The sequence below is a fragment of the Notechis scutatus genome, chromosome 1 (assembly GCF_049901735.1).
Source record: "Notechis scutatus isolate UNSWTSFEM ecotype Mainland chromosome 1, rNotScu1.2, whole genome shotgun sequence".
Lineage (NCBI taxonomy): Eukaryota > Metazoa > Chordata > Lepidosauria > Squamata > Elapidae > Notechis > Notechis scutatus.
The window spans coordinates 139966131-140038219 of NC_142009.1; the positions used below are offsets into that span (position 1 = coordinate 139966131).

A 72089-nucleotide genomic window follows, 5' to 3' on the forward strand; every position below is an offset into this window, starting at 1 on the left:
GTCCAGGATCCCCACTTTTACATAAAGGTCCAAGATAAGTGTGATGACAGGGCACAATAGTCAAGCCATCCATCTCTTATCTTCACATTTAGCAGTGGACTCTAAATTATCTGAAAGTGTGATTTTAAGCTGCAGAGAAAGAGACGGAACTGACAGAGGGTGTGATTCTGAACGGCTGTGAATTATGGAGAACTGAGGTCCATTTAACGATCTGGAGTTACTACCAGATTTAGTTGGAAGTAAATGACAAATCGGATAAGTTAACCCAAGCCACGTGACTGTATTTTCTTCTACTACTCAACTTGAACAGCTTACGAAAGTTTTACACTATTTCAAAAACCCTTTGAGCATCGTATTACAGTCTTTTGTTTACAGAGTAATAGCAATCTACTATTACAAAGAGCAATAATTTCCTCTCAGTCAACAACAGCATTAACCCTTTCCTTGCAGACTCTTAATACTACCTCATTACTTTAATCAAACACTGATTAACTCATTACCTCAAAACTTACAACTTTTCTACCTCATCACCTATATCAACGGTTAGATAATCAATTTCTATAAAATATTTTATTAATGGTTCAATTGATTTATCGTCCTAATTGATTAGTGTGACTAGAGTGTTTAGTGCAAACAGTGTGATTACTGACTAGTTGAAAAGATCAAGATTCATGTAATTTAATTGAAGAGTAAAATCAATGATTTAGTGAATTTAAATGAACAGTGTGATTAATGATTAGTGTAATTAATTGATTAGTGTTTAGAATATTTAATTGATTAGGCTGATTGTTGCCCAGAAATATTATCTGACTAGAGAGATTACTGCAATTGAGTGGTTGGTGTGATATTAGCTATATCGATTACCTAAAACTGTTTCTTTAATTAATTCAATCAACATACTATCTTACCATGTCAAAAAAAAATCCAATGCCAAACCACAACCTAAAGAGAACATAATCCCCACCAATGATCCACAAGACTCCTGCACATGCCTTAAATGCTACAAAAATCTAAAGGATAATGAAAACTCCATCAAATGTTCTCTGTGTAAGAAATACACTCATCATGGCTGCTTGGGATTAACCAAGCAATTTATTCAATACCTGGAATCATCCAATGAGTTTCCATATTACTGCAAATCATGCAAACCCAAACTGGATCTGTTGGAAAGAATTGATACCATTGAAACCATAGTAGCATCCCTGGACGCCGTAAAAGAAAGAATATCCAACCTTGAAAAAAAAGAAACAACGCAAAAACCTGAACTTCCAATAGCTACAAACCACATCTCTACCCAACAACCACAACCCAATCCAAAACCCAATCCACAAATAAACACAACCCAGACAAATATTGATATCCCAATCCTCATCAGAGAAGCTGTTGAGCGTGAACGGAAATGTCCTAACGCCATCTTATTTGGTCTAGAGGTCACCAATAACAATGATGACATCACAACTGTCCGAAACATCATCAGGGATTATCAAGCATCAACCATCTCCGCTGATGAAATACTTGACATTTCACGCATTGGCCGAGAGCTCAATAACAGTGACGGCTCTGTGGCCCCACGCCTGTGCAGAGTCATTTGCAAAAATGAATCAAGCAAACGTAAATTCATTTATACTATAAACTCACTCGCCAAAACCAACACCAACCATAAGAACCTCCGTTGTCGCCCTGACCTAACCATACAGCAACGTGCCCGCTCCCGTGTACTCCTCATTGAACTCAAAAACCGTCTAGACAATGGAGAGAAGGACCTGTACATTGACTACCATGCTGACTGTATCAAAAGTAAGCCACGCAACCCAATACTCAGCTTTTACCCTCAACCACAACCCTACCCCAACCGATCCACCATCACCCAAGACTAGGCACGCATGCCCCCAACTACCTCAATTCCAACTACTGCCGGCCTTAAATGCAAACTACTCAATGCAAGAAGCCTCGTGAATAAAATACCTGAATTTCTCATCCTACTAAATATGGCTAACTTCGACATTATATTTGTCTGTGAAACATGGCTCAATGCATCTCTCCCCGACTCCATTATCACAGTAAGAGACTATCATGTTTACCGATCAGATCGTGAAAATCGTCGAGGAGGTGGTGTTGCTATCTTCTATAAAAAATCCTTACATCTAAAAAATATCCAAGTTACCCAGGAGCTTGCTCTTCCTGAGACCATCATCTGTGAACTATCCTTAAATATCACAATTCGATTCTTACTATGTTACAGAGCACCTGATTATGACATCGAACATGTAAACAAGCTAAATACATTACTAACATGGGCTGCATCCTGCCCATACCCTTTTATCTTTCTTGGTGATTTCAATCTACCTCATATTGACTGGACCCTAAATGATTGTACAACTGAAATCATACACTCAACCTTCTACAATGCTACTACAAATCTGGGACTGGAACAACTAGTAACCAACAACACTAGACTAAACAACTGCCTCGATCTCATCTTCTGCAATAGTTTGAATTTAATTTACGGAATACAAACTAAAGAACCCTTTTCCAGTAGTGACTACAATATGATTGACTTTTGTCTCAACATACATCCACACAAAAATCACCACAATGATGTAATCCCCAATTGTAACTTCAAAAAAGGCAACTATGATCTTATAGACAACGATCTCTCATCCCTTGATTGGCAATCTCTATTCACTGGATGCAATACTGTTGAAGACCATTACAACATATTTTTACTTGAAGTCAAAAGAGTCATCAAACTATATGTACCAACAACAACTCCCAAAACAAAACAAAAGAGCAGATTACCCATAACAATAAGGAAACTTCAATCCAAAAAGAGATCACTCTGGCGGAAAAACAAATCTGGTCACGTTACCAATTTCAAAAACCGATACAAAAATTTATGCCACCAGATAAAGACCGAATGCACCAATTATCACATTAAATAAGAGGAAAACCTTCTAAGCACCAATTCCACCCGTGCTTTTTACAATTTTGTAAACAACAAACTAAAAGACTCAAGGTCCATCCCTCCCATGATAGGACCTGATGGTAAAGACTGCAACGAAGACACCATTAAAGCCAACATCTTTAACACATTCTTCGGCTCAGTATTTGTAAACAGCAATGGATCATGCCCAGTATTTCCTAGCCGTACCACAGATAACAACAATGATCTAATACATATCGATTTCACAGAAGACAATGTTGAAAAAGCACTACGCAATCTAAAACCATCCCTATCTATTGGACCGGATGGAATATGTGCCTACTTCTTAAAAAAGCTATCCACTGCCATAGCCAAACCTCTAAGCATAATCTTTGAAAAATCTTTCAGGACCAGCTCCTTGCCTAACCTATGGTCACAAGCCACAGTCATCCCCATCTTCAAAAAGTGAGACCCAAGCCTAGTTGAAAATTACAGGCCAATCTCCTTATGCTGCGTCACCTGTAAAGTCATGGAATCAATTATTAACCAATCCATCATCCTCCACTTAGAGACAAATAACCTACTCTCCAATAAACAATTTGGTTTCAGAAAAAAAACTATCCTGTAATCTGCAACTCTTACACTGCAAAAACATATGAACGACACAACTCGACCAGGGCAAAGCAATAGACGCAATCTACATAGACTTCTGTAAAGCCTTTGATTCAGTGGTACACGACAAACTACTCCTAAAAATAAAATCCTATGGTATCTCTGGACAACTGAATAACTGGATAGAAGCATTCCTGTCAAACAGACAACAAATGGTCAAAATTGGGAGCGTCCTATCAAATCCAGTACCTGTCAATAGTGGTGTCCCCCAAGGCACTGTTCTAGGACCAACTCTCTTCATACTCTACATAAATGACCTCTGTGATCATATTAAGAGCAATTGCGTTCTCTTCGCTGATGATGTAAAGCTGTTCAATACCACAGACAATACTGCTACCCTACAAAAAGATCTTGACTATGTATCAGAATGGTCAAACAAATGGCAACTTCAAATCTCAACAAATAAATGCTCTGTCTTACATATTGGCAAAAAAATCAGAAAATAAAATACAAGCTGAATAGTCAAGATCTTGTTGATGACCCAAGCTCTGTAAAGGACCTTGGAATACTCACCTCTAATGATCTAAGTGCTAGAGCCCACTGCAACTACATAGCCAAAAAGGCATTAAGAGTTGTTAACCTAATCCTACGTAGCTTTTTCTCTGGTAATATCACACTACTAACCAGAGCATACAAAACATTTGCTAGACCAATACTCGAATACAGTTCATCAGTCTGGAACCCACATTACGTATCTGATATTAGCACAATTGAGAAAGTCCAGAAATATTTCACAAGAAGAGTTCTCCACTCCTCTACTCGTTGTAGAATACCTTATGCCACCAGACTTGAAATTCTAGAACTAGAAAACCTTGAATTACGCCGTCTTCGGTCTGACTTAAGCATGGTATATAAAATCATACATTGCAATGTCCTACCTGTCAATGAATACTTCAGCTTCAACCATAACAACACAAGAGCACACAATAGATACAAACTGAAAGTTAACCGCACCAAACTTGATTGCAGGAAATACGACTTCAGCAATAGAGTGGTCAATGTCTGGAATACTCTACCCGACTCTGTAGTTTCTTCCCCAAACCCCAAAAACTTTAACCTTAGACTGTCTACTATTGACCTCACCCCTTTCCTAAGAGGTCTGTAGGGGGAGTGCATAAGCGCACCAACGTGCCTACCGTCCCTGTCCTATTGTTTCTCTTATTCTTTTATTTTTCTTATATGTACCCATTTCATGTATTCACAACTATGTATACACTTATACTTATTATCTTGTAAACAATTGGCAAATCAAATAAATAAATAAATAAATAAACACAACAGCAAAACCAGTTTAACTGAAGAAGAGCCTTCAGCCCCAAAGTCCAAAACAAACTTGGAGAGTCATGTATGCAAACCACTTCATCTGCAGTTGGTAATCTCCCCTTTCAATTTAAATCCAAGATTTTAGCAACATTGAGAGAGACTGTATCAATTAAATATCAAAGATAAAATGAATCTGAGTAGTCTATCTGTTTTAGTGCACCATAATGAGTCATTTCATAGTTGCACCTGCAATCTTGACTTTTTTGACTCCGACTGACACCCCACGGAAGCTCTTGCAGTGCCTCACTTTCTGATTCAAATCAAGTTTTCTGTTTCTCTCCCTTATAAAGTAATATCATGTTGCATCCAAGCTAGTGAAGTATATTCCTATATTCATATTTAACACAAAATCATCTATGTTTATTACAGTAAGCAAGATCTATTGCAACACAATAAACCACCAACCATTGTTCATAACTGTAATAGTTGGCTGCACACATTGTGCAAATGGCAAACTAGAGGAACTATGACATAGATGTCAAACTCATGGCCCCCTGGCCAGATGCGTCATATGCTGGCCCCGCCCCCGCCCAGTTAAGTGAAGAGGGGGAAAGTCCCGATAAGTCACGTGACAATGCCGTGACAACGTGAGTTTGATACCCCTGAACTATGATATACAATCCTCAGATTGAGCCACCAAAGGTCCTCTCACTGGGAGGCACTAAGTGGATTCAGAAAGGAGTAGGAGCAACATAAATTTTTAGATCAGTGTTTTTCAAACTTGGCAACTTTAGGATGTGTGGATGTCAAGTCCCAGAGGATGTAGGCTGGGGAATGCCAGGGAATTTCACACATCGTAAATTTGCCAAGTTTGAAAAACACTGCTTTACATGTTGGAGAGATTTAGATGTTTTGAAGGAAGCATAAACCCTTTGAAAGTTTCCAACATCAACTGCTATCTTGAATAGTCTGGAGATATAAATTGGACCATTTTAGCTCATCTATCAGGTCGGTAAGCATAATCCACAAAGTAACCCCTATCCAAATTTTAACAGCAATGTTTGGCACGAATGAAAATGTTAGTAATCTAAACTGGGGTCCAAATTATCCAGTATGTAGTTCCATTCTTTTAATTTAATTTTAAATTAAATTTTTTAATTTAATTTTAATTTTAATTTCTTTTAATGCAAATGAATTGTGGAAATCTCTGAGTCTGGGCCCCCGTGGGGGGGATTGATGTCAGGATGGGGTGAAAAAAGGCAACATAGTATCTGCAGCTGTGGGATTGAAGACATAGCTCTTTGTTACAATACCTTTGCATGCAGCAATTGCATGTTATATATTTTTATGTACAGATTGTCCCCCAACTGCAGATAAATTGCAGCCACCAATTTGACATTTTTGAACCTTATCTCTCCTAGATGCCACAGCCTTGGGTCTCATGAGTATATTTTTTAACAAAGTCTTCTTGGGAACAGAGGCTTACAAATATTAAGAAAATTACAAAAGCTGTCAATGTTGCAGTGACTGACCAGGAGAGGGAGCCAGAAAATCATTTCTCTCCCTTCCTTCCTTCCTGTGAGCTAGTGTGCAAAAACAACCTTTGAGTTTTGGCAGTTGAATGTGCATCTTTCAAGGTCTAAATTAAGATTGGGTGCTAGTTATAGAGAGAGGCAGCTGGGGAATTCTGAAATCTGGATATTGAGGCTATCTGCAATGGGTTCATTAATCTATTTTGAAATATGCTTGTGTATGAGGGATTTTGCATGTCCTTTTCAGGGCATCTCAATGGGGAAAGGATGTCTTGGTTTCTAAATAATGGCCAATGCACAGATCGGGATCTATAGATGTGCTACAAATGGCATAAATTCTGCTTAGACCTTAGAGGCAAGCCCATTCAATCTGTGAAGTGTATAAATTCTATACAGTTTATGGCTAAGCTTTTTTTTTTTTGGGGGGAGGACCTTGGTTGGCCAAGATATTGATGTACAGAAATTTTGATTTTTGATAGTTGAGTTTAGCACTTAGTAAAAACTCCCATATTGCAATGCAGCTAGGCAAAGAGGCAAAAATATAGCCTTTGAACACCCTTTTATGTCCATTTCCAGGACTCTAGCTTGCTTAAGGAAATTATTTAAAAGATACTAATCCCATCTTCAATTCCAGGTCTAAAAGATGTCTAGAGAATGATGCAATCCCTTCCAACAGGAATGTATGCACCGTACCATTCTATCCATATTCCATAACACCATCCTTACACAGCTGAGCCATTTTCCTGGGCAGACAGAGCTTCTTTGATTTCATAGTCAGACCTGTACCCTTGGGATCTTGTGGTGGTCTTCCATGCATCCCCCAGAAGCCAGGTCTGGCCCTCTATGCTTCGAGATCAGATCCAGAGTTAAACATGAGTCAGCAGTATGAGAAAGTAGTTAAAAGCACAAATACTATCTTGAGATGCGTTGCAGGAAAATAGAATTCAGATCATGGAATGGTTAAATGTTTGGTTTGTGTCTAGGCTAATGTTTTTCAACCTTATTGATTTTGAGATTTCAGTTCCCAGAATTCCCCAGCTGGCACTCTATATAATTCTAAAGTGAACCACAATGATACATGTCATGACATTATCACACAAAAGACCTCAGGAGGGCAAAAAAATCTTGTGCTTAATAGTGATGACAGCAAATACATCTTCCTTTCTGGCACAATTACATTTTTCCAAGACAGTGTTTCACAACCTTAGCAACATTAAGACCTCAACAATGTAGACCTCAACTCCCCAAATTCCCCATCTTAGATTTGCTAAGATTGAGAAATGCTCTCCAATGAGTACAATGACTTCCATGTCTCTGGGCCTAGATGTAAGACAGTTGGAGGAAAACACAGATCATATCCACTCAGTTTAGGGGCTGCCCTTTGAGGGAAAAGTTGGTAGCCTTTTTTAAGGCTCAGGCACTTTTTCTAAACATTATTAAGTACATAATTTCACTTTGTCTCACTTTCAAAGGCCCAAAAGGGAGCTCAGAATCAGAAGTGATATTCAAGAAATGTTAAATGGAAAACATTTCCTTGAAAGAAATGGAAAACCACATTTTTATATCTCCTGGATCTAGCTTTGTTCCTGGATGCCAGAATTCCTGGATGCCAGGCTCTTAGGAGTGGCCAAGAGCCCCAGGATTTAATTAAAAACTAAATACACCCATTCTTGTAGATATGGCCTAAAGGGAACTTTGCCCCAGGCCTTAACCTAGTGATGGTGAACCTTTTGGGCTCAAAAAAATGGAAAAATGCCTAACTTGATTCTGATGGCATGTCACACCCTCACCCTCCCGAAGAAAACACAAACAATTCTCCATCTCCCCCCTCCCCATTTAGGCCATCCTGAACAGTAGTACGAGGCAGCAGCTCTGAGGCTAGGCCTGAAATAGAGGCCTTGACTTCATCCCTAGCACCACTGCTGCCGTGCAAAAGGCAACCTGGCACCATTAGAGAATTAACCCCATCCCACCACCCCATGTATTAGAACTCCCCAAGACCTACCATTTGCCAACTTCCTTCAATCACTGTTCTTTTTCTATTGACAGGCCCCACGGCCTATCCACGACCTTTGCAATGATGAGCTGTAAGATCTTAAAGATAAGGTTTTGCATATGACGGTTTTACAGTCCTGAAGAAATGTAAATGCAGCTGTTCTCTGTCTCCGTTGGGGAGAGGCAGGACTGATTTTAAAGATAAGCTGCCCTGCCTGTGCTCTAAAATCTCACCTCCAGATTTTTTCCTTATGGGACACTGCATTTTTTTTTTAACAATTATCTATGAGCTGGGATTGCTAGATCAAAACCAAGTATAATTCATGTTCTAGGTCATGAATTTTACATATTCTAATTTGCCTATTCCTGAGTTGCTACATGAGTCGTTTTCTTCCAGAAGGAGCCTGAATTAGTATAGAGAGGAAAGGATATTGTAGTAATAACAAATGACAGAACCCATCCATAAGGGGATTGAAAAAGGTCAAGATGACATGATTGAGGCCTCACTCTTTTTAATTTGTGTCCCAGGGGAGTACATACACTAAATATCATTGTACTGAAATAATATACTTATTGTACTAAACTGGAACAACAGAAGGTCTATGTGATTGGAATTATATGTTAAAAGGGTTGAGCTAATTTTATATTACCATTTTATGGATATACTTTTACTTTCAATAAACATTACTCACACTAATTATCATATACAGTATTGTTTTCTGATTTTCTTAAACTTATTCGTGGGACTTTCTCACCTACGGTACCCATACAGAATATTGGTATCCATTCTCCAGCTCTTAGTTAGAGCAAGGAGGGACACGGGCAAATCTTTCTAGGAAAACGAAGCTATGCATGAGGGCATGCAAACTTGATGTAGGGTTAAAAAATGACATTGGGGATTGGAGAAGTAAAGAAGAATTACAGGGAAGACCTGGAAGTCACCTAACACACAAAGATACACTGAAAGAGGCTTAGCAACCATGGGTCTAGAAGAGGATCCATTCCTCTCAATTGTAGCATCTGGTTCTTCCTCTTCAGCATAAGAACTACAAGTAGACACCTCCCCATTAGCATGGGAAGATCTTTCTCAGTCATAGGCTGAACCCTCTCTGCCTGGAGCAAGATCAGTCCTTCTATTAATTATCTTTTATAGACCCAAATATGGGTCCCCCTGTTCCAATGCTGGTTAGAGGACAATCAAATGCCATCCCGGATTTTTGCCATGAAGCAAAAACCCTCATCTATCAGGAAAATGGAGGATTTGTCCTAGAAGTATTGACTCTGAGCTTAAATATCCCTGTAAGGTCAACTGCTGATTCTGTACTTTAGTTAAAATGTCATGGAAGGCTGGGACAGCACGTGGGGCATTTATAGGGAGGGCATCAAAAATTCAAGAAGACAGTCATAACTATCAAAGCCTTTGACTTTCTTTGAAACTGTCTCACCCCGGCAGATGTCCTGGACAGAATGGTCTGGAGGATAGATTCCACAAAGCCATGATTTTGCTTAACCATAGGCATTTTAGGTGCTTCAAAGGCTTTGCTTAAATCTTCATGGCAAGAAAGCATCTATAGGCCTGCTTGGAATGTAGGAAATCCCATCTCTCATCCTTTAATATGAGGACCAAAGAGTCCAAAGGAAAACCTTTGGAGAATATTAATTTCTCACTTCTGGTGAACACTCCTTCCTTTCTTCCTCCCTCTGTCTTTCCCTTCCTTTGATTTATGCGATGCTCCAAAGGGGTCAAATAGGAAGGGCTGCGATTCACAGAGGTGAAGATCTTGCCCTCTCAAAGGTCCATGGTGATGGAACCATTCAGATACCTTAGTAACTTTATATGGTTTTGGGTACTGACTTTCCTTTACCCACATCTACCTTAGAGAGGAAAACAAGCAAAAGTCTTTCCAATACATTCTTTCCAGCACAAGCTTTCCAATGCATTCCTTTAGAAGACATGAGTGTCCTCCTAGTCCCCAGCTTCAAAAGGACCACACTGGTTTATAAACATACTGCCATAGACCTCAGCTTTTAGGATGGATGAATATTTCCTCCTCACTTCTCCCCGACATGCATTGCACCAGCCCTGCTATTCTGTTGAAAGCACTTGAAGCATTCAATGGCAACTGATCACAGTAATCACTTGAACACGGTTACTTATGCTGAGCATGAAACCTTACCAACTTGGGCAGATCTTGGAAGACCCCTGGATTGCTTGCCTTTGAGTCCATGTAACAGAAAATACATTTCTTCCTTGTGGCCCAATTGTAGTTGTGCAACTGTCAGCAACTGCAGCAATTGTAAGTTTAGCCTTCAGGAGACTTAGTATATGATAGCACTTTAAATATCTGAAAGGAAGACACATTGAAGATAAAGCCCCTTCCATCTTGTTCCAGAATGCAAAATACACAACTGTGGATTTAATATACATAAAGGGCAACCCTGCTGGCTTACCAGGAGGTCTCTTGGCTGATGCACAAATAGAACAGCTAGCCACATAAGTTTCAATGTCCTTCTTCAAAGTGGGCCGCCAGAATTGCCGTTTAACCAAGTGTAAAGTTTTGACAAATCCAAAGTGGTCGGCTGCTTTAGAATCATGAGCTTGTTGTAATATTAGGCTCCTCAGTTTCTCTGGCACGTACAACTTGGTTCCCACCCAGGCCAATCCATCTCTAACTGTACAGTTATTCGAATGAGCCAGGAACCAATCATCAAGTTTTAGAGCCTCTTTTAATTGTGTAGTCAAGCCGTCCGATAGATCCATTTCCTGCTTCTTCTTTTGGGCTCTAGGTACTACTGGAGCTGCTAGCTGTTTGGTTGGGACAATCGGCTGTATCACTTCCTGGCGGGCACTATTATACTGAGGTAGTCTAGATAGAGCAACCGCCATGAAGTTCCTCCCCCCTGGGATGTACTTCAGTAAAAAATTAAACCGCTTAAAGTACTGGGCCCAGCGAACTTGTTTGGGGGACAGCTTCCGAGGCGTTTTTAAAGCCTCCAAATTCTTATGATCAGTCCACACCTCAAACGGGTGTTTTGCTCCTTCCAAGAAATGTCTCCAAGTCAGTAGGGCCCAGCGGACTGCAAAAGCTTCTTTCTCCCAGACAGCCCATCTTCTTTCGGTTTCAGATAACTTACGGGAGGTATATGCACAGGGTTGTAAAATCCCTTTCTCATTGATTTGTAGTAACACCGCTCCAACTGCCACATCACTCGCATCAGCTTGGATCACGAAAGGAGCATCCATGTCTGGGTGCTTTAGCACTGATTCAGCAGCGAACAGTCATTTCAGCTTTTCAAAGGCCGCTTGACATTCCATGGGCCACTGCAACGGTTTACTAGGCTTTGGTTTCACCTCCCCTTTAGTTTTTAAGAGGTTGGTGATAGGCAGTGCTATCTTTGCAAAAGCCGGGATAAATTGTTGGTAAAAATTGGCGAATCCCAAGAAACTCTGAAGTTGTTTTCTGGTGCATGGGGGGGCCCATTCCAACACGGCACGCACCTTCCCTGGATCCATTTCTATGCCCTCATGTGAGATGCGATACCCCAAATAGTTGATCTTCTCCTGATGGAACTCACATTTGGACAATTTAGCATACAACTTAGCGTCTCGGAGTTTCTCTAAAACTGACCGCACTAGTTTCACATGTTCATCCCAAGTCTCCGTGTAGATAAGGATGTCATCAAGGTAAACCAAAAACCCCTTGTATAAATGTTCATGTAGCACCTGATTGATCATCTGCATGAATACCGCTGGGGCCCCCTGTAGGCCAAATGGGAGAACGTTGAATTGGAAACAACCTATTGGGCAGTTAAAAGCGGTCTTCCATTCATCCCCTTCCTTAATTCAAACTCGGTAGTACGCTTCTCTCAGGTCGAGCTTCATGAAAATTTTTCCCTTGGCCAGGTGGGCCAGCATGTCTTTCATCAGGGGGAGGGGGTACACGTTTTCCACAGAAATAGAGTTCAGATTTCTATAATCCACCACCAAGCGCAAGGAGCCATCTTTCTTTTCACGGAATAGTACTGGGGCCGCTACCCGGGGTCTAGCGGGTTGGATGAATCCATGTTCCAAATTTTTATCAATAAATGACCACAGCTCTTCTAATTCCTGTGGTGTCATCGAGTATAGCTTCGGTTTTGGGAGTTTCACCCCAGGTAAAATTTCGATACTACAATCTGTTGAACGATGAGGGGGAAGCTCATCCGAGGCCTTCTCACTGAATACTTCTTTTAAGTCCCAATATTCCTCCGGAATTTTCTCCTCTCCTTTCAGCTCCTCAGTACCCGTGGAGGCTAACTCAATAGGATTCTGAAGTTTCGGCTGAGATCACCCCTCCCCTTCCGGCCGCTGGTCGGTACGTATGTGCAATGACCCTTTCCTCCAGTTGATGTGGGGGTTCCATTTCCGGAGCCAGGGTAATCCCAGTATTAGCAGCTGTTCCATCCCAGGGGCCACAATAAAACACAGAGTCTCTCTATGCCTCCCCATGGTCATTTCTATGGGTTCCATTATGAAGCGTGCAGGGCTGCTACCCCCCGCCACTAATCCATCCAATTGGCAAAAGGGTATGGGTGTTTTTAAAGTTTTTAGTCTTAAGCCCATCTTCTCTACTACTCTTGTGTTGATTACACACCTCGTGCACCCAGAGTCTAGCAAGGCTAGCATTTTCCCTTCGGCCCCCGATGTGGGTACCCTTAATTTCACTGGAATGGTCATAGGGCCCTTGTTTGGACTTACCAGGGAGTCGTCTTCCGAATCGGATTCACTCTCTTCAGAGGAGGTTGGAGGTCCCAGCTCCTCTCCTTTCGGAGGGGCGACCTCTACAACCTCCCTCGTCTTTAGCGCCGTCTCGCGAGGTTTCACTGGGGTTTTATCAGGCTTTTTCCCTCCTCTTGGCACCCCCTTTGGTTCCAACTTGGCCCGGCAGTCTGCAGCCTGGTGACCTTCCTTCCCACATCGGAAGCAGGGAGTGGTTTTGAGTCTTGCCGCCATCCCTCCCTTTTGGGGTTTGATGGCTTCTTGAGGATGTGGGTGGGAGGGCTTGCTCCAACCAGAGCCCCCCCCCGGCATCTGTTTCGGGTTAGATCAATTTCCACCTCTGCTGCCAGCAAGTACCACATCCGCAAATCATTTGGGTCTCTTCTGGCAATGCAGCTCTGGTATACATCTTCATTTAACGCTTCTATCAGGGCTACCTGGGACCAGCCTCGAATATGACACGCCAGCTCTCTAAATTCCTGGGTGTAGTCGGCCACTGATCTCCGCCCCTGATTTATGGTCTTCATCCTAATCCTGGCCTTACGCTCGGCCAGTGGGTCCTCAAACCTTGCCCGCAGCGCAGTCATGAACAGGTCATAATTCAACAGCTGGGGGGTATTATCATTATGCAAAGTCACCATCCACTTTGCAGCTGGTCCCTCCAGAGCCCTGGTAACACATCTAACTTTGGCTGCTTCTGAGGGAAAATCCCCTCCATATTCTTCCATATAGATCCAAACTTGTGCTGGGAAAAATCCCAACTCTTTGGGGTCCCCCCCATATTTCACTTCCAACAGAGGCAACTTGGGAGCTCTACGTCTTCTAGGAATTACACCTCCCGCTGGGGCCCCCGGGGCTGCTGCTGGCTGTTGCGCTGGCCCGGGTTGATTTATGGGGGTGGCTGCTCTGCTTCTTCTGGCTGGGGCTGCCTCCCCCTCCTCTCCCTCATACCTTTGTGCAGCGTGAGGTTCTCCAAGGGCCTCATTGATGAAGTGCCTGGCTTGGTTCAGTAAAAAGTTTTCCTTTCCCTCTCTTGCCATGGCTCCTCTCTTCCACGCCGGCGGGTAGTGGTGACTCCTGGGGGAAGGGGCTCCTCTGGATCCTTCCAGCCGACTCCCAATGACCATTTGGGTTTCACAGCTGGTTTTTCCCAAGATTGAGCTCTGCTAGCAATTCAGCTTCCCGTGCCTCCTCTAGCAGCAAAGAATCTTGCCCTCCAATGGCGCCCAGGCCTTCTTGGTCACTAGCTGGAGTTGACATGATGTTCAGACCCCTTCGGAAGAAATTGTATTATCTCTCCGGGTGGGCTGGTAAGGTGAGATTCAGAATAATGTCAGCTGGTGCTCCATTCAAAATCCAAGAAAGAAATACTTAGACTCTTTTAATTAGAGAAAAGATATCTTTTACTGGAAATGAAGTGGTAGCAACAAGAGAATTCTGAATCTAAGGAAATAGGCGCGTAAATCACATATACAAAGTGATGGAAATGTTCCCACCCCCAATAGTTCAAATGGTTCTTCCAATTAAAAGTTGTGAATAACATCATGTGGACATCTTCAAGTGGTGATGGAGTTTCTGTCCGTTGACCTTGGCATACTTTGATAAAGGTTTGCAGCTGCGCAGAGAAAAGAAAGCTAAGCAAGGAATAGAAACTTAAGCAAGAATGCACTCTCCCCCCTCCTCAGTTTATACAATGCTAATTTATACCACCTCTAGCTCGCTTCCCATATTTGTCCCCCCTCCTCCCCCCCGTTACTTATGGCAGCCGAAAGATGCAAAGCAAAGGTAGAAGATCTTGAAGGCTGACACATGATCTGTTGTTGGGGTGGCATGATTTTTTATGGTATAAAGGAACTAAAACACAGGGTACTTTAGAAGACATTATATACGGGAGTCTCTGTGGTTAAACTGGGAGAAGATTAAAAGACAATGTTATTTGAAAATTCCAGTCTGGCTATCGACTATTGAAGCATTTTCTTATCCTATAATATACAAAAAGGAACAAACAGTTAGATATGGTGAAATATTGAATGAAAAGGGTGAACTTAAATCTATACAAAAACTAGAGGAACAAGGTATAGAGTTGAATTGGTTTTCATATGAGCAAATATATTCAAGGTATGATAAATATTCTAAAACAGAAGGTTTCTATGATAAACTAACTGACTTAGATAAGATTTTGACAGGTACTGATGAAAAGGTGATTAAAAAATTGTATGGATATCTATTAGAAATTAAACTAGAAGAAGAACAAGTTAAAGAAACAATGATTGCTTGGGGGAAGAATTTTGGATATGGGATTTAGAGAAATGGCAAAAATTGTGGTCTCAAAATTATAAAATGACAATGTCAACAGCATATAAAGAAAATTTGTATAAGATGTTTTACAGGTGGCATTTCCCCCCAACAAGAATAGCAAGAATGTTCAAGAATAAATCCGAAAAATGTTGGAAATGTCATCAGACACCTGGCTCATATTACCATATGTGGAGGACTTGTGCGGATGTTAAAAAATACTGGACTAAAATCCACACATGGTTGGAAAAAATGACAAAAAAACATATAGATTTGAAACCAGAGATATTTTTATTGGGAATTTTACCTGAAATATATAGTAAAGACTTGAAATACCTGATTGTAAATGTATTAACAGCGGCTAGGATTGTATTTGCTAAAAACTGGAAAAATGAGAAAATACCATTATAGGAGGGAATTATTAAGAAAATATTGGAATGTGCTGAAATGAGTAGATTGACATTTGAAATTAGAGAACAAGATGACAAACAATTTTATAAAATTTGGGATCTATTCTATCAATGGTTAGACAATAAAATATAGTAATGAAATATGTAGACTTTTAGAAAATAATAAATATATAAAGACGTATTCTTTTCTTATTATATCTACAAAATGATTCTAGGATAGATGATAATATGAATTGACATAAAACAAATTAAGTAAAATATGATCATTTTGTAAAACATGAATGAATAAAAGTATAGTCAAATGATTGATTAATATTGATATTAATGTATTTAATAATTATAACTGAAGACGATGAAATGGAAGCACAAAACAATTTGTAAACCAACCGGTACACTGTATGTACATATATGGAAGACGACTTGATGTTTTTATGTTTTGTTTGTTTATGTTTGTTTTAAAAACCAATAAAAAATTTAAAAAAGAAAAAAGAAATAAGCATTGCTATCTGTAGCAACAACTTGCGTGGATTTGCACATTATAGAAGGCTAAATAAACTGATTGCCTTCAGTTTATTATGTTAAGCAAACATAGCTAGTGGGATAGAAAGCGCACCAGCCAAAAACTTAATCTCACTCTTTTTGTCCCTGTTTAAAAACATTTGAAGGATTGTTTCCTCAGAATTTAAAAATGTTACCTAAATGACCTAACCAAAGTTATTCATCAACTATAAAAGGATGAATTAGTCCCAGGTCATATGTACAGCCAATCTCGTTTCTTGTAGCTATCTTCAGAAATACTATTTATATTGTCATTCTACAATCTATCAAAACCAAATAGCAAAAGCTGTCTAAAAAAACCTAAACTTGATGTTTAATTTTAACTGCAAAATAGCTTCCAGCTAGTCCAAATGTTTAAAGGAAACTTCTACTATTATTTTTTGCATGATGAATATTTGTTTTTATAAATCTGATATTTTTATTTGCTGCTTCTAGGCAATTAAATGCATCATCATGCTACTCATTTGATATTGTTCCAGATTAAAGAAAGCCTTTTCCATATTTTAAGAATTATTTGTACACAGCACTGGCAGTTCATTGAAAATTCCATTTATTTTTAATGAAGCAACTCTCCATTTAAAAAATGTTTTGTTTGAAAATGGGTTAATAAAAACTGTAAGAAAAGAAAACATTTTAAAAATGTTTTCATTATCACATAAAGCATATATTTAGGAGAAAAAAGCATTGTTCATTGAAAAATAAGCATTAAATTTCCAAGCAAATAAGAGCACATTCATTTTTTAAAAAATACCCAGAATGGTATTACTGTACTTTATTTATCTATGGCTTCTTTTCTCTCACTCCTCAAACAGAGGCCTGTAAATAGCATCTTCTCCATCAGGCCAAAGGTCTATGCATCATGTTACCTAACAGCCACGTATTACCCTACCAAATAAAGTTTCACTAAAGAGAAAATAAAATTCCACCAGGCAGATCTGGATGAAGAAAGGCAGAAGGTATAAGTATTTACATCCCATTTTTAATACTATGATGCAGATTACAGGGCACTTAATAGGAGACCTGCCTACTAGTATGTATATTTAGGTTTGCAGAATTAAGGTGGAGCTTATTTATTCAAACTTGAACATCATTAAATTGAAAATAAAATTTCAATCCAAGCCAGAGAACAAGCTTCCTTTGACTAAGACCACTTCAAAATAAATATTCATAGAAAAGGCTGTAATAGCTATATTAAAACTTAATCCTTTATATATTTAGCAGGGACTAAACCCTTATAGCTCACATCGTTCCTTTCAATATTATTAAATTGCTACTGTGTAGGCCAAGGGGGGGGGGGGAATTACACTACCTGGTCGCATGATCCACCCATGTTTAACTCTTACATGTCTCTTCATTAAATCTGACCACAGCCTTTCTTTACAACTCAGTGGAACCACTTGCAACAGTTTATTCAACTGCTCCTGATCATTTAAGAGCTGCTTCAGAGTAAATCATTTAACTTATTAAACTCTTGGGGTTGAGACGATAATTAATTGATGGGTGTTAACTGTTTAATTTTGTTTCTTGGGAGTGTTAAAGGCATAGGGAAAAAAGGAAAGATTATTTTTATGAAAGATAGAAAAGGGAATCATTGTATTAAAAAAAATGTGATCTAAATTATAATTGTGTAGTAGATTATCAATGGGTCTTTCACATTAGGAAGTATACCAAGACTTTTGGTCGAAAAAGCCCACAGGTGATTCAAACAAGCAGCCTCTCTTTCTAATGATTAGCAAGCAAATGGCTGCAAGAACACCTGTGTCTAATTTACAGATGTTATCAGACCTTTTTTCTTCTTTGTAATAAAAGGGGATGCTTTCTTTACTTCCCTCCAGGTTGTCTCTTTTCCCTTGTCTGTTTTGTGCTAGGAAGGAGCTGTGCTGTTAAAAGAGTTTAGAGCCTGTTTTTTGCTTGACCAGGATCCTGTGAAAATATGGGGACAGTAGAGAAGGTGTTTTGCAGGTAAAATGGATTTAGCAGAAGTTTTTTCCCCTTTTTTCTTTTATTTGATTGTAGTCCTATGCATCTGTGTCTGAATATGCATGTGAAGCTATATTTATGTGTGTGTGTGCACACACAAACATACATTCTTTTTTCTCTCTTGTACAGAATTTTGCTGCTTCTTTTACTACAGTGTGAAATAGGTTGGATGCAAGAAGCAGTAAATTCTCCAGGTTGGTGAACTCCAAGTCATTTCCTAACTTAATTCAGGAGCAGGACTACTACTAGCCTGCATGAGGCACTTGAAATAGTCAAGGGACACAAGGGCTAATCTTGATCCCCCACCCCTATATTTTTCCTGAGACCTTCCCCAACTATTCTCCTTTGCTAGTGGAGATAACTATGAGCTGCATGTACATCATTCATGTCCCTGAACAGCCTGCAGCCCTTGGTGAAGAACACTCTACTCTGGTCCCAACTGAAACTGCATTTCCACTCTGTCAAGAATTTGAGGCCTACGATGTGGCCGTACGCAACTATACCTTTCAGCCAACTTTTTAGAACTTTAGAAACTGGAGAATTAACGTTGTGACCAGATTATGTCTTTTATAACTAAGTTTCCTCAATCCCTTTCTAGCTTTTATAGAAAGTACTTGCCTCTCCAGCATATTTTGGGTGAAGCTAGACAAGTCCTTTCTTCAGAAGAAGTTTTTCAAGATCGAAGTAATTGGTGAGCTATCTGAGATATTAGAATATTGCTTATACTTGCAACTTGAGCAAGAACTTTTAATATTTTCAAATTAAAGTTTTCTTGTAATGAAGGTTAAGATGAAAATGTGCTTAGCTTTCCAATTCAGATAGATCAATCATGTTAATTTGAGGAGTGTCTTGAGGTCATAAATATGGGATAAGTGGGTGGAAAAGGTTTAATGTAAATATTGTGACTTATGTCCTTGGGTCAGATGCTTGGACCCTAGTCTAAACCTGGGATTTGTATATTGACATCACTGCAGGCCTACTATCATTCTCCATTTGCTGAGGTCACTGCAGGAATTATTAGTTATGTCATGGGGGTCAAATTGCTCTGGAATTAACACATTCAGACTCTAAACTGGTAGTGAATAGTAATAGAAATATTATCTGTGATCTTAAAACATAGATTAACTATTTGCTTTATATGGCGACCAAACAGCAATAAAATTGGAATTAAGGGTGTTGGAAGTAAGTCCCCACTTACCATCAATAATTGGGAGCAGCAACACTATTGCCAAACAAAATATCATGACTATGCTGACCTACAAAGGCAGTTGCAGCAGTTCTGGTTGCTTGCTGGTTAAGTGAATTCCATGCTGTTAATACAATATATGATTGTCATTTGCTACCTTCTGCCAGCTTTCCCATTGACTTTGCTTTGTTGCAAATGGTGATCACATGACAGTAGGATGCAGCGAACACTGTAATGGCAAATTGTTTCCCAAGCACCCAAATCATAATCACATGACTAGGAATGCTGCAATGGCTGCACCTATAAGGAGTGGTTGTAAATCTTGTTCAGCAGTGTCATAATTTTGACATTTGCTGAATGAGTGGTCATTAAACAAGAACTTACCTATAAATACCTTAGGAGAGAAAAATTAAACCAGAGCATATTGATAATCATTGTATTTTAAGCCAGTATTTAAAAAATGTCATGAAACTAAGGAATGGGTAGCTCATCAAGTTCCATAAAGCATGTATAAGAAGACTGAGGTGTTCCTGAACATCTATTTGTATACTGCATGAGTCAAAAAGAGGGCTGTGGAAATATTTACAGGCCCCTCATATCCTGGACATAAACTATTTCAACTCCTACCCTCAAAACGACACTATAGAGCACTGCACACCAGAACAACTAGACACAAGGACAGTTTTTTCCAGAACACTAAACAAATAATTCCCTCAACACTGTCCAACTATTTACAAAGTCTGCACTACTCTTACTATTAATCTTCTCATCACTCCTTATCACCCATCTCCTCCCACTTGTGACTATATGACTGTAACTGTCGCTTGTATCCTTATGATTTATATTGACTGTCTCCTAGTATGATTTGATTGCTTATTGTACCCTATGACTATCATTAAGTGTTGCACCTTATGATTCTTGACGAAGGTATCTTTTCTTTTTTATGTACACTGAAAGCACATGCACCAAGACAAATTCCTTGTGTGTCTAATCATACTTGGCCAATAAAGAATTCATTTTCATTCATTCTCTTCTGTTATTTCCCAATGAATCATAATGATCAATGGTGGGAGATATTGAGACTTATTTCTGTACCACCTGAAGAACTACATTTTTTTTCTTTTATCCATTGTGGAAAAAAATGCAGTTTCTGTCTTGTTGGTTAGGCTGGCTGCTATTTTAGCTTGACTATAAGAGATTCTTTTCTATGCTTCTAGACCTATCCGGTGTTCCATTTTTGGTGGACCAGATGTTGGGAGCTCGCTGTGGCTATACTCTGTCGAAGGATGTATGGGGAAATCCCATCTTCCGGGCTTCTTTCTTTGGCTGTCATGTTATAAATGAGGTGAGCCCAAGTAATAGTCACACACACACACACCCAATAGAAAAAGTGAACACTGTCTTAAGCATTGGTAAACATAAATAAAGCAAGGGTCTACATGACAGATAAATGCATAAAACAGAGAATAGAGACTCTTGGTTTTGTTTTTTTTCCGCAAAATTATTTTTAAAATAATCTCTTACTTTAAACTGAGGTATCTGCTCTTGACATGGATAATGTTAGGATCTCTAGCACTGAAGGGAACTAGAAAAGGAAACACAGAGGCTGAATTTAATTTAAAACAGATAAAGGGAGCTGAGACCCAAACTGCATCTGCAACTCATGATGAGGCATAGCATCTGTGGTTTTTATTTTTGGCTTTCTTAGCTCCTGCTATTTTAAGAATATGAGGCTCCCTTGGATCATCAAACAGCAAGTATCTTGCAGAGAGACAACTTTTGTTGTTATCAGAACTCAGCACAGACATATAGATAGCAAAATTAAACTAATGGATGTGGTTGACAATTTTATCATTTTTGTGAATTCCTGTCTCAAAGACAAGAGTCAGTTGAGTGTAGAGGTTAAGGCATCAGGCTAGAATCTAGGAGACCATGGATTTGAAGCCTACCTTAGGCACGAAGCCAGTTGGGTGACCTTGAACTAACTAGTCTCTTTCAGCTCAAGGGCAAATCGCTTTTGAAAATTTGCCAAGAAAGTTCTGAAGAGACTTGCTCAGGCAGTCTGAGAATCACGCACAACTGAACAACAGCAACAAAAATCCTAAATACAGTACATATAGAGAGATATGTTTGCTGGTCTACATCAGATATATATACTGGAAAAAATAAAGTGTGCCAGTACTGCATAGGACCTGTTGGGAGTTTCTGTTTTGAGTAAAAGATGTTAATATATTTTAAGTTGTTTTAACTTTTGTGCTTAGTCATCTTAATCACGAATGGAAGCGCGGTGGGAAGCTGGAAACGGACGTAGGCTTGAAAACATGCTTGAAAAAAGCAATTGTTTGACCTGTTTTGCAAGAGAACACAAAGCATTGTGCTATAATGGAGGATCAGTATCTGCTGATTGTGACAAATTTGTGTAAAGGTTGCATATCAGTCCCCTGATGCATGAAGAGGCAGGTACAATAACCAAAGCGATCTAAAATGCAATGCAGGGATGGGATTCTACCAGTTCGCACCTATTTGCTAGAACCGGTTCTTAACATTCTAAGCAGTTCAGAGAACCAGTTGTTAGAAGAAATTACTGGCCTAATCCTGTAAGGAAGGCAGGAAGGAAACATTCTGGTGTTGCTTACAGAAACTGCCTCTCTGTTAACCCTTTTTACATTCTTGGCAGGAGTAGACTTCCTGTCTCTGGAGTTTTTTTCCCCTCCTTTGCTGGTACTTTGCTTGTGTGGAGTGACCATTCAAAATTACAATGGCACTGAAAAAAGTGACTTATGACCATTTTTCACACTTACGACTGTTGCAGCATCCCACAGTCATGAGAGGCCAGGTGAGGAGATGCGTGCCTCGATGTGAGTGATATTGAGTTGGCCATGCCCAGCCAATAAACATGACCACCAAGCCATGTCCACCCAGTCACATGACCACCAAGCCACACCCACCACCTAAGCCATGCCCACAGAACCGGTTGTTAAAAATTTGAATCCCACCCCGATGCAATGGGTTTAATCCAACTAGATAAACTACTATTCATACAAGAGAACTTCTATTTTATATTTCTCAGTCCCAGAAATTTTTTAGCAGTCCTATAGATTTGAAGGGGGGAGGCTGCAATAGGAAGGACATCTCCCCCAATGCATTTATTAACAAGATAATTAGATGGGTACAAGCTAATAAGCCTATAAATAATTAAATCAGAGGTATCCAACCTTGGCAACATTAAGATCTATGGACTTCAACTTCCAGAATTCCCTAGCCAGGATGGCTGGCTGGGGAATTCTGGGAGTTGAAGCCCAGGGTCATAAAGTTGCCAATGTTGCACACCCCCTGATCTAAATGCTGACTTTCTCAAGAATTTTGTGGTAGGAAGCATTCCCCATTGATAAATACAGTACTCCCACTAGTGATATTACAGGTGCTTTTTTCAATGATTACAGAAAGATGAAAAGTTCTCTCTTACTGTAAACATCAAAGTATCGTCATTTGAAGACCTGCGGGCAGCTACAGTTTACCAGCATCCCATGCACTGCTATTTCTCATGGGCTCCAAGGGAAATTCTGTGTGAAGAGAATTACATGGAGGTAAGACCTGGGTCATGGGCTCATTAAGAGTATGGGCAATTTGTTGAAATCAAAATGTCGCCGTGACAACGATTCACTGGCTCTAGATTTGTTAGCGATAGTCTTATATCTAATAGCTGGGCAGATAAATATTATTGTCTTTCTATATGAATAGGAAAATATTCGTTTTAATTTCTCTAAAACAAGAATTAGATCAAGAATTAGTTTGGATTTTGTAATAACACTGTTGGATTCTGTATTGAAAACGCCTCATTCCATTTCAAGGTGTCAGTGAAGACTGATGTCCCGGGGATTTCAGATGCTGAATGGATGTCAGCACTACCAGAGGTACAGTAGGAATATAATTAAATATCTTCCTCAATCGGTAGGCAATTTATAAACAAAAACAAACTGATTCCTTTTAACTCCATTTAAAAGGCTTCTAAATTGTATTCCTCACCCTCAGTTTGACTAGATTAGAAGTACAGAAGTTTACTATCAAGCTTGCATAGTAAACTCTGTGCTGCCTACGTGTATGGGACTCAGTTGTTTTTCCTGGTACTGTAGGAATTTCTATTTGTCTTTGTTCTTTAATTTTATTTTTCTTAAGTATTTTTTTAAATTAAAAAAAGGAGGAAACACTGAACTGTAGAGTTGTAATTGCAGGAATGTTCCAATCTTGGATGGCAAACCTCAGATAAAGAATGTTTCCAAGCAAATACAACTCAGGCAAACAAAGTCACTAATCTATGGATAAAGGAGGATTAGAGAGGGGAAGTAGACATATGTTAGACTTTAACTAGAGATAATTAATTGTATGGATTACTGTACTAAACAGTAACAAAAGTTAAGCAGTAACCAAAGTTAACCAATGATGGAGGATAACTAAAAATGTATATAAATGCAAGACTATACTCCACTAAAGATCATCATAATTCAGTTGTTCATGATCAAACAACTCGACTGCCTCGTCATTACAACACTGAACAACAACAAAAGAGAAACCACATAGAGGATTCTTTGGCATTGTAACAACTGAATACGGCTAAGTTTGTTAATAGTTCATTAATTTTGCACAAATAGATTACATTGTTTTAAAAGCTGTAGACTGGTTAAAAACCGAATATGGTAATATACAAATGTTAACAGTAATAATAATCATAGTATATATCATAAAAACAGTTGGAAATTATAGTACTTTCTGTACAAAAAGATCTTATTTATTTAGCAGATTATTGAAAGTTAAAATATTAAGACTTTCTACTAAGAGAAACCCAAATTTTGTATGATACAAGCTCATATGTAGAATTATTCAAACATGGCTTCCAATTCCACTTAAATTCTATTGTCAGATTTATTTTTGAAGTACAAATTTATTGAAGCGTGTGATTAGCGAACCGATTGTTACACCGGCAGCATCCCACCACTGCCCACAGTGTCTCCTTAAGTCTCATTTCCCAGGTGTGCCTTGTGAAGATGGACGGGACACTCTTCTTCTAAGTAGCCTGCTTAGTCTCCACTGTTCTCACCTTCTCTCCACTCTCTGTGCTCTCAGATCAGGAGGGGGTGGCCCTGGCCTTCCCCATTTTCCTCCGAAGCCACTGAAACTGCCCGCTCAATCTGTCAGCTCAGGTTCCAGTTAGTCTTACCCCGCAGATTCAGGTTCCGACGGGGGCATGACAGAGACATTCAAGATGGGCTAGACTTAAATCTCTTGCGGGTGTGCAGGGACTCGTGACTTATTACTTCCTTGGGCTCAGCCTGGTCATCTCCTACAGGAAGTCTTAGAAGATTTTATCTTTTAGATACTGTAAATCAGAGAACAAAGACAAGAAGATTTGGAAATTAAGCATCTAAATTGACCACGTTAGCTGGAACTTCTGGGGATTTCAGTACTAAAGCATTAAGTCACAAATTGGGCCTCGTTCAAAATATTAGGGCTAAAAAGAAAAACCTGTTAACGCCCTTTAACTTCTGTAATGGTATGCGGAAATGACCTTGAGAGATAGGAGGAAGAGCCACAGATTAGACAATGATCAGATAAGAGGTAGCTTAGCTTGCAGAAGCAATGGGGGCATGGCAAACATCTCAGAATGGACCCTTCCTAGTTTCTTGATTGGTAAAGGCAAGGGGGAAGAGATATACTTTCAGACTTGCAGGATTCTGTTAACCTAATCTTGCAATAAAGTTAGAGCTAGTATTTCTGAGTGGGCATCTTGTTTAGACTATCTCACAAAACTGACAACTTCTAAGCCTTATTGAAACTGCAGAATTTTGTGTGCTTGTTGAATAATCTTTTTGCCATTCTGCAGTTTGAAAATTCTTATCGTCTTTGATTTTTTCCCTCTCTTTTAGGCACAAAAGGTTATGTATCAGATGTGGAATTTGATGTTCTATTCTTCATCAGGGATAAAAAAAACAGGAGTAAGAGATGCTGACAAACTGGGCTACAGCTTCAATAATACACTGGCAAGAGTGTTCCTTCGCTCACCATACTCTACAAATGAAACTCAAAATACAGTGGTAATTTGTCCCCCCCCCCCTTCACTCAAAAGCGAGATGTCATAAGCTATCTTGTTCTTCAACTGGTCAAAGTAAAATTTTACCATGAATTTTTCACAGGTTAATGGGGTCACAATGAGCACAATCAGCTCCACGTCCAGGTATAGGCAAAGATGGTTTCTCCTGCTGATTGACACAACTGTATCGTGCCCAGTTGGCAAGTATTTTTCTCCTCCTACCGTGAAAATTCATGGCTTATCCGGGGAAGGAAGGGTATTGAAGGTTCATGCAACCAGGACCTACTAGCAAGCAATGATTTCTGCTAATTATACTTGCAAGCGCGTCAAAAAGAATTTGTACATTGAAATAATAAATTTTAAAATGAGATCCCGGCAGCTTGTGTACAAGGAGTCTGGAAAGATGGTTCATAAATGTTATAGTATTGCCTGTTAGCAGTAATATGCAAAGCTTTGATTTTTGTTTAGCAATGAATTGAAACTGACAAGTGCTATAAATCAACAGATGGTACCAGCTTCACAGATGCTTCTCTGATATGGACTATACCAGTGATTAACCCAAGACTGGTCCTTCACGAATCCACTTTCAGATCGCTTAAAGTAACAATGGGAATTAATGGGGAAAAAATAGAGAACCCTGAGGAGTTCAACTACACATTGGAACATAACATTACACACATTGGAGTAACTATCCCAATTGGAGCCCCTAGAGGCAGACTTCAGGTAAATATAAGCTCTACTATATGTATAGTATATGGGTATAGAGGGGAATATCAGGGAAAGTGTGTGATCTGTAAGGTAACATATTGGAACATAGTGTGAACCTATTACAACAAAGACAATGCCTATATGCAACACCATTTAATAGTTCTAATTTGTCTTTTTCTCAGAGCACAGTATCTAATGGTGTCTATGGAGTGACCTATAGTATTGATCTATTGATGGAACATTCTTGGACAGATACAGATTGGCAGCTCACCAAGTACCTTGTGATTAAACCAATTACTATACCCTTCCTGCCTCGAATACCAATAGTAATCAATAGTAAGTATGTGTGGCTACATATAAAATCAAACAGGAGTCTGCTTGTCAGTCTAAATAAGAGGTGCTGATGTTGTTAACTGTAATGAACATATACAGTTTGTTGCCCTGCAAAGAACAGAGTGTGTGTCTCCCTTTAGAAATCTAGCAAAGCCATTAAAATAATTAAAGAGGTTGATTAAATAAAGGTAAAAGCAAAGGTTTCCCCTTTCCAGTCAAATCCAAATCGAGGAGGCAGTGCTCATCTCCATTTCCTAGCTGAGGGAGCCAGTGTTGCCAAGCACATTTCCGTAGTCATGTGGTGAGCATGTCTATAACCGAAGCACGCAAAACAACACTGTTACCTTCCCACCAAAGTGGTATCTATTTATCTACTCCCATTTGCAAGCTTTCGAACTGTTAGGTGGATGGGAGCTAGAGCAAAGATGTGGCACTCAGGTTTCAAATTCCAGCTGACAACTTTCCAGCTGACAAACTCAGCTCTTTAACCACTAAGTCATTGTGCTCCCTGTTAGTTAAAATATGCAGGTCTAATCTTGACTTTAAACAGTTTATAGAGAACTTACAGCCTTTTGAATTTCAGAACTGAAGAATAGGTTGAGAGGAGCTTTTTCAATGCATTCCAAAAAGAAGGAACATTAGTAGCAAACACTTTCTTCAGCTCTACTTTCAAAGGATAGATCATTATAAAACAGTATTTCCTGGGAATAACCAAGTTCTTATGCTTAGAATTTTTCCAATAACAAATGTCCTCTTGTTTACATAGATACAGTTCCAGAAACACGGATATTTGATGTATTCTTGGGTGTCTTCCTTCCTGATGTCAATCTGGTGACTCTTACAATTGGAGATATAACTTACTCTCTCAGGGAAGCGGAGGAAAAAGGCTACAGGATCTCTGTTATTTCCTTCCCCAATGGAACAAGAGGTTTTGAACTGGAAGTGCCTTTTGATGATCCCAATGTCCTAAAAGAAGTAAGATACTGTGTGTTGGGGGGGGGTGTCTCTCATTGGAGGAAGCACTGAACAAACATTGTGATACTAGCAAATAGGGAAAAAAACCTAAAAACCCATTGTGCTTAATATTACACAGAGGTCTCCAAACTTGGCAACTTTAAGACTTGTGGACTTCAACTCCCAGAATTCTGGGAGTTGAAGTCCACAAGTCTTAAAGTTGCCAATTTAGGGACCCCTGATATTACATTTATGCATCCTGGTTGCTATGGCATTAAGATGCCCCATATAGGTTCTCACTCTGTAACCTCCATAATTGTTACTAGCCCTTTGCTGAATCCAACTGAAACTGAACTGTCTTGGTTGAAAGTAGTGTTTCTCCAGCTATTTTGGCAGATGTTCTAGTGTGCGTGGAAAAGGAGCCTTTAGGAGACTGGCAACCTGCAGGGCTCTGATTGGGTTGCTGCAAGATCAACACTCCCCCTCAAACTGGAGGCCTCTGCCTCGATGGCCATTTTTGTAGTGGCTTCTAGAACCAAATAGTTCCTGGTGAAGCCTGTTTTTCCTTTTAGAGGGGCCTTGGACATGGGAATATCAACCTTATAAGCACATCAAACGCAGATCTGCTAGGAGGTAGACATTCCCATTCCCAAGTAAAAAAAATATTTAGGAAGAGCAAATCTGTATTTTATCCCATTAGCCAACATAACCCTAGTTATGATAAGAGCCTGTGTAAAGATTAGAGGACAAGCCTGGGTAATTAATAGGTTTTGTCCTAAACAGTGTCCTTTCTATTAAAAGGATGTTGCCAAATACTGTTGGATTTCATGGTTTTAATTTGTTGTTTTAAGTATATGAACATAAATGAAACTCGATATCACCTCCGAGTAATCTACACTCTGACCGTGGGTCCTGAAGAGAAGCTGTATCGTCATCCTGCAGACGTCGAATGCATAATGGAAGATGTCCGTAAGTTGACTGACTATATTGACCCATCAGTGACTTTTTAGATAGTTGGCTTAACTTTTAGCCACAATGGACAGAAGGCTAGTTCAAGAATTAAACTATTGGGAGCAATGAAATCTGTATGTTCTCTGTTTAAATGAGAACATGAAAAAGATTGCCTAAGCTTTGTTTTGTTTTGAAATGACAAGCAATAGCAATTTAATTGCAATGTTTGGGCAAAATGTTCAAACTATATAATAATGGTCTCAAGTACTACGATCTATCAAATTCAGCCTACAGGTGTGTAAGGGGTGGGCATAAGTGCATAATCGTGCCTACTATCCCTATCCTATGGTCCCCATTTATTCGTACCTATTTCCTGTTTTCTACTCATATACATATTATTTTGCAAGCGATTGACAAATCAAATAAATAAAATTAAAAAAAAAATACTTCTAACTTTCTCCTTTGTGGGTGTCTTCATTTTGCCTCTGGTTCTTTAACAACCCTGGTGCCTCTTGTCTCAGTGCAATGGAGAGTTTGATAATGATCTAAACTATTAACTAAAGACCAAATTATTCAAAAAAAACTATCAGCTTACCAGTTATAGAATTGTAGTACAATCGTATTTTAATACTTAATTTTAAAAGATCTGTTAAAGGAACATTTGTAGAGGTTATTTTAATATGACTTAATTTTTTATTTTTTTTCTACAGAATTACCAGAAGGCATTGGACACTGTGACAAAGAGAATATATATTTATATGTTACAACTGCAGGCCTATTTCATTACTGGATTCTATATATAGGCAATACTCCTTTGAATTATATCACTGCCCAAAGAAATGGATATCTTATCACTACAAATGATACTCATCTACTATTGCAAGTGCCTTTCTTTGCTCCTGGGATAATCTATGAGGTATATATTACAAGTGAGCCCTACTAGCTGGTAGCACCTAGCTTGGTTTGCTCATCCAAAAACTTAAGCAGGGTTAAACATGGTTAGCATTGGGGCAGAAAGCTATCAGGAAATTGCAGGAAAGTAGAAATAAAAAAATCCTAGAAGGAAAAATGAAATAACTTATATGCTGTTATCAATAAAACTACATTCTCTCTCTCCTCTCTCTCTCTCTCTCTCACTCACTCACTCACTCACTCAAAGAGAATTGTTTTTTTTCCTCCCATTTTTTCCACTCATGTTTTTCCTCCCATAGTGACATGGTTTGTTTTTTTTAAAGTAAATGCCTGTGCCAGTTTCTAGTGTCACACAATTGCAGAAAAAATTAATTGATTGTAAGAGTTTCAGTTATATTTATGTTAATTTGCATTTAATAAACTTTAGTGAAAAACACCATGCACATATATGGGGGTCAATATTTAAAGCATTCTTTCCCATTAATGGAAGCGTCCTCATAATTAGCAGCCAAATTGAATGAATTCTTTAAAACATTAACACAAATTGACACCCCAAGCTAAGAATACAGAAAATGACCATTCACTTTCCATAGAAATAGCTGTGCCTGAATTTGGAGAGCTTTAGGTCACAGCAGAGGTAATGGCCACTTTAGCAAAAACAAGAATGGAAATAGATGTGTTAAGCCACTACAAAGCAACATTTGAGCCACAGTGGCACGTGGGTTAGAATGCAGTACTGCAGGCTAATTCTACTGACTGGTGACTGCCTGCAATTTGGCAGTTTGAATCTGATCAGGCTTAAGGTTGACTCAGCCTTCCATCCTTACGAGGTGGGTAAAATGAGGACCAAGATTGTTGGGGGCAATAGGCTGACTCTGTAAACCACTCAGAGGGCTGCAAAGCACTGTGAAGCAGTATATAAGTCTAAGTGTTATTGCTATTTATTTATTTCTGTCTTTAAATCCTCTGGTCTTTCCTCCCAAAGCCAAAGTCTATCCATCTAGCCAGCTACATTCTTTTCATTTTTCAAACTTGTATGCTGGCCAACTCCCAATAACATCATTGCATTGCTGGACAAGCACCTTGTTTTCCCCTAAAGTGAAATAAATGAAATGAAATGCAGCCCGCCAAGAAAACGCTGCCCCCATCTTTCTAAAATATGTTGTCATTTAGTAATTTTAAAACAAAGCAATTTCAGTTAAACAATTTTGAAACAAACAATATCCTTAAAATATGCTTCTATTTTTTTTTTAAGGAAGTGTCCTTTGAGAGAATCCGAACTAGATTTGATCTGGACCTGAAGAAAATGGCCACTCTAGAGACTCTGAAGACCTTTTCTATTAGGTGTAATTTTCAGTCCTCAGAATTCATAGGTAAAGTCTATTCTTAGCTGAGAATAGGCTCTTTGAGGGAGAGATGTTTTGTGATCTAATTCATTGTCTCCTATTTTTTTCAGTGTGCTATCCTAATGGAACTGTAACTGTATTGGCTCACATGAAGACAGTTCCATCCATTGACATGAGCAAAACAAGACTGAAGGATAAGATTTGTAAGCCTCTAGACTATACAAAGAGCCAAGCTTTATTTCAATTTCAAGTTTCTACTTGTGGCACTTCCTTAATGGTAAGGAACTGAGAAAAGGCTTCCCAGAAAAAAACAAAACAGAGGTAATTTTGTCATCGAGTATATTAGATTTGATATTTTTTCTCTAATACAGTTTAATGATGAACACCTTATTTATGAAAATGAAATATCCTTTGAAAAAGAAACTCTTCTAATACAGAATCGACCAATTATCACAAGAGATCCAGGATACAGGTAAAATAACTAAATCACAGCCGATTTCATTTTAAGTTCAGGAATTTAAAATACATATATATATTTTATTGCAGACTGACTATCTTGTGCTATTATCCAATCAAAGAGACCTTGATGCAAAATGCTGTGTTCTATGGTTCCTCATCTAGAACTTTACCTTTTGGTTTTGGCACAATGATGTCTTGGCCTAATAGTGAAGGTAGGTAATTTTCTTAAATGTACAACTTATGAATATCTGTCTGCAGCCATGACAGCCATTATAATTTATTCCACAGGCCTTATAAGGACAAGACAAGTTCTAAATATCCAGGCAAATATATTCAAAGGTAAGATTCTTCTAAACATGAAAATCATAAGCCTAAAATTATGTATTGTTTCAAAAACCGATCATTCCCCTCCTTTTTCCCCTCATATCAGATGAATCATTCACAGAAGCCTATATGTCTCATTCATTAGTTTTCAAGGGTTCATGGGAACCTCTATTTTTTGAAGTAGAATTAAAAGATGAAGCCCCTAATGTTGAGCTATTTTTGGAAAACTGCTGGATGACACAATCTGAAGAAATCAACAGCATTCCTCACTGGAACTTTATTGTAGATGGGCAAGTAACACTCCAGAATTATTTGTAATTATTATTATTAAATCTGTAGTCTAACAATGGGGATTTTCTCATCCTACCAAATAGATGTGAAAATAAAAGCTATGGATCTGTGATCTTCTCTCCAGTAACCACAAGCAATCCAATAAAATATCCTAATCACTTCAAAAGAATGAGGATACAGAATCTGACTCTTCCTCTGACAGAGGTATTAATGATCTAACTATATAAAACACTGACCAAATCACATGAATCAGTTTGCAATGGTCATTGTGTTAAAATATCTTTGGAAGAAATCAAACTGTCCTTTTGTAGACATTAAACTATCTTAAATATTAATAAAAACAAGTGGAAACAATTATAGTGCAAATAAATTATTAATGTTCAAGGAAAATAGTGAAAATCATGAAATTAGATCTATCTTCTTAAAAAAGATCCCTACAGATTCATACAACTGAAGCCAAATACAAAGTCCAAAGATCTTACAATCTCTTCCTCTGATCATCTCTGTGGTAAAGGATGTCACCACCTCTTTTGCTTTTAAGTGGTAAAATGCTACAATTTCATCCATTGCTACTTTAAATATTTGGAGGAAAATGAGATTAAAATCCAAGCTATTCTAACTTTTCTTCTGGAAGGTATTTCTTAATGCAGGGTGTCAAACTCAAATTCATCGGGGGCAAGCATCAGCAGTTTGTCCCCATCAAAGGGCCGGTTGTATCTGTAGGTCTATGTGTCCACTCTTTATTATCATAAATTAATGTCACTGCATTCAATTATTACTGTTTTTGTAATAATGTAAGTAATAACTAGCTCTGAAAGCAGAAACATAGTCAGAATAATGACAAGTAGATATTCAAATGTACAATTATTGTACAATGTATTGAAAAATGTTTTTGGTAACAAACATTAATTTTTTTTTTAAACATACAAATATTGCCAAACACTGTTTATTAAACATATGGAAAACACAAGGCATTACCTTTTTTTTAACTTTACTGACTAGATGGCTGACATCGTTTTCTAAGGTCAGTCCATTGATGTTTAGCGTTAGGTCTTGTGTGCTGTAGCAATCCAAAACAGCATGGAGGTTATCATCAGTGATGCGTGATCTGAGCTTGGTCTTGTTCAGATTCATGACTGAAAACTTCTGTTCACATATGGGTCAGTTACATAGAACATAAGAGCAGTTGGAGTTCAACTTGCTAAACTTTGGGATTTATTCACATAAATATATAAAGGACTTCTAATAAAGCTTCTGTTCCTTGTGTATCTTTTAAATCCCTATTCAGGTATATTTGCACTGCACAGCAACAATTGGCACTTGCCTCCGTGTGCCTAGAAGCGGACTTCCCTGTAAACCATGCTCTCCTGGAACAATGATTGGTAAGTTTTCCAAAGAAAGCTGGAGATATGCCACCCATTAATAGAGTGGTTATTACTACATTATGAGTTCATTGTATATTGTAAGTTCCTATTTGGCACCTGTTCATTCAATAGATCCTTAACCAATACTTCTTACAATGCTTTAGATCAGTATTCTGAAATTTACCCTAACCATCATGGTTATGTAGTAACTGGACCAGTCTTTATCCTTCAACCTGAGCAATTTAAAGAGCTGAACATCACAAGAAATAAGGTAGGTTTCGGGGCTGAAAATATTATAAAAATTGAGGTGAATGCTAGTGGAATCAAGACTGCTGGACTACTAAATTATCATCATTGATGTAATTGTGTAGAATAACATTGCAGTGATCATAGATGCATTTAAGTATTCTTAATTCTACACGTAAATGTGGGGCAATGTTATTCCTGAGAATAATAAATAATAATAATAATAATTAATAATAATAATAATTAATAATAATTAATAATAATAATAATAATAATAATAATAATAATAATAATAATAATAATAATAATAATAATAATAATAATAATAATAATAATAATAATAATAATAATAATAATAATAATATTCCTGAAATAAATAATAAACCATGATTTAGGGGCTGAACAAATCAGTAGAAAATTAGCAGTTTGAAGGAAATCCAAAATATGTCACAATCCCACCTCAAAAACTTTCAAGAAATCATATTGCGATTTTCCCATGTCCCAAGAAATGAAAATAGATACATTCTGAGTTTGAGGAATAACATCAGTTAAAAATAAGGTATTGTCAGAAAACTCAAGATTCTTAGATGAAAGAACATCCTGAAATCTATGCTAAAGTGATTTTTAAAATCAGAGCATCCACATTTATGAAGGAAATAGGTAAAATAATTAGTAATCCTTATCCTGTTCAGGAATAAGTGCAATATTGCCCTATTAAAACTAAATTAAACTAAAAAGAAAAGGAAAGGATTTATTTGAATCAATTTTACTATATACCTCTAATAAAGCAAGAGGTTAAAAAACCAGGGTACTTTTTACACCAATCCACTAGAAAAATCATCAGGGTCAGGTGTCTTCCTTGCTTTTATAAGGCAACAATTTCATCAAACAATAACAATTATATAAAATTAGTAACCTATCCTGTTGATAAATTTAATATAACTCCCTTTGTATTAAACCCATCTTTTGTTTGTGAAAAACTGCTATTATATAATTTTGGTATTTCTGAGTATCATTTCCTTACAGTAATGTGTAATAGATATATGTGTATTAAGAGTGTTAAATATATTTCACACTGTATTATGTACAATATATAATTGTTTTCTATAGTTTTTTTTAAAATCAGTGTTGGAAATGTCAAGTATTAAGTACATATTTATTAAGAATCCACAGAATGATATCAGTGAGGAAATGAGCAGAGTGCATAAAAATATTCAATTTTCTCCTCTACAAATATAACTTGTCAACTATTGTTTCTTTTTATATGAAGCAATGCAATAATATGTTTTTAGATGAGGAAATGCTTTAATAGTGCCCCACATAAAGATAGTGACATAAGCAAATCCCTTTTAATATATGAACAAGCTGCTATTTTTTTCTTCTGTTCAGTGAACTATTATTCAGCCAAAGGATTCATTCAAGAACAACTTAAAGAATCTATTCAAATGCTTATCAAACAAAAGACTAAACTTTACAGAATGGCCTGAAATGGTCATACCCTTAGTTTGGAGTACCAGAGAAGGAGGTATCAGGGAATAACCTAGTCAAAGGCAACTCCTGAATGATTTGGCATTCTGTGCAATTCTTACTTGATGTGGTAGAACCTTCCCTATACTGTATCCCCAGATTACTTCTCAATTATGCTTGTACTTCTGTTCTTACTACTACCTAAGGAAGTTCCCTCAGGAAACGGGGAGGTAGAGGATATCCTGCTTAGAGCTTCCTTTAAAATGATTGCTAGCTCTGGCAAAGTTTTTAAGCCACAAGCTTACCAGCAGCATTTGAAGGTCAGTACTTACCTTGAAACAGAAGTCTGAGCTAAGAGTTGCAAACTGTTGATTAAGCAATCTGTATAGCCATACATTAATCACTGAGTTTGGGAGAATATAACTTGCACAAGGACAAACATGTAGGGCATCCATTTATCTACCTTACAAGCACTGGCATCTATAATGAACTAACTATATATTTTGTTTTTTCTTTCCTACAGGTATAACCATGCAGTTACCATGGCCAGCTTTACTTGGGATTGTTAAAATATGTTTCATACTAACTTCCTAATAATAAAAGCTTCATGAATTAAAAACAGAAGATACAAATTTTTGAATCGGTCATATTTGAGATTTAAAATTTGCTACTACAAGGTTATTCAAGAATACATTTCTTTTAAAAAAGTATAATTTTTCATTGAAATATTGGGATTACACAAATAAAAATATTTAATTACACTAGATATAACACCTCACATTTAGAGTTGGGTGTGCACATATTACATAATCCATCATCTTTCAACCTAATTTCAGTAATGAAAATACAATGAGAACACCAGTCGGTAATATTGTGAGAGCAGAAATAACCAAAGCTTGATATATTGCATAACAAATCTAATTGCTTATTAAAATAATACTGTATTTTGTAAACTCAGATTTATGGTTAAGCATACAGGTAGTCCTCAATTTATGAGCATAATTGAGCCCAAAATTTATGTGGTTAAGTGGAAAATTTGTTAAGTGAGTTTTGCCCCATTTTATGCCTTTTCTCACCACTTTTGTTAAGTGAATCACTGCAGTTGTTAAAATTAGTAACACAGTTGTTAAGTGAATCTGGTTTCCCCATTGACTTTGCTTGTCAGAAGGTCGCAAAAACCGTGATCCTGAGACATTGCAACCATCATAAATATGAGTCAGTTGCTAAGCATCTGAATTTTGATCCCATAACCACAGGAATGCTGTAACGGTCATAAGTGAGAAAAACGGTCTTGAGTTGCTTTTTTCAGTGCCGTGGTAACTTTGAACGTCACTAAATGAACTGTTGTAAGTCAAGGACTACATGCATTGCCTGAACATGGTATCTATCAGCAGCAGGATGATTAATCCCTTCCTGGCAAACCAAGGTCATTCCCAATTTCTTTTCAGCAATATAGGTGGTGGGCATAAAGCTTTTGATCTCAACCTTAAAAAATGATTAAACCTTTCTCCAACCTAGGCAAACCACAAGTCACGCCTCATCGGCAAAGTATAGAATAGAATAGAATAGAATAGAATTCTTTATTGGCCAAGTTCACAAGGAATTTGTCTTCAGTGCATAAGGTCTCTGTACATAAAAGCTATAAGTGACAAATCATGATCATAGTCATCATAAAAATACATTCATAAATCATAAGATACAATGCTTAGTGATAGTCATTGGATACTAAATAAGCAATGAACATAAATCATACTAGGAAACTAAATAAAACAATGTATATCATAAAGATACAAGCAACAAAGTGATAATAAGTAGAAAAGGAGATAGCTCATAGGGAAGATGAGACTGCTACTAATACAGCCTTACTAAATAGTCTGTTGTGGGAATTACGTTTAGCAGAGTGATGGCATGGAGGAAAAAAATGGTGTGCAGTGCTCTATAGTGTCGTTTTGAGGATAGAAGTTGGAACAATTTATGTCCAGGACATGAGAGGGTCTGTAGATATGCCTATAATCCTAGTATCAAAAAAAAAATCTATTCGTGTATTCAATCTGTTCCTTTCTTCTCCTCAAATCACGGCAACCCGTTATTGGTTTTCGGTTTTTCTCCACGCACAACAGCCCAGATGGCTGCTGACCTCAAAGATACTTCGTGGTTGCGCTGAACCATCCGCGTTATCTAAACTCTAGCCCGACAGCTCGTCTGAACATGTCCAATAGGACCTTTCCTCTGAATAAATCTATCAACCGGAGCTTGCGGGCGTCACGTGTCTTCCTCCACAGTAGGCAGGGCTGCCCCAGCCAGGAGGGGAATGCCGATTTCTTTGTCTAGTCTCGCTTGAGATTTGGCTAGGGACGGAAGCGGAGGCACAGGACGGGCAAGCAGGACGGAGTACATGGCGGGAGATTCGAGGGTCGAAAGCGCCGGGGACTTGCTAGCCGCAGCCCACGAGCACTTCGAAGAGCGGCAGCACGAGAGGGCGGAGGAGCTCTACAGCCAATACATACATCACTGCGCATGCTCCACCATGAGGTGATTCAGTGCCGGGATAACGCGCCTATGGGATCCCAAGTCTAAGCCCGACGGGGGGGGTTGTTTCTTGCCGAGGAGTGATCGGTTGATTACTAATCCCCGGAATCCTTTTCCACTCCTAGAGACCCACGTAGATCTTCTCCATGGCGAGCCTGACCTGTTCTTGCAGGTCTGGCGAGAGGATGCATTTCGTCGGTTGAGTGCAAATAATCGTGTCCGTCCAGCTTGTGCTATATGCAGCATGCTAATGTTAGAGACGATATCTGTTAATACCTGCACTTTTTGCACAGGATACCATACACGCAAAGTTCAGTTTTATCCCAAGCATGCTCATACTACTCTGTACAACCGAGGATTTCTAACTTAAGAGGCTGCCTTGCAAACCCAAATCCTAAGAGTTGCATGAATTGTACTGAAGCATCCCTGAGAAATTATTTGGTTTTATCTCAAGCAGCATTCCATATTATATCATGCTTACTATGGTAATGAAAAAAATTGTAAATGAAAAAATTACAGGAAGGTGTTGACTTAAAGTCACAATTGAACCCAACATTTCTGTTGCTAAGCAAGGCAGCTGCTAAGTGAGTTTTGCTCCATTTTATGATCTTTCTTGCCACAATGAAATGAATCCCTGCAGTTGCTAAGTTAGTAACTTAAGTGAATCTGGCTTCCCCACTGACTTTGCTTATCAGAAGGTTGCAAAAGATGAGCATATGAGTCCGGGACACTGCAACTGTCATAAATATGTGCCAGATCCAAGTGTCCCAAGTTTTATTACCTGATTGTGGAGATGCTGCAATGGTCATGTGAAAAACAGCTATAAGTAATTGTTTTCAGTGCTGTACTAACCTTGTACAGTCATTAAACAAATGGTTGTACAGTAGGTCAAAGACTACCAGTACAATAAACGTTTTTTTCTTTTCCTTTAAGCAAACACCTTTGCCATGATCTGGCAACAGCACTTAACAACAGAGGACAAATTAAATATTTCAGAGTTGAATTTTATGAAGCTATGGATGATTACACGTCAGCTATACAAGCACAACCAGATTTTGAAATCCCTTATTATAACAGAGGATTAATATTATATAGATTAGGTATGTACATAGACTTTTCTTAAATATTTAAATATCACATAATTATAATTGTTTTGTATAACTGCTTTGACTATTTTCTTTTTAATAGAGCTTTGTAAATGTATTCCTTTCAAGAAACCTAGTTCATTTTTTTGGGGAGATCCATGTTAAGATTACGGGGAAGTTCTTGAGAAATTGTTCATTTAAGTGTTTTATTTACGGTATATATTAAAATATTTAGATAATGCTTCACACAAAATATCTCACAGTTTGCAATGTACATAAAAATAACAAAAACTTTAAGATAAAACCATTAACATAAAATACCTGCATGGTACATTAAAAGCAAATGGAAGAGGGGAAAACAGCTTTTCGCTGTCATTCATACTGGAAAGGCCTGAGTGAAATTTTTAGTTTAGTTTACTTTATTGTCATTGCACCTCGTACAATGAAATTAATTGCCATGTTCAGTGTACATTATAACTATAAAAATAAAAACAAACACATCCTTCACATTCTATACAATTGAATTGAAAACCCCTGATAATTGCATTAATATTGCACTATACAGTAGAATTCAATATATTATTGGGGTGGGAGAGCAGTATTTCAAAAGAATGAGGTTCATCTGTCCATAGCCCATGATGATAACTTGAAAATAGTGATACTGTTGTCGGTATTCCCTAGATGATTTTATTCATAATATAGATTAATAACACTGAAGGTGATCTATGGTACTATAGATATCCATTAATGTTTGTCTTGTAAACAGCAATGGGTCATGCCCAGTATTTCCTAGCCGAACCACAGACAACTACAATGATCTAATACATATCGATTTTACAGAAGACAATGTTGAAAAAGCACTACGCAATCTAAAACCATCTCTATCTATTGGACCGGATGGAATATGTGCCTACTTCTTAAAAAAGCTATCCACTGCCATAGCCAAACCTTTAAGCATAATCTTTGAAAAATCTTTCAGGACCAGCTCCTTGCCTAACCTATGGTCACAAGCCACAGTCATCACCATCTTCAAAAAGGGAGACCCCAGCCTAGTTGAAAATTACAGACCAATCTCCTTATGCTGCGTCACCTGGAAAGTCATGGAATCAATTATTAACCAATCCATTATCCTCCACTTAGAGACAAACAACCTACTCTCCAATAAACAATTTGGTTTCAGGAAAAAACTATCCTGTAATCTGCAACTCTTACACTGCAAAAACATATGGACTACACAACTCGATCAGGGCAAAGCAATAGACGCAATCTACATAGACTTCTGTAAAGCCTTTGATTCAGTGACAAACTACTAAAACTAAAATCTTTTGGTATCTCTGGACACCTACATAACTGGATAGAAGCATTCCTGTCAAACAGACAACAAATGGTCAAAATTGGGAGTGTCCTATCAAATTCTGTACCTGTCAATAGTGGTGCCCCCCAAGGCAGTGTTCCGGGACCAACTCTCTTCATACTCTACATAAATGACCTCTGTGATCATATTAAGAGCAACTGCGTTCTTTTCACTGATGATGTAAAGCTGTTCAATACCACAGACAATACTGCTACCCTTCAAAAAGATCTTGACTATGTATCAGAATGGTCAAACAAATGGCAACTTCAAATCTCAACAAATAAATGCTCTGTCTTACATATTGGCAAAAAAAAATCATAAAATAAAATATAAGCTGAATAGTCAAGATCTTGTTGATGACCCAAGCTCTGTAAAGGACCTTGGAATACTCATCTTTAATGATCTAAGTGCTAGAGCCCACTGTAACTACATAGCCAAAAAGGCATTAAGAGTTGTTAACCTAATCCTACGTAGCTTTTTCTCTGGTAATATTACACTACTAACTAGAGCATACAAAACATTTGCTAGACTAATACTCGAATACAGCTCATCAGTCTGGAACCCACATTACGTATCTGATATTAGCACAGTTGCGAAAGTCCAGAAATATTTCACAAGAAGAATTCTCTACTCCACTACTCATTGTAGAATACCTTATGCCACCAGACTTGAAATTCTAGACCTAGAAAACCTTGAATTACGCCGTCTTCGGTCTGATCTAAGTATGGTATATAAAATCATACATTGCAATGTCCTACCTGTCAATGAATACTTCAGCTTCAACCATAACAACACAAGAGCACACAATAGATACAAACTCAAGGTTAACCACACCAAACTTGATTGCAGGAAATACGACCAGCAACAGAGTGGTCAATGTCTGGAATACTCTACCTGACTCTGTGGTTTCTTCCCCAAACCCCAAAAACTTTAACCTTAGACTGTCTACTATTGACCTCACCCCTTTCCTAAGAGGTCTGTAGGGGACTTGCATAAGCGCACCAACATGCCTACCGTCCCTGTCCTATTGTTTCTTTTATTTTATTTTCTTATATGTACCCATTTCATGTGTTCATAACTATGTATATACTTATACCTATTATCTTGTAAGCAATTGACAAATCAAATAAATAAATAAATGCCCATTGATCTGACCAAATTCTGCTCTGTGAATGTATAGGGTACTGAATAATCCATCGTTTTAAAAATCCTATTGCCATTACCTGTTCTTTCTTTAAGTATCAGAGTTCCAAAGAATAGAGAGTAAATAGCAAAACTTGCCATAGCACCATGTGATTGTTCATAAAGGAGGGGGAATGTGCCCCCTATTTTTATTGAGATGCTTTATTGAAATACATAAACTTAACGTACCGTTTTCCATCGAAAAACATACAAGCTCAAGGTCTAAAAGAATTTTTGCAAAGTAAATGTTTATTCCTCTGATGAGAGATTATAGCAGTAAATTTAAAAATAAATGAAGGATAGAAATTTCCTAATGAAAAGATTTACTACTATTATACTGCAATCATGATTAACATTTACTTCCTTTTCTTTCATAAGTACAATATAGAAATTGCAATTAGCCTAACTTTAAAATTCTTATTTCATGTTCATTCCATGTCAGCATGGAATCTCCTTAGATTTTAGATGTGTTCGATAGAGCAGGGGTGTCAAACTCAATTTCATTGAGCGCCACATCTTGGTTGTGGTTGACCTGGGGGGAGGGCAGGTATGGCTGACTGGGTGGGCATGGCTAGTTTGATGCCAATCTCCAAACTGCTGCATGTTTCCTCTTCGCATTGGATAGACTGGGCTGAAGCCAGGCTGGTCCAATCTTTCCACTTCTCATTGGGTAGACCAGGCCAAAGTTAGGCTGGCCTGATCTTTCCTCTTCTCATTGGGTAGACCAGGCCAAAGTTAGGCTGGCCTGATCTTTCCTCTTCTCATTGGGTAGACCAGGCCAAAGTTAGGCTGGCCTGATCTTTCCTCTTCTCATTGGGTAGATCAGGCCAAAGTTAGGCTGGCCTGATCTTTCCTCTTCTCATTGGGTACACCAGGCCAAAGTTAGGCTGGCCTGATCTTTCCTCTTCTCATTGGGTATGCCAGGACAGCCCCATCGGCTGGATCCAACCACATCACAGGTTGGATTCAGCCTGCAGGCCATGAGTTTGACACTCCTGTTAGAGGAATTGTTATTGTTGCTTGGCAAACAAGTTCATGACGAGCAAAGAAATTAGTTGTCTGTATTACAGGAAATTGTATACAAGTTTGTGAGCAGTTAACTACTGCTTTGGAAATAAAAATACGTTAGAAAAATAACGAATGTCTATGAGAATTTTTATCCGTCTATTCTTTGACTTTGCACATATAAAACCTCTTCTATGCATGCACAGTCATGAAGAGATTAAGATAATAAACTATCTGGTGGTTTGCTCATTGGGTCTTACTTCTTAGTAAATCTAAAATGTGGTAGCCTGAATAATTTAATAATAGAGTTTGTTTTACTCTGTTAATATATAAAATAACATAAAATCATCCCTTGTTTCCCTTTCATATGCAGGATTCTTTGATGAAGCCTTGAAGGATTTCAGGAAGGTGTTAGAACTAAATCCTAAATTTGAAGATGCTTCTTTGAGTTTAAGACAGACTCTCCTTGACAAAGAAAACAAGTTAAGAAGAGGTTATTGAAGTCCAGTGTGTCGAAGAAACAGGTTGTGAGCCTGGAATATTTGGTAAAGACGTAAATTTCCTGAGTGTGGGGGGATAAGGGTGTTACTTCTCAGTTTTGAATAGATCATTTTTTCCGTGCAAAGTAATCCTTAAGATATCAAACATTTGGCATGACTATTTACAGCACTTTAATTACATGAAGATTTATTTTATTCTGTAAAATAATTTGGCCCTATGTATATTGGCAACGTATATAAAACAAATTTCCTTGATAACCAGCTATTTCCTCATTAGAACAATATTACACTGCATTAATAAGCAATATCAAAGATATGATTTAGTGCAGAACTTCTACATGTTAACATTGGTGATTCTCCATAATGCCTAGTAATATTGATTGGCTTAAAAGTATACAGTATATTATAACATGCAAAAACCTGTTGTTTTCTCTCTCTCTCTCTCTCTCTCTCTCACACACACACACACACACACAACAAACAAACAAACAAACACAAAATAGTTTCTCTTCAGTCCAGTTCAATTCCTGATGACTTCCTGAATATATCCTTGCAGATTTCTTGGCAACAATTCAAGAACTGTTTTCCATTCTTTGGTGATATCTCTGGACTTCTTAGCCTAGTCTACAGCTGTAAAATTCCCTGGAGATACTCCCACCTACATAGCTTCCAAATCTAAACAAGCTCAACCTGATACTAAAGCACACAAATAAAAAAATTAAACAATGCAAATGTATCTATTTACATGTGTAGACATATGTACTAAACATTTTATAAACTATCCATATTTAGTATTTATATTCAAAATTAAATTTGTATTAATTTTGTAGTTAGAAAAAAATACAAGGGAACCACAATTGACATGAACTACTTTTCATTAACAGATTTCCCCCCAAATTTGTTCTTTTAATCTTATAGACACTTTCCCACATTTTTAAATATTAGTCAAAGATGAACTTCAGTACATCAGAGTGAACTCTGTCAAAATATCAAAAATACAGGAACATGTAATCTTAAGGATTTCTGTTTGATAAGTGTGATTGTTATTCATTAGTGGGTTTTCAATAGAGTTTTAAAAGACTCTGAAGATGGACAATTTAGAGGATTTGGGGATGACATCTGGTCATTTATTATCTATTTTATAAATCTTAAATCTGTTGATATTCAAGTGTACTTATTTCAATTTATGATGCTGGTTTGTTGTGTTAGGAATGTAAGTCACCTAACGGGTTGGAAATATATAAACCAGGGTTTAGACATTTTAATACTGTCTCTTTAAGGGAATGCTAAAATTGTAATTGGGTGTGGTTCCTCAAATGGCCATAAGATGGAGCCAGAAACCTGGTTTCCCAGAGGGTGTTGCTAGTTGGTTGATGTTCGCTGTTTTTGGTTCCTGCATTTCCCTATTGACTGTTGCTGATCATCATTATTCTTGGATTGATGTGAGTCTATTACTGAACTGTTTTTAATACTGGACTTTGTTATTGGATTATCCCTGGACTGAAAACTGACTGCTATAACCATGTATGACTTGGACTGCTTGTTGGACTTTGCTTAACCATTTACTGGAAGTAAAAACCTACATTTTATTATACAGTGTATCTGTCTGCTGGTTGTGTGTTATTCTTCACCACTCTCACTACGTCTCCCTGTGTGCGCTCATTCTCCTAACAGGGAATTACCTCAACAAGTTGTATTTTTTTTTGTCCTCAACAATTACAGTTAGGCCTCACTTCCGATGGTAACTGGGACTGGAATTTCCATTGCAATCACAATGTGTGATGTCATATCATGCCAACTTATAATGGCAGTTCCAGCAGTCCAAGCTGCCATTGCTAGCAATTCCTGTGCAGTCAAAAGCATCCCTCAGTCATGAGATCACATTAGAAATCTGCTGGCTTTCCCATTAACTTTGCTTGTTGGAAGCCAGCAATGAAGTCCTAGTTCAACAACCACTCCTTCAGCAATCTTTTGAAGTTACAACAGTGCTGAATGAGAGGGACTTACAACATGCCCTTGTTAAGACCATTGCAGCATCCCCGCAATCATGAGATGGCAATTCAGGCATTTGCATTGCATCCCATAGTCACATGAAAACCGTTTGCGATCTTTTAACAAGCAAAGTCAATGGGAAAGCCAGCAGGTCACAAATGACATTTTTTTTGCTGCAACTGCTGTCAGAAATCAGTGTGGTCACATGACATTGTGACACCTAGTGACATTCTAGCCCAGTGGTGGCTAACCTTTTTGGGCTCCTGTGCCAAAAATTGTGCTTGTGCTTGCACTTGCATGCCAGCACCCAGAAGGCAATGCGCCCCCCACACCCCCTATACATGCACGCCCAATCCCCACCCACCTCCATCACCCCTTTACCTGCACTGCACCTCACAGCTGATTGTCGGTGGGTTTGAGGCCTTTTTCGGCCTCCCAAAGGCTTGAGGAAGGCTTCTGCAGGCCGAAAACTAGCCCTGTTTCGTCACTTCTGGTATTTTCGGAAAAACAGGAAGTGATGAAACAGGGCTACTTTTCGGCCTGCAGAAGCCTTCCTCACGCCTTTGGGAGGCAGAAAAAGGCTTCAAACCCACTGACAATCAGCTGTGAGGTGCACACATGTGCAGTGAGGTAGGTTTGCCTGCAGCTTGTGTGCTAGCATAAATGGCTGTGCGTGCCACCTGTGGCACGCATGCTATAGGTTTGCCATCACAGTTCTAGCCAGTCCCAGTTACCGTTGTTAAACGAGGACTGCTTCTACAAAGATATGTGAAAGCCAGGGCGACTGTTATTTTGTCCAATCCAGCAAAATGCTCTGTATCTGTTGCCCTGGGTCTGGAAAATACAGTATATCACAGAAGCGAGTACACCCCCTTACATTTTGTAAATATTTAAGTATATCTTTTCACGTGACAACACCGAAGAAATGACATTTGGCTACAATGTAAAGTAGCGAATATACAGCTTGTATATCAGTGTAAATGTGCTGTCCCCTCAAAATAACGCAGTACACAGCCATGTCTAATCTGCTGGCAACAAAAGTGAGTACACCCCTAAGTGATAATGTCCAAATGGGGCATAAGTAGCCGTTTTCCCTCCCTGGTGTCATGTGACTGGTTAGTGTTATAAGGTCTCAGGTGTGAAGGGGGAGCAGGTGTGTTAAATTTGATGTTATTGCTCTCTCTCTCATACTGGTCACTGGAAATTCAACATGGTACCTCATGGCAATGAACTCTCTGAGGATCTGAAAAAATGAATTGTTTATCTAAATAAAGATTGCCTAGGGCTATAAGATTGCCAAGACCCTTGAAACTGAGCTGCAGCATGGTGGCCAAGACCATACAGCAGGACAGGTTCCACTCAGAACAGGCCTTGCCATGGTCGACCAAAGAAGCTGAGTGCCCATGCTCAGCATCATATCCAGAGGTTGGCGTTGGGAAATAGACATATGAGTGCTGCCAGCATTGCTGCAGAAATTAAAAGGTGGGGGTGGGGTCAGCCTGTCAGTGCTCAGACCATATGCCACACACTGCATCAAATTGGTCTGCAGGGCTGTCGTCCCAGAAGGAAGCCTCTTCTAAAGATGATGCACAAGAAAGGCCGCAAGCGGTTTGCTGCCGACAAGCAGACTTAGAACGTGGATTTCTGGAACCATGTCCTGTGGTCCAATGAGACCAGTGGTGGTATTTAAATAAAGTTGCCACCGGTTCGGTGGGCGTGGCTTGGTGGCCGCACTTTGCACACATGCACACACTTTGCATGCGCACGCGCGCCAAACACGTACTTTGTGCAGGCGCAGAGGCATTCTAACTTGCCTCCTGCAAGCCTCCACGATGGTGGTCACTGCAGCAGCTGCCGCGCGGCGCTATTCTGCGCCGCACAAAGCTGCGTTTTGAATTCTGGCCATAAAAGTGATTATGGGAGTCCAGGTGGGCGGACGGGCGGGCCAACACAGAGCAGCGAAGAGAACCTGTTCAGTCTCCACTGCTCATCGCCACTACCGGCTCTCCAGAACCGGTCGAATACCACCACTGTATGAGACCAAGATAAACTTATTTGGTTCAGATGGTGTCAAGCGTGTGTGTGGCAGCAACCAGGTGAGTAGTAGTAAAGTATATTTATCACAGAACCATAGGGTTGGAATGGATCTTGGAGGTTTCTAAACTATCTACCCATAGCAGAAATCATCGAACCATCTGGACAAATAACTATCCAGTCTTTTCTTGAAAACCTTGATACAACATTAATAATGTAACAGCAATTCCTTGTTTAATATCTTCTGAGAATAATTGTTCTTTAGCAACACTGCTTTAGCATTTGGTAGGTATTTAGTCTGTTTTAATTTGTTACCTTCTTATCTATCCTTAAAGTGCCACCATTATAGTTAATGTTACTGTAGTTTAATTAAACTGAAATTGGGGGAAGAAGAAAAAAGAAAAGTCAGTTCACTAAATTTTATAATTGTAATTCAGGTCTTGACTGAACTGTTAGGCCTTCTGCTGAATTATTTCAACAAAAGTGTAAAAGTAATTAACCTAAATGACTATAGTAAATACTATAACAGTCCCCCAAATTATTTTCTTAAAGATTTATTAAAGCATCATTTATAAACAAAGATGAAAATACATACAGATTTGAAGCAAGCAAACGACAAAAGTAGTGTCCTTTTCTGGCATTCATACCATATGACAAAAAGTGTCGAACTATTAATTCCAACTTCAGGCTTTAAAAATATTGTTTCAAGGCATAGGGATAACACAGTAAAAACTAGTGTAACACAAAAAGTTTCAGGTAAATACATATATGCAACAGTGCACCACATAGGAACTAATTTTCCCACACTAAAAAAAGAAAAAAAAATCTTGCCATTGATATGATTGTTCTTCAGAACTAATCTATATTTGCAAGACGCTTGATTTCTTAAATGTGTAATATCCAGAACTTGCTTAACATAATAAAAGTATTTATTGAAGCAAAATGAAATTACAAATCCACAGAATTGGAGTTGTATGCAGAAGCTGAAATTACAAAATAAAGCCCCACAGCAAGAATTACTTAAGAGATTTAAGGAGATCAATAAAATTAAAGCTAGCAAGAGGGAGAAAAATCACTCCCTTTTGAACTGTGTTTAGTAAGGTTATATCAAATGCCTCTTCTCGTATGGTTGCTCCTAAAACCCTGAATATTTAAGCAATCTTACAATATAAAAAATGAAGCTATACAGTTTTTGCTAGAAACATGGCTGCTTCAGGCAGGAATGTAAGGAGGTGGCGGCTCCTTTTCTGGCATTTTCACTGCCATTTCATAGGATGGCAAAACATACTGTAAGAAAAAAAAGATTATTATTAGAGTTAGTTTATTGATTAACTGACTGACCATACTAAGATGCAATATACCATTAACTAAAATATTTGTAATAGTAATAAACCATTTTCATGAAATCTCATAAAACATTTTAGTAACAGTTTTTCCTCAGTGGCAAATTGCCTCCAGAAATTAAATTAAAACTAATATTAAACTACTGAATGAATTGCTATGTTATTCCAAATCAGTGGTTTTATGTATATACAGTATGAGTTAAAACCCAAGTGGTTTCTGTTGTCAACAATTGTCTTATCTGAGTAGTGGTAAGCAGATTAAATTTGAAATAGGTCTCAAGCTGTATGAAATGCGAAGAACTTCATAGCATTGGGGAATTTCAAAGAAATGAATTGCTCTGCAGTATATGTGTACTTCAACAGAACTTCTAAACATTTTTTGAAAGAGATGCCTTGATGTCTATCTCTTGTAGCAAATGTAGCTTTCTCGCCAGTTAACAAGCTCAAACATTCGCAGCACACACTCCCTCTATGCTGATTACAGGCTTAGACAAAACATATATACTCTTGAATGATATGCCTTTGTGTCACATGCAGAGTTAATTACTCCAGCCCTTCCTCTACTGAAGATATAAAAAAAAAACCATGGTCATTTTAAAACCAGGGGAAATTCTGGAAAATGTGGGGGGAAAAAGACTGAGTAAGGGACAGATGTTTCCATTGCCCCAAGAGCAAATTCAGGAGCTCCCAAGAAGCAGGAGCAACCTAGGAATCTTGAAGCAGAATATTTTTTCTTCAGTTTCACCCAGAAATTTGTGTTAAGTTTCCCAATTCATTTTTATGCGTTACCCAAACCTTAATATTATTTTCTCTGGGGGGAAAAAACCCTTGGAACTGTATCTGCAATTACAGCTTTGTATCCATCTGAAAATAATCATTTTCTTTAATATCAATTAAAGAATATCAATATTAAGCTTTAATATCAATTTGAAATATCTATGCAATTTCTTTTTACTAGACTTTGAGGTAAAGGACAAGCCATTTGTAGCAGACTTCTGACACCTTGTGATCTGCCTAGATCACTGCTTTTTTTGATATGTTTCTCTCAAGAAGCTGTTTTACAGCACTGAACTGCTTTAGAATTTATCCTCTACCTTTTTTCCTACTTAAAGGTTTTTAAATGTTCTTTATGTTTCATCTTTCTTTATTTCAAACTAAAGTTTTTGTGTATCTGCAACAAGATTGATCAGTTTCCTGAGGGAAGGAAAGACTGACTCTTCTGGCCACACAGAGGCTAAGCTATGTAAGTAGGAATTCAATTGACTGAAATTACTACATTTTTTGAACTTTTATTCTTTTTATCATTAGAACATGTGAATATCCTCTCTCACAGACATATTGATATTAGCAGTGAGGATGTCAGATGAAGTAGATAGATACTGGCAGTGTGAACCATCAAGCTGCTCCCCCAGAGCAGGAGACCAAGATGTGAAAATCCACAGCATTTCTGAGAGGTAGATCTTTTAACTTGCTAAATTACTGAGCCTGATTAGGGCTTGGGTTGGAAGACAACCAGGAAACACTTAGGATACAGGCTAAACTAGAAAGTCAAAAACCCAACAACTGTAAACCACCTTCATATAGCCAATAAAAAAGTCACCCAAGATTGAATTAAAACTGAGGAAGACTATATGAAAATATCCAACTGGTAGCTTTAATGGATAAATTTGCACTTATTAGTTAAAGGATAAATCCATATAATGGATAAATGCATTAATTTATTCAATTTGTATGATTCCCCATCTCATCTACGCAACCCTTTGAGTGTGTATTAGAAATGAATGTATATTAAAGTGTATATTAGAAATTAAACTGGTTCAAGTGAAACACATATCCATAATCACAGCCTTAGTGCTTCACACTAGAAATTAGCTTAGTTTAATTTCATAAACCATTTACCTGTGGGGGTGCTTCAAATGCTGGGTAGACAGCTATTTCAGGCACATTTCTATTGCAAATGTATTTATAACAGTTCCAGACACAATTAATTAGATAGGCCTGCAAGAGGAACAAAAAATACATTATCTGAACATACCATAACAGCAGAAGAATTGTGCATTATAGCAACTTCAGAAGCACAAAATATATAACTATTTGGCAACATATTAAATACACTTTTCTATTCAAATCAGTTGCATTGCTCTCTAATAAACTAGCCAGCTACAGTTATAACTACAGCACCTCTCTAAATTGGTGATACTTCAAGATCCTCCAATATATCAGAATATATGTTAATACCTTCAGTTTAGCTGAAAAGAATGCTACCATTGGCAAAATGTGTATACAAAAGACAAAACAGTGCATATAAATAAAATAAATATGTGATAAGAGGGAACAGAAACATTTAACCAATCATAACTGAACTCTCAGTACAGTTAAAGAACTACAGAGAAGAGAACCAAAAAACCACTCAAACAAATAACAGGAATGACAGCTAAGAAACTCAAATCATATGCTTTAATTTTAATTACTAAGACATGAATGAGAAATTCATATCACTTAAGAGGTACATTTTAAAGTATCCAAAAACTGACCTTTAAAATAATGATCCAAACAAAGAACAATAGGACAATGAACAGAAGACAGCTTGAATCAAGGTCAAGAAGATCATCTTTGTATGGGAATTCTGGCTAGAAAAAGAAACAGTAACATAGTTATTACATATTCTACTATCAGGTTCTTTGGTATCCAGAAAAACCTATTCTAAACTTGTGAAAATTAGTCCAAAACAAAAGATACAGATTGTTTAGTATTTTTTTAAAGGCTATTTTGTCATGAAGCAAAGCAGATGGAAGCAGTGGAACATTTTTGCACATTATCCTTACAGCTTGCAACTGTTACAAGAATTCCTTATCTTTAAACCACAGAAGGAAGATTTAACTGAGGTCAGAGTGCCATGTGGCACAACCTCCTTTAAAAAGAGGAAGTGAAGAATAGGGATTTAGGTAGCATTGAAGCAAAGGCCACTAACTATATGAGGATCCAAAAATGTTTGTGTCAGTTAAAGAAACTGATATTCATCTCAGATTTCAAGACATAATTTACATAGACAGAGGTTTTCTTAAATGTGGAAATTTTTTGAGAGTTCCAATTATGCAGCAGAAGTGCCTCTTCGACAGCAAAGAAAGATCCTCCATTTTAAAAACCTCATATTTCCTAGAAATCTCAGGCATACTGGTAGAACATTGCACGGGTGCATATCTACTACCATAATTGGTATTTCTGCCAGGAATAGATGTCACCCACATAGAGAAAAGCTTGCTCTGGAGGTCTCTACTTTCTAAATGAGTGCAGACAGGGTCTGCCAGCCTGGAGTTAGGACACCTAATTCTCCTTGCCCGTTTCAAAGAGAAGAAATTCTAAAAATGTAAGATGTACTGGGATTAAGAACTATGAATCCTATATATCCTTTATCTCATCCAGTTCATGTGATCTTGCTAAGCTTATGCTCACTACGTTACCTCCCATTACTCGATTAAAGATTATTGTCATGGACACTTACTAGTTGTTCCAGGTATTCTTTTATTCTTGGCAAATAAGTCAGATAACTTATAGCCATGAGACAGCCGAGAACAAAGTCAAAGAGTTGGTAACAAAAGAATGGAATCAGCCAACTGACGCGATGCTAAAAATGCAAAATGAGAATAATGTGTTACTCTTGAAGAGAAAAAGAAAACCAGTGATGAGAAATTAGAATCATTCAAGTAAAACTTACAGTAATTGCTCCATACACCAACATAGCACTGATTGTAAACATGAGGAGTGAGATGGCAAAGAGAACACAGGCATTTTCTGGTGGGGGGAAAATATTAAGAGTTCCTTTAACAATAAAAACAAATTAAAACAAACCGCCTGCACTACATGCTAGCAGAATGTATCTTACTGATACATCTAATTTAGCAATTAAATAAACTAGAATTAGAACTAGAGACTTTAAGAATTTGGTGCACTGGTTAGTATTGGGGTGTAGTTAAAAAGACTGAATTTTGCTGCAATGGCCTACACTTCAGGGACCTGTCATAACTATCATTCATTCAGTGCCATAACTTCAAAACATCATTGAATAGTCATTAAATGAGGACCACCTGTATCTCTAAGTTGTACAGGCAGGAGTTGGCATTATAGAAATTATTTCAATTTTTGCATATTTATCTGGCATTGGAAATGACAAACACTTTCTACTACCAAGCCATTGTTCAATGACAAACTCAAATTATAGTTTTCCCAGTAAGTCAAACCACAAACCAAGATGTTTCATTTTATGTACCTCACAAATGTACACACTGGTGGAATATTTTAAGAACCTTTTCCTAATACATACATCCTGAAATATTCAAATGTCACTCCTTTAAAATGTATACCTACCAGCAACCCTCTCAGAGGAATAATAGTTTCCAATAACCTCATACTGGATATCTACAGATGACACAGTATTGGGATGAGTCACTTCAACTGTCAGTAAAATACCCATCAACAAATTCACCACCTGCAAGATATACATATATCTATAAATCTTTTTACATTTATTTATGAATAAAACAATTGCTAGTTTAAGACAGTTCAATGTTTAGGTTAAAATAGTTCAGAATTCCAGCCTATGTATATCCTTTTATAGCATAGTTCAAACTTTAATATTCTGTTGATTGCAAGAGTAGCTGTAAACGTGCATTGTCAAATGATGCATTTACTAACTTTTCTATACATACACAGAGACTGCAAGTAGAGAGCACAGAGGCTCTTTTACAGAGTAAACTTAGCCTTTACTGAATGTGGGGGGAAAAACTTTTTCCCGTTTTTACCTGTTCCTCCCCCTTAAAAAGTCAACTAAGATAATCTACCCCTTTTCTTGGTTACTATTACCATCAAGTGATGGAAGGGAAGGGATTCTGCTGGGATTCAGCCAGTCACAGCCCCCTCATAATACAGCAGTAAAACATTAGTATCAACAACAATGAAAACCATAAAGTCTAATTATCTTTTAGTGGGGATCACCTAGAAGAGGGGATTTACTGAGATTTTAAATCACTTTGCCATCCTATGTATAATACATGCATATTTAAAATAACATTGTATTATTTTTAAAAATATCTGAAATGTGATTAACATTTTGTGCCTAAATTCCATAGTGGCATTGGCAAAGATCAGATTGGAATTGCTGCATTTCAATAGCACAATTATTTACAATTCTGAGAAAAGAAATTCATAGAAACTGCAGAATAATCCCTCAATAATCCTAAATATACTTTAATTTTTTTTAAAAAAAAACCCTAAAATATCATTCCATAAACACAGGGTAAAAAAAAAGAACAGAAAATACATTGCCAATCTGTGGGTACAGCCTCCTTAACCCTTATCAGGGCCTTGGTCCTGCAGCCAGTGCCTCATGAAGGGCTCAAAACAGCCAGCAATCATCAAGATGCAACCCATCATAGCTATAAATTTGAATTTATGAATATTCAAGGTAAAGAAAATTAATAGTAATACACTAACTAAAAAGAGATTTGCAGGTGACTTTTTTAATAGGAATTATCTTAATTGCATTTTGAAACCGAATATGATAAAAGTAATATTTACATCAACAGATTTAAAACAAGCAAAATTTTCTCCAGTTCTTTCAATAGATGGAAAAAAGTGACACATCCAACATTTAAAATTTGGAAAAAATTGCCTATGTTAACTTCTCTCCCTTCCTGTAAATTTCAATTGTTTTAAAATTAAAAGTAAGCTTTCAAAATATGGATAATTTTAAAAAACATATTCCATAGAAAACTCAAAGGAACATGGAACAACAGTAGGCCACGTCTACAGAATACAATATATTCCAGAAAACCAACTCTGATGATAGCCAAATTTTCAGAACGTATAATTGCGAAGCAATTACATACAGACGTGACATATGGTTTTATAATAGTCTACAGCAGTGATCCCCAACCTTTTGACGCCATGCCCGGTATCGCATCAGCTGGGCGCCGCCATCTTTTTATGAAAACGTGCCCGGTGAGGTTTCTACCCGGAAAAGCTCACTGGAAGCACTTTTTCATGAAAAAAAGATGGCGGCGCCCAGCAAGCCAGCAGCCTGGTAGGAGTTGTTCCACGGACCAGGACCGGTCCGCGGACCGGTGGTTGGGGACCCCTGGTCTACAGGATTCTTTTACAGCATTTAATATTTAGTTAGCTTAATTTAGTTTAAAGAGTTTATTTTAATCTGTATCATAAACAAAACAAAAATGCCTCATGAACAGCATTATGTGATAGGTATTACAAGCAACCAATGATCTCTTCTCCACATTTTATCCATCAGAGACACATCTCTCATTTGATATCACAACTTTCCAGATCAAAACAGAAAATCATAGCTTAAATATTTGTTTCATTTTTCAGCTGCCACTATAAGGCTAGTTAAGGACTATTTTGTCCTGATGGAGAAAGCTAAATGCTTTCTCTTTCTTCCTTGTTTATTATATAACTACCACTGAGTTTTATTACATTAGGAGTGTAAGCAAAGGTCTTCAGGAAATGTTCAAAAAATTGTTAAAGAGATACAATCTCAATAATTATCAAGTGTTAAAATGTTCTTTTAAACTACTGCAATTAAACCCAGTTACATAAGACCTGCAACAATCTTTATAGCTAACACTATTACATAACAGAATCATTGAATCTCCACATTATAAAAGAAATTTAAATAAAAAATTTGTATTACAAAACTTCTATTCAGTATATCCTTATTTGCAGTGATTCAAACTATAGCAAACACAAAAGCAGATTAAGTTTAGAGAAAAGCTTTAAAATTTAATTACATTTAAAAAATTTTCATACTGCAGTATTTTAAAACTGCCTTTCCACATACTGTATACGAGCTTCCCTATAAACAGGAAAAATCTATTGTTCAGGAATGAAATTCTAAAGTCTAAGACAGTATGCTATCTAAAATTTGTAGTCATAGCAATTAAATGTACCTTTAGTTAATTTAGTAATCTACAAGAATGGCACATACCAGTATTTTATTCTAAACAGAATACAAAGCTTTACCTACACAGACTAGATTCAAATTTGGACAATAAAAATTCTTCTCCCAATGTAAAATTGACCAGCAAACTGAAGTCAACTTTTGTTCTCATTTTTTTAACTGTCCTACAGCTATTTCATCCTTGCAGAAAGCTGTTAGTTTAATCACCAAAAGTATTACAGGTAACTAACTCATTTAGATCAGATGTCTTCAATATATTAGGTTTAGTAATATCAATCTCTGACAGCATAAGGACTAATTTTAAAAGAATACAATTCTTTACACATCTATTTAATCTACAGAGTTGAAACCAGTTTCCTTCTAGTCTAAGAACTATTTCAAGGATTCTTCAGATTCTGTTATCAATAGGGCTGAAATGGAACAGCTGATGGATAGATCTCTGAAACAGCACCAATTTTCAGAGTCTCTTGGGCTCTGTTGCACTAAATTTGAAAGAGCAGCAAGATGGACTGTGGACTTTGAAGGAAATAGTAATTAAATATTTAGGAATTCCTAGATGGTTAGGTGTTGTAGTACAATTTTTTCTTTCAGACATACTAAAGGAACACAAAAGGAATTTGGTAATCTACTGCATGGGAACTGTTCCACTGTCTAAATAGCTCCTCCCAGTCAGTATGAAAATCCAATCCCTCACTTAAAAGGAAAACAAAGTATTAAGCTGAATTCAGGTCAACACTAACTTGCGTATCAACAATACAAAGCTTCTAAATTGTTCTTATGAAGGAAAAGTAGTTATACTGAAATTTGATTCTGCTTCCTTTCATTAAATCTCCTCCCAAAACTGTAAATCTGTTCTTGTCAGTCCACATAAGTATAAATCTGTTTTCTTTCCACAGAAGTATACATCATGATATAATTTATAAGCTGTATAATTACATGCAAAACTCATAAAATTACATTTCATTATCACTCTCATGCCATATATAGTTTTTAAAAAGCAAGCTTAAAACCAACTTTTCTTCAGATAAACTGGAATAAAATCAATGCAAAATCTTGCTTGACTCCTGAGGACTTCATGAATAATATCCACAAAGTTTTGTCAACTAAACTCTAGATCAAGGGTCTTCAAACTTGGCAGGTTTTAAGATTTGTGGACTTCCACTCCCAGAATTCCTGAGCTAACATGACTGGAGGAAGAATTCCGAGAGAGTTGAAGTCCACAAGTCTTAAAGCTGTCAAATTTGAAGAGCCCTGCTCTAGGTCTTCTGCCTAGTTGTTGTTTTTTTAACTTCCCAAACTAGCCTGCCTATCTTGTATTTATCAATAATCTCTCATCCAACTATTAGGCAAGCCTGAACCTGGTTAACTTAAGCCCAAATATGATCAGCCAGGTGCTCCCACCTAGTTTCATAAATCAGAATTAGACCTGCTACTTCAGTCCTGAAGTATACTAGGTTAGTGAATAAGTTCCCAATTTGTTTTCCTTTATTTCAGGCTGATTTAAAAAAGAACAATATTTTGAAATGTCTTATTCTTCATTTGTCTTATGTCTTATTCTTCATTCTTCTATTTTATTCTTCATTCTTCATTTCTTCTATTTTGTCTTATGTCTTATTCTTCATTCTTCTATTTTAATCTCTTAATTTTTACTAAAAGCATCCAAGCACATACCTAAATATTAACTGCACGCCTATAGGTAGCAATGCAAAGTCAATATCTATGGAGATTCTCAGTCATCCACGTCCTGGCTGTCCCACAGGTGCTTTTTCCAAAGGCAACTGGACTTTGTTTTTCTTTGAAGACATTTTGATTCTCACCCAAGAAGCTAAACATCTTCAAGGAAAAACCAAGTCCAGTTGCCTTTTGAAAAAGCACCTTTGGGAATGCAAAGTCAATACAGAAACTGGCAGGTCACCGCCAATAGTAATCACATGGCTGCAAGATGTCCTGATCACATGCTGCCTAACAGCAGCAACGGGACTGCCAAAACTGTTGCCATAATTCAGTACACTCAGGTGATATTGTGAGTGGGACCAAATACAGTGGTATTTGGTGGAAGAGTCTCAATTACCACTGGTAAGCAAGGACTGCCTGTATGGATTCTTTTCATACATATTTTCATTAAATAAAAGCTGACCTCCCACTCATTAACAGAACAAGGTCCTCCATGCCAAGTAATTAGCAACAGAACCCACTGACAAGCCCCCTCCACTTTTAATATATCCCTATGGAGGTAATTTCTGCAGCAAGAAGTGGCAAGGAGCCATAAGCAAAATGTTTTAAAGGGGGCAAACTAATTTTTGTAAGCATATATTAAAAACGACCTGGGATATTAAAGATTCAGAGATAACAATGCCACTAAATATTAATTGTTGGGAAGCAACAGAGGAGGAAGGCTGTTCACTTCCCACCTAAAGGTTTTTTAGAAGCATTTAGTTAACCTGTCTGGGAAACAGAATATTGAACTAGGTGAAGTTTTCATCACAGCTCTTTACACCATCCATTTGAAAGCAAGCAGCTTTAAGGTAGGGGCAAGAGAGACTCTTAAAAATTGGTGACCATGAGGTTCAAAAAACAATGCCATACTGGAATTCAAGTGTTCCCCCACACACACACGCAAATCTTGCAGCGTGTCCCTCTGCAAGCCACACACACAACTCTCCTTTTCCTCTAAGAGGAAGTTCATACAAGAGCAGAGTTGAAACTTTACTGCCACTGCAACCCCATGCCCTTCTCTGAAATATTGCAGCATCCGAATGTAATACTGTAAGATGATTAACAGGCTACTGGAAATTTGATGTAGTAATTCGCCAATTTCAACTTTAAGGAAATCCGCTTCCCTCAATTTGCAAGTTAATTGATAGAAACTTCATTTCTCTCTGAAAGTCCCGGAGCAAAAGAAAAAAGAGGGGAAAAAAAAAAACCCCAGAGGAAGCGCATGCGCCCGAGGAAACGCAGCTTAGCGACTCACCCCTCCATCCACTCTTCTCCCCCTTTTGCCCTATTTTCGCCCGCGCATGCGCAAAACCCACAACCGTTTATCTTCCTCTCCTGTTATATTCCTCTTACCATATACCAGGTCCCCAAAATGATAGTCCCGGTGCGGACATGACAACAACCACAGCAGCGAGTACTATAAAAACGATCTCGGCTCCGTTTAAACGTCATTGTTCTACTGGCGGAGGCGGCGAAGCCTTCTCTTCTTCAAACGGAACGCCGAATGAGACGATTCCCGCCCCCCCTCCGCAGTTAGCGCGAGGGCCGCGGCGGCGCCTGCGTCTCACATAAAATTCTAACCAATCAACCGACGCAGAAGGAAGCACGGAGGAGGAGGGGGAGTTCCCTCTCAACTTGCAGGGCGGGACAAACGGTTATTGTCACCGTAGCCGGCCAATGAAAAAGCACTTGTTACCATGTGAATACGCCAGCCTTTATCTGGTGACGCTGCAAAGACCGCTACCGGAAATTATGCAATTTGATGGATTTGATCAAAGCTGTGCTTCCAAAAGCTGCCCAAATTACCCAAAATTGGGTAATGGTGGTCTTTCCCCACCCCCTTTGGTGAACAACATACAAGCCCAATCACAACTGGGATATCTAAATTGAAACTGAAAGCGGTTTTGGGTATTGAAGGAAAAAGTCTGGGAAGCACTGGTGGGTTTCTGCTTTTCTGCTGGTGGGCTTATCTTACTAAGGAAATTAAGTTAAGAGTTAAGTTTCTCTTTTCCACATCTCTTTCATATAGAATTGCCTTAGCTTGCTACTCCTGCAAAAATTAAAACGTTATTGGAAGCGGAGGTTATGCTTAAGAGTGCAAATCATTTTATAACATGAACCTGTTTTAACTGAGTTTCTTATCAGAAGAGCAATGTCCAAGCAATATTTCCGGCTCTTTTTAACTAAAGCAGATTTTTTTTTTAAATCTTACAGCCCCTGCACTTTCCCAACTGCAAAGAGAAAGTTGTGTGTTGATGTGGATCTACAGCATCCCCTAAGGACAATAAGCTGGAAAGACTGAATAGTTCAAACCATTTCTTCGTTCTTAATACAGTAGTATCGTTAGTATTTATCCTTAATTGGTTCTGGGAGGCACCATGAGTACCAAAAGCACCTAGTAGCAAACAAAGTTTTTCAACAAGGAGTAATGTGAGTGACAAGGCAGAAGTCACAAGTTCTACCTTGTGCATTGAATGCCAAACCAACTTTGAATACCGGGGCAAATTTTTTGCCTCAAAATGCATTGAATACCAAATTCGATGAGTTTCAAAAGCAGTTGAGTACCAAGGTACCACTGTATAGGTATCGGAAGTCAGCTGCTTTCACACAATCCTATCCAACTAGAGAGGTCAGCTTCCTAAATCTTTTGTCAAATCATTGTATTTTTTTTTAATGCTCTGAAAAGGAAAAACAACCAGGAGAGGGATTAAAGCAGGAAAGCAAGGGGATCTGTCCTACCATTTTTATCCTGCTTTATTACACTGCTCAAAAAAATAAAGGGAACACTGAAACAACACAATGTAACTCCAAGTCAATCACACTTCTGTGAAATCAAACTGTCCACTTAGGTAGCAACACTGATTGACAATCAATTTCACATGCTGTTGTGCAAATGGAATAGGCGACAGGTGAAAAGCATAGGCAGTTAGCAAGACATCCCCAATAAAGGAGTGGTTCTGCAGGTGGTGACCACAGACCACTTCTCAGTTCCTATGTTTTCTGGCTGATGGTTTGGTCACTTTTGAATGCTGGCGGTGCTTTCACTCTAGTGGTAGCATGAGACGGAGTCTACAACCCACACAAGTGGGTCAGGTAGTGCAGCTCATCCAGGATGGCACATCAATGCGAGCTGTGGCAAGAAGGTTTGCTGTGTGTCAGTGTAGTGTCCAGAGCATGGAGGCGCTACCAGGAGACAGGCCAGTACATCAGGAGACATGGAGGAGGCTGTAGGAGGGCAACAACCCAGCACCAGGACCGCTACTTCTGCCTTTGTGCAAGGAGGGACAGGAGGAGCACTGCCAGAGCCCTGCAAAATGACCTCCAGTGGGCCACAAATGTGCATGTGGCTGCTCAAACGGTCAGAAACAGACTCCATGAGGGTGGTATGAGGGTCCGACGTCCACAGGTGGGGGTTGTGCTTACAGCCCAACACCATGCAGGACATTTGGAATTTGCCAGAGAACACTAAGTTTGGCACATTTGCCACTGGCACCCTGTGCTCTTCACAGATGAAAGCAGGTTCACACTGAGCACATATGACAGACATGACAGGGTCTGGAGACGCCGTGGAGAACGTTCTGCTGCCTGCAACATCCTCCAGCATGAATGGTTTGGCAGTGGGTCAGTAATGGTGTGGGGTGGCATTTCTTTAGGGTGGGTTGCTAAATTTGATTTCCATTGATAATTTTTGTGTGATTTTGTTGTCAGTACATCCATCTATGTAATGAACAAAGTATTTAATAAGAATATTTCATTCATATCTAGGATGTCTTATTTTTGTGTTCCCTTTATTTTTTTGAGCAGTGTGTTTTTATGGGTTGGGCTGAGAAAAATTGATCCAAAGTCACTCAGCTGGCTTTCATGCCTAAGGTGGGACTAGAACATCTCCTGGTTTCAAGCTTGGTGCCAAACTGGCTTTCTTTTTTTTTCTACAAGTATATGATTTCATTTGTTCTGAAAACCAAGGATTTATTCAAGTGGGTAACATTTGTTCCATTTTGAATTATGAGTTTAATTGTTGCCTTCCTTTGTTCTTTTTTCTTTTCCCAAAGTAATCCTATAGCATTTTTATATTGTTCTCAAAGGAAAAGAAAAAGTCATTAAAATCTTTGTGTGCAAGTTTGCATGGTCGCCCATATACCCTTTATGCTCTCAAGTTTATGGTTTTGTGAAACCTCTGGAGATATATTTTAGGAAGCTATTAAATTGCTCATCTACACATTCTGGAAAAGCATCAGGGAACTGCATCTACTTGAAATCTTGGTGGAACTACTTGAGGGGCTCTGATATTTTCTCAGCAGGCATATGCAGAAGTAGACTCTTCCGAACATTTTACCATTGAAGGGAAGTCGGAGAGGAATGGGAAGAAAATAAGCACAAGATGTAACTACAAGAACTAGATCTTGGTTGAATCATTGACTGAGCACAGTTCAGTGATAGATACATAGCCAAACTAAATTTATGTGTCAGGGCTGTGCTGTCCAGACAGTTTAGAGTTAATGGGATTTGGGATAGTTAATTGGGAATTGAGAGCTGTCCCCTTAAGGGAATGCATCATGGTAAATGTTGTTAAGGTATCCTGGGAAACGTAGTCCATGTCATGTGGTCACATCTGTAACCCTGTTTGGTCACTAAATTGACCCTTGTTGGGTTGGGGGAGGCTCCCTCACTCTTGCCTGAATCCATTACCATGCAGCCGCTTCAATCATCATGGGGATGAGAGTTTATTATCTTTCTACACCATAATGCAGATATGCAAAGGATTGGACATTAAGAAGAACCTCGTCATAACTGTGAGTTGATAAGGATGCCTGATGAACCAATAAAAAAAGACTTTGTATGGATGCTTTGTGGAGTTGCTCTGTCTGCTTTATACCTATCCAGAGAGTAATAAGCAGAACAAGGGTTCCAAATAATAGTTCCACGTCAAGCAAAACTCCAAGGCAGGTAGACTTCTCAAAAGAATAGTTTTATTTATCATATTGGCACAGATCTGACTCTAAAGGTTCCTGCATTTTTCACCTGGTTAAAAGAAAGTTTTCCCACAACACCAAACAATCAATCACATGGTCCAATCAAGACACTGTCTGGTCATCTGGTGACCTCACTCCTCCTTCCATGGTCCAGATGTGAGAATGTTTTTGGTTCTCAAGAGAAAGTATTTTGTTTTGGCTACACAAATCCCTGTATCTCTAATCCCCCACTTTTTTTCCCTCAGCTCCAGTGTGGCAACACTGAAGCTCCAACATGGCTCCAGCCAGGTCAACTTCAGGGTTGACATAATGAAGACATATGTTTCTCTGCCACCTGGAATTAAAAGGAAAAGAAAATAAGATGCTTGACCATAAGTAAACCAATAAAATAAGCTGTGCTGTTGCATCATTCTTGCTTGCAACCAATTAATACAATATGAACAGCTCATGCTAACTATGGATTCTATCTCCTAATTACAGAGTCCAGGTAGGTATATTCCCAATAGTTGGTTAGTTTAGCTTTATACGGTAACAACAATGCCATGATTCAGGAGGCTACTATAAAGTGCTTCTGCAGTGAACTACATGCACAATAAAATATACATCTTGTATAGTGTAAATATGTACAATGTAGTCATTGTTGAATTAAAAACCAGTTTTTGTACTCTTATTTCTTACTGGGTGGTGCAGTGGCTCAGCAGTTAAGATGGAAAGTTTGAAAACATGCAAATGCAAGTAGATAAACAGGTACTGCTTTGGTGGGAAAGGTTATTGTAGAAAGGTTCTGTATTTTCATGCTGGCCCCAGGATGATGGAAATGCCTCTCAGATAACTTCAGCTCCCCCAGCTGAGAATCAGAGATAAGCACTGCCCCCTTGAGTTGATCACAAAAGGATGGAGAAACCTTGAATCCTCTCTATATGCTATGGTCTTCAAACTATATATGTTGTCAATTACTGTTATTTTCATGTCATCTGGAATTATCTGCAATAATATCCCATGTTAATAAAATAGTTACACTTGGACTGGTTTAGCTCAAAGTTTGCAGCCATTTACTTATTTGTCATTAAACTAAAGGGATTTGGGGATCAGTATTTTTTAATCAAAATAATTATTTGTGCTTTTCACTTTAGCATTTTTGCAACCCTATTCACTTCAAAAGTTATCTCGAATTTATAACAGATAACCCATGGGAGTTTCATAGGCAGTGTCTTGAAATTCAAAACCAGCTTTTTAAAATCTTGGCCTGACTGTCAGAGGTTTGGAATGTTTTATGGAATGATACACTATTTGCAAAGTTCACAAAACTGTCAGCAGCTGTGTTTATTATAGAAAAAAGCATGCAAAAGAAGACAGTGCACTGATTCCAAATGTACAACACAAATGTCATAAGATACCAGCAGCAGTTCACTTTGAAAGGCACTTGAGTATGGCAACTACAGTTGCAGATGGCCTTAATCTTGAGTAAACTTATACTAGAGTTAGCCATCTGCTTCAGCTGTTCCTGTCCTGATCAGGATGCTGCTCACCAGCCAGAAAACTACTGTAGACCCTGTCACTCAAACTTCAGAATTTCTTTCCCGTGCTTTACTGTTAGATGACCCTAAGAACAGCTGGTGGCTGATCTAATAGATTGGGGGAAAGAGGAGCCTTTAAGCTTCCTATTCATTTCCTCATTGGATCACTTTCAAGAACTACATTACCCACACTCCCATCTTTCCTTTAAAGGGAAAGCAGCGGGGCCTTATGTCCAGGCAGACATTTCTCCTATGTTGGTGAAATGGATTCCATCCATCTCTACCTCTACTCTGACAAGTCAGAAACTGAAAATTATTTTCCTGCTCTGAATGAATATATATTATATGTCATAGAGCAACATCTCAGCAGCACACTTTTTTCCTGGGAGGCAAAAAACATAGTTTTTTTCTCTGGCACTTGATAGGTTTAGGTGACTATAGTAACTTCTTCTAGAAAAGTTGAGTTTACTTTTTATTTTCCCCCCCTGATATGGCAACTCGGGCCATCCTCGTTGTTGTGTGTTTAGTTGGTGAATCTACAGGATTAAAACAGGCTAGTAAAAGAGCACCAGAACAGAAAAGTTTTGGTCCAGTGGGCCAGTCCCTCTCTTTCAACTTTAGGGAGCAGGCAGTGACAAACCACTTCTACAACTCTTGCCAAGAAAAATGCAGGGACTTATCCTAGCAGTTGCCAGGAGTCAAGATGGACTCAGAAGTGTGTATACACACCCACACAGTGAAATAAAAAAAGGAAAGAACTTGTAGTTTCGACTGCTACAAAAACCTTTGCTTTCCCATTTTCCAGGGTTTCTCTTTCTTGTGGGCAACCAAGGATTTTGCAACTGATGTGGTTCTTTCTCCTCAGTGTTGTGTTTTGTACTTTCAGATTTTCCACCACTAAAGCAACCAGTGATTTTGCCACCCAGGCTAAGAATTGGGACAACTGGTTTACGAGAAGGGACTACTATCAATCTGCAGGTCCTCCTTCTCCTGAAACAAATACCCTACGCCAGGGGGTGTCAAACTCAAGGCCCACGAGTCTGCCCTGGAAACAGTGAAGGACTGACCCATGGTGCCTCTGCCAGCACATGCGGCCCTCCTGAGCTCCATTTTTGCTGGCAGAAGGTTGCAGAAGGCCGTTGCAGCTGAAAACGGAGCTCAGGGTTTTTGCTGACAGAGTGCTCGGACCACCACAGGCGTTCCCAACATGAGTGATGCCAACCTGGCCATGCCCCCCCCCCAGCCCTCTGAGGTCAAACACAATCCTGATGTGGCCCTCAATGAAATCGAGTTTGACACCCCTGCCCTACACAATGCCAATGCTATGTTTCATCATATCAGTTTCAGTACCCATGTAAGAGTGCAAATTATTTTCAGCTATAATTGCTTGTTTTCACTTATTACAGTTAAAATTACTCAGCTAAACTGCTTAAGGTAAAGAGAAAATAGATTGCCTCCCCATCTTCTCAAATCTACTCTAAGGTAGGTCAGAGTCTAGGAGGATTTCTAGATACATTCTTGTAAAATTAGGCTGCCCCTTAATATAAATACTCAATGTAGCCACTGAGTATTATCCAATTTGTTCCTCCTTTTCTCAGTTGTACCCCGTATTTAACTAGCAAAGTCTAGTTGCAAAAAATTATTCCAATTTGAAAAAGATACTTTTGGGAGACACTTCAGTGCCACTCTAGGCAACTGTAGTAATTTGAGATTATATTAAAAGGGACCCAAGGATGATCTTTCCAAACTAACCTTATGCAAACACACACATCCTCTTCCCATTTGTACAATTAAATGCTGGCTCCTGGTGAATTAATAGAAGATTTACCAAGACAACATTCTCAGAGCCATAAATCCTTCCATAGCCCTTGCTTTTGTTAATCAAAGCAATTAGTACCAGCTTGTCAGTGATTCATCTGCTCTTGATAGAAACTTCTTTGTCAATCAAAAAGTATCTGGAAATAACCTTCATTGCTTTTTATTTAAAAAAATTTATATTTTCCCCCAATATATAATTACCTGAACTAATAAGACTGCTGTTTTAGGGCAGAAACCTCCTAGCAGATGAGAAGGAAAAATCTCTAACTTGGGTTTCCTCTTGGTCTACCCTGAAGCACTTTTCTCATTGCTATCCATAATGAAATGCACTCCAAAGAAATCCAAAGAGCCTTCTTTCTCCCTTGCCGGTCTTTTTTTTTTTTTTTTCTAGAAATAAACTTCTTTAAGCTCCCTAAAATCAGGCTGCCTCCTCCCCTCCCCACTGGACTTGAGCCCCACCAGGGTGATCTCATGCAGAAAATAGCCTATTGGGGGTCCGCCATTGAGCCGGACGTGTGATACAACCCCAAGTAATTCTGGGCTTTCTGCAAATGAATGAAAGCCATGAGGCGTCTTGGCTTCTTTGACTTTAGAAGCACCGTTTTCCATACTTCTTGAAGCAGCTCTGCTGATTTGGGTTTCCTAGGCTAGAACAGCCAGCTAGCTTCACCTGAGTAGTTGGATCCAGGATCAGACAAAGGAGCAGTTTCTTTAATACTCACCCGTTGAACCAGTCTTGAGTCCTCAGCTACAGGAAAGCCAAGGAACTTACTGAGTAAATGCAGCTGGAGAGCACTAAGGAAGCAGGTGTTCCTAAGACTCCTTATCTTTCTTCTCTTCCAAGTAAGTGGGGGATCCATTTAATACTGACCTTTAAAGGCTGAACATTGTGCATAAGCTGCCAAGGAAAGATGTCCCCTATCTCCATTACAATATTTATTGCATCCAGAAACATTCAATTGTTTCCCCCTATTTCCATATTGGTTTTGCATACCATATCTGTCAACATCAATCTTTTAAGTTACCACAATTCACTCTGTCCACCTGTTGCTCGATTCTGAGACATAAGAGGTCATTCTTATCTTTTTAAAAATGACAGCTTTAGCCAAAGAAAATGTAGGCAGTTTATTTTCCCCATGCTTCCTTCCCTAAAAGATCCAGATTACTTTAAATAATGCCACCTGGTGGGCATCTGAAGACAACATGTGCATGGGAGGAAATGTATGCTTTGTCACTCTGGTATCAGCACCATATAATCTCAGACATTAATTAGATGCGTCTACTTTTCTCTCTCTCATTACTCTTGCTCCGGGTGCTCTTTCAGCAGTTTCATTTCTCTCCAACTTCTTAGAAAACCAAGAAATCTCAGGGGATCTGGGTAAAGCGGACCCCACCCCCCTCAGTGGAGCAATTAAATCCAGCACATTGACCATCTCCATATTCTACAGATTAACCAGATATCAGTGAGAACTGTCTGCTAAATTGTCATCTGGATTTGTTAGACACCTGGGGCCAATCTAATCGATCCACTGTCCTTGAGGAGGTCTAGGCTACTGAGATTTGTAGTCTGATGAAGAAACAAACTGACCAGGGCAAAAGATAACAGTTAATATCCTCTACCTTTAGACTGCATTTCATCTGCTGTAAAATAAAAGCCAGTTCAAGTCTGTACTCTCCACCCAGTGGTAGGATTCAATTTTTTTTACTACCAGCTCTGTGGACATGGCTTGGTGGGTGTGGCGTGGTTTGGTGCGTGTGGCTTGGTGGGCATGGCAGGGGAAGGTTACTGCAAAATCCCATTCCCTCCCCACCCCACTAACCTGCTTTCCAGCTCCGTTCTCCTGTGCAGGGCAACAAAAGAAGACATAGCCAATCAGCTGGGACTCGGGAGGCAGAGAACAGATGGGGGTGGGGCCAATCAGAGGTGGTATTCCAAACTACTCAAAATTTCCCACTACTGGTTCTCTGAACTACTCAAAATTTCCGCAACTGGTTCTCCAGAACTGGTCAGAACCTGCTGAATACCACCTCTGTCTCCACCCATCTATTGGATCTAAATTACTTATGAAAAATCCATGCATCACCATAGAGGGCATACATTTCTCTACTAAGGAAGAAGAATCCTCCTCTACTGAGTTGAAGTCACACAAAAATAAACGATTTAGGAAATCCAGTAACAATCCCGAGACAAGATGTAGGAACTTATTGTTGGGCCAGGTCTGCCAGAAAACACTCAAGTGGTCTTCTGTTTCAGAAGCTGTAGACTGAAGCAAATAAAAAGGGGGAAAAACACTGAAAATATATTTTAGGTGTCTTCTTCCCAACATTCATTTTGCATGACATCCTGCAATATGGTCTGATTGGTCTTGAGCAGGGCTGTCAAACTTGCAGCCCATGGGCCGGATGCGTCACGTGCTAGCCACACCCACGACCAGTTTAGTGAAGTGAGAAAAAGTCACGATATGCCACGTGATGATGCTGTGACGACACGAGTTTGACACCCCTGGTCTTGAGAATTAATTTGTATGATACAAGTTTGACTTCAGAGACATGCATTTCAAAGAAAAGTTTGCAGTACGTATTTTCAAGACCTTACTTCACAGTGCCACAATTAGTAAAAAATTATATACTTTGAAAACCCTAAAGGAAAGCATTCCATAAAGAATCAAATTGCTCTCCAAAGGAAACAAGATACTTAGATTTAACAATCTTAATTAAGAAAACCTTTATGATGTAGGCAATTATTCAGTTCCTATAAATCCACTTCATACTTTTATGGCATAAAAATTAGTATGTAAGCTGACCTAAATTGCTGCTAGTAAGTCTTAAGTGACTGTATATAATGAAGCCCCTTTTGGAGACAATCTGGATTTGTCTTTGAAGTCTTCATGAGAATCTTTTCTCAGGTAGTCTTCAACTTACAACCACAACTGAGCCCAAAATGTATGTTGTTAAGTGAGAAATTAATTGAGTCTTGCCCCGATTTATGATGTTTCTTGTCACAGTTGTTAAGTGAATCACTGTAGTTCTTAAATTAGTAACACGGTTGTTAAGTGAATCTGGTTTCCCCATTGACTTCGCTTGTCAGAAGGTTGGAGAAGGCAATCACATGACTCCAGGACACTGCAACAGTCATAAATGTGAATCAGTTGTCAAGCATCCAAATGTAAATCCTGTGACTATGGGGATGCTGCAACAGTCAGAAGTGTGAAAAATGGTCATAAATATTTTTTTCAGTGCCATTGTAACTTTGGTCACTAAGCAAACTGTTGTAAATCAAGGACTACCTGTAATGTAAACATCTGTCTGCAATGTGTTATCTATGAACCAAAGAAAACCCTATTCATCTCCCAAAGAGGTACAATCGTAGCTTGGCCCTCAGCAGGTAAAATAATAATACTTTTTAAAAGTACAGTCATTGGCTGTAAAAGTTTGCATGTTATAATGTATAGATAGTGTGTATTGAAATCTGTGCATTAAGTACAGTATGCAGTTTAACTTGTGAAATGATGATCTTGTCAGAAAGAGATATCTATCCCTTTCAATCTCTGACTTCTTGAATTGAGGATTAGTCTCAATGTTCTTTTAGCACCTTCATTTAGATCAATGTGATTGCTGTGAAGTTCTACAACTTAAAACAGGTTGTCAGCATAAAAATACTGATAAATGGTGTGTGTAGTCTTTTGAAACAATTGGAATTCAAAACATTCTGTTTCAAGAGTGGAATGCCTATAATGCACAAAAGAGCTGTTTTACATACCGTGTTTCTCATAAAATAAGGCCGTGTCTATTTTTTTTTTTGAGCCCCCCAAAAACGGCTAGGACGTCTTTTCGGGGATGACTTAATTTCCTCCCCCCCACACACCCCAACCTAGAGTGCCCCATGCACAGTCACCTCTCCACGAGGCCACTTCTATCGGCTGATGGAAGCTCCCTGAAGGCAGAGTCACCAGCTGCTTCTATCAGCTGGTATAAGCGGCCTCGTGGAGAGTTGAGTGCGCATGGGCCGCTCGAGGTGGGGGTGCGTGTGGGGGAGGAAATCTATCCGCCGGTAGAAGCAGTCTCGGGGTGAGCACCCACATGCACTCCCCTCGCCACGAAGCCATTTCTATCAGCCAATGGAAGCTCCCCAAAGGCAGAGTCACCAGGTGCTTCTATCGGCTGGTAGAAGCGGATTCGTGGCGAAGGGAGTGTGCGTGGGGCACTCGCCCTGTGGCTGTTTCTACTGGCCAATAGAAGCGGCTGGTGTCTCTGCCTTCGGGGAGCTTCCATCAGCCAATAGAAATGGCTTTGTGGCAAGGGGAGTGCGTGTGGGTGTTCACCCCGAGGCCACTTCTACCGGCCGATAGAAGTGGCTGGTGACTCTGCCTTTGGGGAGCTTCCATTGGCTGATAGAAATGGCTTTGTGGTGAGGGGAGTGCACGTGGGCGCTCACCCCGAGACCGCTTCTACCGGCTGATAGAAGCGGCTGGTGACTCTGCCTTCGGGGAGCTTCTATTGGCCGATGTTCTATCAGTAGTAGATTGGGGTATTCTACATGCAGGGCACTCCTAAAGGCAAGTTTTCTCCCCCCGTTCCCCCCATTTCTCTTCACCTCGTGTAGTTTTAACGAATGATGTGAGAAATGGCGGGGAAACGCATGGATTAAATAGGCCTAAATTTGGGGGGCAGGGCTTAATTTCACCTCATGCCTAGAAATCATGCTGGGCCTTCCTATTGGTGGAGGCCGTATTGTTGGAGAAACGGTACCAAGTGAGGTGCTCTGCATTCAAACCAATTTGTTTTGGGTTTGAAATAACCCAGCCAACAACAATGGAATCCTTTTGAATATTATGTTTCTTAAAAGTAGGCTCCTGCTATTAAAGGTATTGTCTTTAATAATGTTGTATTGTGAACAATGGTTGAATTCCCAGTGCAGTAAGAACCTCATTTTGCTTCATTTTATTTTTATTACAGCATAATTCCAATTGTGTTGACAGAGGACTTGATATGCCTTTTTAAATCAAATGGCAGCAAGCCCAAAACAAATAATTTGCTAATGCTGATTATGGATAAGTATCATAGGATGGGATTTCACAAACAGGACGCTTTAAAATAAGCTACAACTCATTTCACACTGATCTGGAAGCTGTGGCAAAACCTCGACTTACAACTACAATTGGGATCAGAATTTCTGGTGTCCAAGCACCCTAATTTTGATCACATGATCATCAAAAACGCTATAACTCACCTTTTTAGTGCCATCTATTTTAATCTTGATTAAGATTAACTCTGTACTTTTCCCTTTCTTGGAACTAGTCTCTTCAGATAGTATCCAAACTTTTATTTTTATGATCCCCTTGTTTTCTCTCACAAAATATTTGGCAACTTTAACAAGCTCCTTTTGTAGATCCAGTATGAAGAGTTTATCCATGTCGCTTTTCCTATTTTCATGGTCTCTTTTCCCCAAATCATTGACAGTTTATCAAATCCCTTTGCAAATAGAAAGTTATTTTTATCAATCTTCTGGTTTAGAATTTGTATAATTTGTATATCCATTTAAATCGTTAAAACATCAGCCAATCTGACTTGTATATCCAACAGTTCATCTTTTTGTGAATTCACTTTCATCTTTTTCTATCTGCTTATTTATTTTTAAATTAACATTTAGATCAATTTCAGATTTATTTGATAAAATTTTGTTTCTCTTCCATAACACCATTCAGTTTATCTATCATAGCAGATAACTTTCTATTTTTTGTGCCTCAAAACCATAGATAAATTTCTGTCGATCCATTGATGCATTCATTTTCTTCTGGTGCCCTCTACTGATGAACTTTCAAAATTACTTCGTCAGTTATTCAAATGTAAACATAGAAAGTATCCCATGAGAAGAATTTTTAATTAACTTCAAAGTTTTAATTCAAGTCTTATCTAAACCCTTAATACATTTAAAACTTTCTAAAACTAACATTGGAACCATTTTTGCTGTATATTCCCAAAAACATTTTTTTTAAAAAAACTTTAAACTTGTAATTTTTTCTTTCTGAAAGGATTAAAGAAAAAAACACAACAATGAATATGATTGAACTTGCAATACTGAAGATTCTCCATCTTTAAAAAGAAGTTGAAAAGAAAAGTAAAGTAAAATCCAAAGTCATTAAGAAGTAAGGTTTGGTTGAACCTTGTACCAATGAAGGTTATGGTAATGATGCATGATGAAATCCTACAATTCTCAGCTGATTGCTATCAGCCACAAAAACCCTGCCATCTATCCACATAAAATATGTATGGAATATGTGTAGGCAATCTTGACCTTCTCTCCTTTCTCCAGAGAAATTTCAGCCATCTAGATCCAGTGTCTACCTGCCATTTTCTTCCATTATTTCATCTGTGCAATGTCAGTGCTCCATTTTCTCATCAGAAATTCAGTGCAGGAACCCTAATTGAAGAATCCCCAAACAAACAGCCACCTAATCCCATTTACATTCATCAGTTGCAGAATACATACATTTGCGGAAAGTCTGTTTTGACTTCTTAGTCTAACCTTAGCCTTGGGATTTCCTGGTTTTCTCCTGCCTAGATACTTAATGCGCCCCACCAGCTTAGGTTTCTAGGTCAGATGAAATCAGCTGGCTGCTGGCACCAAGATATTATAAATTTTAGATCTCCACCCGCTGTCACATCTGTTGCTTATAAAAATGCCTTTCTAAGTCATACTGGCTGGGAGTGACTATAGTTACTTTATTGTGAAAACATTTTAATATCCTTTACACTTAAAAAAAATCAATAGTATAACACTGAAAAAGACAACACGACTGGTAAGAACAAATTTTAAAGATCACATTGGTCTTCCTAATGCACATTCTAGAAACAGAAAGTTATAACTCTAAAGGAATTCTGTATCCTCTTTGGGGCCTCAGGAAAAAGCCTTTTTCTTCATTTACATTATCATTTTTTAATTATGCCATATCACCCTCTTACCTTTTTAAAACCAATTCTTCATTATGCTACGTAGTCCCATTATGGTTGTAGAATCCCTACAATATAAATTTGATACAATATCTGGGCAAGAGCAC

The 72089-nt window shown here is 38.4% G+C and overlaps 3 protein-coding genes across 5 annotated transcripts; 2 read left to right on the forward strand and 1 right to left on the reverse strand.

Moving 5' to 3' along the window:
* The first annotated feature begins 17299 nt into the window (after positions 1-17299).
* Positions 17300-35645, forward strand: LOC113417265 (uncharacterized). Of its 3 annotated transcripts, XM_087947159.1 has the most exons (25): positions 17300-17363; positions 17778-17853; positions 18276-18369; positions 18517-18581; positions 18986-19078; positions 20791-20918; positions 23017-23160; positions 23425-23487; positions 25495-25662; positions 25762-25858; positions 26164-26381; positions 26549-26702; positions 27466-27674; positions 28505-28622; positions 29315-29520; positions 30772-30889; positions 30973-31139; positions 31234-31334; positions 31409-31533; positions 31610-31660; positions 31752-31935; positions 32020-32140; positions 33225-33318; positions 33465-33571; positions 35537-35645. In XM_087947159.1, exons 3-25 carry the CDS (start codon positions 18341-18343, stop codon positions 35540-35542), a joined length of 2766 nt encoding a protein of 921 aa, XP_087803285.1. In that variant the 5' UTR covers positions 17300-17363; positions 17778-17853; positions 18276-18340; the 3' UTR covers positions 35543-35645. The 3 variants fall into 3 exon arrangements, with proteins under 3 accessions (XP_087803285.1, XP_087803277.1, XP_087803293.1); XM_087947151.1 differs by lacking the exon at positions 17778-17853 and having other exon boundaries at positions 17316-17363; positions 18243-18369; XM_087947167.1 differs by lacking the exon at positions 17300-17363 and having other exon boundaries at positions 17767-17853.
* Positions 35646-37269: 1624 nt separating this feature from the next.
* Positions 37270-44267, forward strand: TTC32 (tetratricopeptide repeat domain 32). Its single transcript, XM_026675567.2, has 3 exons — positions 37270-37545; positions 38476-38642; positions 42542-44267. The coding sequence occupies exons 1-3, from the start codon at positions 37409-37411 to the stop codon at positions 42667-42669; spliced, it is 432 nt and encodes a 143-aa protein (XP_026531352.1). The 5' UTR covers positions 37270-37408; the 3' UTR covers positions 42670-44267.
* A 2965-nt stretch (positions 44268-47232) lies between these two features.
* On the reverse strand, positions 47233-58254 carry LAPTM4A (lysosomal protein transmembrane 4 alpha). Its single transcript, XM_026675566.2, has 7 exons — positions 58077-58254; positions 52403-52523; positions 51753-51829; positions 51540-51662; positions 50572-50667; positions 49937-50035; positions 47233-47981 (listed from the first exon to the last, which is right to left on the reverse strand). Exons 1-7 carry the CDS (start codon positions 58173-58175, stop codon positions 47907-47909), a joined length of 690 nt encoding a protein of 229 aa, XP_026531351.1. The 5' UTR covers positions 58176-58254; the 3' UTR covers positions 47233-47906.
* Between the last annotated feature and the right edge of the window lie 13835 nt (positions 58255-72089).

Coding starts and splice junctions, on each gene's coding strand:
- LOC113417265 (XM_087947159.1), top strand. CDS start 18,341: ATGGGGACAGTAGAGAAGGTGTTTTGCAG. Junction 19,079..20,790: donor TTTCAAGATCGAAGTAATTG/GTGAGCTATCTG, acceptor CTATGCTTCTAG/ACCTATCCGGTGTTCCATTT. Junction 33,319..33,464: donor CTCTCCTGGAACAATGATTG/GTAAGTTTTCCA, acceptor ACAATGCTTTAG/ATCAGTATTCTGAAATTTAC.
- TTC32 (XM_026675567.2), top strand. CDS start 37,409: ATGGCGGGAGATTCGAGGGTCGAAAGCGCCGGGGACTTGCTAGCCGCA. Junction 37,546..38,475: donor TGCGCATGCTCCACCATGAG/GTGATTCAGTGC, acceptor TTTTCCTTTAAG/CAAACACCTTTGCCATGATC. Junction 38,643..42,541: donor ATTAATATTATATAGATTAG/GTATGTACATAG, acceptor TTTCATATGCAG/GATTCTTTGATGAAGCCTTG.
- LAPTM4A (XM_026675566.2), bottom strand. CDS start 58,175: ATGACGTTTAAACGGAGCCGAGATCGTTTTTATAGTACTCGCTGCTGT. Junction 50,036..50,571: donor TTTGGATCATTATTTTAAAG/GTCAGTTTTTGG, acceptor TTCCTCTTGCAG/GCCTATCTAATTAATTGTGT. Junction 47,982..49,936: donor CATTTGAAGCACCCCCACAG/GTAAATGGTTTA, acceptor TTTTTCTTACAG/TATGTTTTGCCATCCTATGA.